This window comes from Phyllostomus discolor, chromosome 6 (genome assembly GCF_004126475.2).
Source record: "Phyllostomus discolor isolate MPI-MPIP mPhyDis1 chromosome 6, mPhyDis1.pri.v3, whole genome shotgun sequence".
NCBI classification, from domain to species: Eukaryota; Metazoa; Chordata; class Mammalia; order Chiroptera; family Phyllostomidae; genus Phyllostomus; species Phyllostomus discolor.
Genome location: NC_040908.2, coordinates 162,205,809 through 162,269,537, shown reverse-complemented (window position 1 = coordinate 162,269,537; position 63,729 = coordinate 162,205,809). Strand labels below are relative to the sequence as shown.

Below are 63,729 nucleotides of genomic sequence, written 5' to 3'. Positions count from 1 at the left end.
AGGGGACAGCGAGCACAGAAGCTTAATGACCAGAGGAAGGTGGCGTGTGTGCGCTCTGTGCAGAAGGACCCCTGAGGCCAGTTCCTTTCTGTGTCTGTGCAGGAGCGCGGGATCATTAGATTGTGGAAAGGTTTTGTTTCTTTGTTTTGTTTTTCAACTCGGACTTTCTCTTCGTTGCCTGGGAACCCAGTAGGCCATTCATTCCGACCCACAGGAGACGGCTGGTCAAGGGCAATTTTAATGTACTGACTCTGCCGCCTTTACCTGCTGGGCAAGGAGAATAGGTCTGTTTTGATGGTTAAGGACCAAATGTGGAGCGATTGAAGATGCTGTGAAAAGCGCCAGCGAAGCACTTTGTTTTGAAGTGTCGGGGACTGGGGGGGGGGGGGGGGGGGGCGGGGCTCAGATCAGCTCTTCAAGGAACGCTGCTTCTTCCTCAGGCGACCCAATCATCAAATGTGGGGAAGGGGCTGGAGTCAGGGGGCCCGTCCTTTGTCCCGTCCCTGCCTTCCGACATGTATTTATTCCCCTTCTCTTTCCACCCAGGATGTGAGGCAGTGTTGCATGAAAGGGATCAGGGTAAAAAGTGAGAAGAGAAATCTGGGTGGTAGGAGGAGGAGGATACAGAACAAGATGAACTTGGGGGGAAGCCTGTCTCTAAGATGCACCGCACACCCGAAGGTCTATCTATTCGTTAGGCAGTGGGACGTGGGCTTTGGCTGGCTCCCCAGGTCAGCCCAGACCACTGAAGACTCCTGCTGTCTTGAAAGACAGTGTCGTCATCTCTGTGAACTGTCAACCGTCAGTTTCATGGAGCATTTTCTTGTAAAATTCCTCAGTGCCTGAAGGTCTGGCCCCAAGCACAGTTCAGTGAAAGCCATTCTTCAGAGGCCAAAGCAAATGAATGCCGAATGCCCGTGAAAGAGGCTCCAATTACTGCCGCGAGGCAGGGGTTTACGCTCAGAGGATCTGGCCTCTCTAAACCCGATTCCTAGAGTCAGACACATTGTTTAAAGCTGGGATTTTTAGAAATGTAATCTTTACTGTATTTTTTTCCATTACCAATTAGTTCCCTTGTACCCCCTTCCCCAGCCATCACCACACTGTTGTCCATGTCCATGAGTCCTTTTCCCCTTTTGCTCAATCCCTCTACGCCCCAATCTCCCCCCCACAGCTCCCACTAGCTGTCGTCTGCTCTCAGTCTTGTCTCTGTTTTGCTTCTTAGTTCAGTTTCTTCATTAGATTCCACATGTGAGTGAGATCATATGGTATTTGTCTTTCTCTGCCTGGCTTATCTCACTTAGCATAATGTGCTCCAGGTCCATCCCTACTGTTGCAAAGGGTAAAATTTTCTTCTTTTTACAGCTGAGTAGAATCCTATTGTGTAAATGTCCCATAGTTATTTTATCCATTCAACTACTGATGGACTGAAGCTGGGGTTTTTGATGAGAGTTTTCCCTAAGTGCCTCCAGGAACTGCCCAGTCCTCAGAATATAAGAGATGCATAAAATATGCTTAGAACCGTGCCTGCACATAGTAGGTGCTCGATAAAGTTTATGGTTGCTGCTGTTGGCTTAGAGCTAAGGTGCCCAGTTGAAGCCCACTCATGTGCTTGCTGCAACCTCAAAAGCTTTTTGCTAAGAAGAGGCCTGTTTTAGAAGCATTTGCAGGGGATATGGTGTTGCTAGTAGGTGGATTATTGAGAGATTTGCTGCAGAACCACACGGAGCTCAAGGCATCCTCACGTGTGCGTGTTTGAGGTTCAAGGAAAGATGAAAGAAAGAGAGAGGGGGAGTGTGGGGTCATTCTGCGGAAGGGGGGACCAGAGGCTGGGTGAGAGGCAGGGGACCGCACAGCCGTTCTTCCCCCAGGGATGCTGGCCTGGCTGAAAGCAGAGCTGTCCGCCATGAGTTTATGGCCCCAGGTGGCATGGGAGTCACCTTCTAGTCACCTCCAGATTAGGAAGTAGGTACCGTTTAAGCCTGGCAGGTGTTTGAGTGCTTTCACAGTATCATTTCAGAGAGGAGTTCTGCTCTTGAGCTGTGCTATTTATTCTAAATTGTACTGCACACACTTCGTACTCTTGGAAAATTGGCTGCCACCTCAAGAGCTCATCTGGGGGCATCTCAGGGTTCATCTGATGCCCACCCCCCCGTCCTCATCTCACAAAGGGGGACACTCGGTTCCGACGGGGATAGTGAATTAACAATAGATACGACAACTGGCTTGGAGGCTGACTCCCAGTCCTGCTCCCTTACTGATGCGTTCATTACTAAGTGAAATATCACAGATGGTCTCCATGTGCCTCAGTAGGGGATTGGTTACATAAATAATGGTAGATCCATACGACAAGATGTATGGGAGGAAATATTTTAATGCAGGCCATTAGAAAAGAAGGAGGTAGATGGGCTTTTACTGATGCAGAAGGACGTCCATGACATATTGATGAGCGAAAGGGGCACTTCGGAAAGTGGCATGTTTATATATGTGTGTATCTGTTGTCGGGCAATAGAATGTCAGCGGCGATTCTTTCCCAGTGGCGAGACTTTTAGATTATTTTTACTTTCTTCTCGACGTTTTCTGTCGAGTTGGACCTTCTTCCTTTCAATGAGTAGGGGTTCGTTAGAATAAGCTGTGTTCATTTTGAAAACTGTTCATTGCTCCTTTATCATAGGCTTTTAAAGTCATCAAAGAAGTACACATTCATAGTGAAATACCATTTTTTAAAACTAGAAAGAAAAAATTCCCACCCAATCCCACCCTCCCAAGCGTCACGAGCCACCGTGAGGTTTGTTTACCGTACATTTCGCTGGGGTTTATGAAAAGAGCCACTTCTGAACACTGCATGAAGCTTTGTCTGGCCTACACACCAGCATTTACTGAACGGTTTTCTTAGATCTTGGGCACCCAGTTCTAGTTTTTCTTTCAGACACATGGGACGACAAAAATATTTACTAAAGACTTTGTTTTTTTTTAAGACTATTTAATGGTATATTATGAGGTGAAAAAAGTAAGGTGTACAACTCAGTGGATTTTAAATTATATGTGTTTCTATATGTGTGTCTGTTTAAGGGACTGAACGGGCATGCAAAATTTCAGAAGGATGCACAGCAGGGTGTGGGCCTGGAAGGGAAGCCTCTTAGTTCTGTTTTACAGACAATGTTTTGTTTTCGAATTTGTACTGCGAGGAAGCAGTGCTGGCCTAAGGAAGGGCCTGTTTTAGGGAGCTCCCACAAGATAAAGAGTACAGTTAAGTCCTGAAACGCATACAACTTCCCAGCAAAACACACAGGAATACACGTAGCCTTATGGCGAGTAGGATTTTGAACTATATTTTTACTCTTTTGTATTTTCTACATTTTCTACAATAAATACCTGTAGCTTTTACAGCCAGAAAGTAAACCACAGCCATTATTATAAATTCCTGAGACGTCTAGGTGACCCCCAAACCTAGGAAATAGGGTAGACCTACTTTAAACCTCTGTTAGTTACGTTTCCGATCTGTTTTCTTCAAACTCTATAGACACTCTCCACTCGCGGTACCTCTAAGGGTGAAACAAGGGGTCCCCTTGTTAATGTGAAAAACGTTCAATAAATAATCGCTATTCTACATGTGTTTCCAGACTTTTTGACACTCTGTCTTTGTTGCGCTGGAGGGTGAAGAAAAACGTATCAAACCTAGGATTTGGAACTTAAACATGCTGTTGAAAAGTGCATTTCGCTGTGGGGACAATGAACACCGCACTTCCACTCTGGAAAAGGGTCTGGCAGTTCAGCCAGTGAAATGTGCACCTGCCACACAGCACAGTGACCCCGCTCCCGGGCGTCGACGAACCCCAGAAAAATGAAAGCGTAAGATCCAGACATGGCTTGTGCACGGGCGTTCACGGCAGCACTACTCATACCAGCCCCGAACTGGAAACCACCCAAATATCCACCACCAGGTACAGGGGCAAACTGTGGTGTATCCGTAGCCGAGAACAACAGAGCAGGACAGCTCGCCCATAGCAACGGGACGAGAGGACGAATCTCCGAACGGCACAGAGGGAAGAAGGCAGAGACGAGAGTGCACGCCCGACAGCTCCATTTTGATAGGATTCTGAAAGCGACAGAAGTAAGCTGTAGGGATGGAGAGCAGACGGGGGTTGCCTGGGGCTGGGAGGGCGGCGTGACTGCACGGGGTGTGAGGGAAGGTTCTGCGGCGGTGGACAGGGTCTGTACCTTGGCTGTGGTGGTGGTTCCATAAATAGACATTTGTCAAAGCTCATTCAACAGTGCACTTACCGTGGACACATTTTGCTGTATATAAATGATCCCTCGGCAGAGCTGATTTTTTAAAAAGTGAGTTTGTTCTATGCAGGGCCAGCTAGATCATTAGAATTCGGGTGGCGGCAGCAGAGTTATCTAAACCAAGCCCGGGGCCCTTCTGGGGAAGTGTGGGGTGGCGGGGTGGAGGGTGCTGCACAGGCCCTACGCCCCTGCAATTGGCCCCAATTCTGTTTCCTGGCGTTTCAGGCACCTTCAGATACTGTGTATGTGTGTGGCAATACATATATGGGATCTCACTACAAATGCTATTTTTAAATTCACTTTTTTTTAACTCGGTGATATGCTGAGGTCATCTCTCCAAGCCAGCAAATCTAGCTCAACAACATTCTCCAGGGAGCGCTCCTGGTATGGGTGGGGTGTGAGTTCATCAGCACCCCTTCACTGGCGTACCACCCTCCTTCTGCCAGCGTGCTAGGATGTTTTCCACTCTTCGCAAGTAGCAGGACCCAGCCCCCACGCGGTGTGGGGCTCTGTGCAAGAGAGGTTCGCAGGCCTTTCCCAGCAGCCCGCCCCACCCCACCATCTCTGACTGCGCGCAAAGGTTGTTTGCCTTTCGCATTTCCCTTCCCTCTTTTTTTTTTTATTGAGCTCTAAATAGAGTCTCTAGAATCTACTGTCTGTAGTGCAGAGGCCTCTGCCCCACCCCCTCCCCCAGAGCCCGTGGGACCTGACTCCTTGCACCCGCAGGAGGTCTTGTTGCTCCAGGTAGCCCACAGGCTGGGAAGCGAGGCTGCAGCAGGGGTTCCTCAGGGCCAGGCAGTCCGTGCCCCTGCCCCGGAAGGACTGCCACGAAATGTTCCCTGCCTGCCCCCTTGCCCAGCCCTGCAGCTGAGGGCTCGGGGTCACCCTCTGTCCATGAGGCAAACATTTCCTTTCCTCACTCGTTGGGCCATGCAGTGCCATGGACAATCATCAGGGCTGTTTGAAAGAGGAGCAAACGGTGGCCTCTGACCAGCTTCATGGCCTCAGGAGAGTCACCTGATGCCCTTGGTGTCCACTTTCGTGTACAACGCAGTGGTTTTCAGGGTCCTGAAGGTTTTGTCCAAGCCCATGTGTCTGGGCCTGTCTCCCCCTCCAGAGCAGGAGGCACTTTCCTCGGCTTAGAGGGACTTGCGTCTGTCCTGAGCAGGTGACTCCTCTGCCAGGAGAAGACAGGCCGAGGAGGGGGTCCTGTGGGAGGGGGCTGCCCTGGGAGCAAGGGGGACTGATTGGTGAAACCCCGGACCCCCCACTGTGTCTTGGCTGGAGGGGAGCCTGGTGCCGTGTTGGCCCGTGCCTTGGGCCGTCCGGAGGAGGGCTCTCAGGCCCCATGTGGCCTCCGGTCCCTTGGGAAGGAGCACTGTGGTTGACCAGCAGTCCTGCCCGTGGAGGGGATGTCTACACAGTCAGCGATCAGCAAGGCAGGCGCTAAAGGCAAGGAGGACAGATTTCACTCAGTGACAACCTTTGCACCTGGGAGGAGAGTCCAGGGACAACTGAGCTCAACTCTGATCCTCCGGGGTGGCTGGGTGGTTTAAACAGAGTGGAGCAGCGGTGGGGCTCGGGGAGACTCAGGGGAGGGAGAACTATAAAAAGCAGCAGAGCAGAGGGCTGGTCGATGACTGGGCCCGCTGTGCGTCTAACCAGCATTTATCTCAGTTAGGCGTCCACGCTCCCACAGGGTCAGGGGGCTGGAGCGCATGCTCCCGGCAATGGTGTTCAGAGGAACGGCTCTCGGGCCCTTGGGAAAGGCACCCTGAGCTGCAGGAGATGCATAATACCCCTCAGAGGGGGAGAGGGGGGATCGACAGTGCTTTAAAAGAATGTAATGTAACATTGAGTTTAAAATGAAATCATTTAAAAATAATTGCTCCATCGACAGGGCGGTCATGGGGCTTCCCCACCTGTTGGCTGGAAAAAACAGTGAATTCTTCCATCCGCCTTGAGTGCTTTCCAGGCAGGGACTCGGGGGCCGGGTCTTCCAGGATGTGGCCTGAGGCTGCTGGAAGCCACACCGGAGCTCCGTCAGGTCTGCTCGTGCAGGGGTTCGGACCGGATGGCTCATGCTGAGGTTTCTGCAGTTCTCAACCCAGAGGACTTGCCTTTCTTCATCTTCGCCCCAGCTGGTGGTCTCCAGATGGGAACGGGCCCAGGGAGACTCCAGGGAATTGGTTCCAGACCCTCAACCTCCTTCTGTGACCCTCCTCCAGTCCACCTCCTTCTGGACCCCCTTGCATAATCGCTCTTTGCCCACTTGACTGGAATGATGAGGACCTAACCCATCCCTGATCCTACGGGACAAAAAAAAAAAATACCAGGGCACCAACAAAGGGGCTGACTTGACTGCTTGAGGCGTCAGAGCTGGTGGTGAGCAAGTAAGCCACTCTAGGACAGATAGATCATTTTGCAAGGCAGATGGTTTCTAGTTTTTAATGTTGACAGAATCTTGAAAATCAAAAAGTAATTTGATACTAGATTGTGTTGTGATGATTTGCATCTTACTTGGATGCAGCTGGAAGAACTGAGCGGCATCACTATAAAAATATTCCTTCCAGCCCTAGCTGGTGTGGCTCTGTCGGTTGCAGCATTGTTCAGTAATCAAAGGGTTGCCGGTTCGATTCCTGGTCCAGGCACATGCCCAGGTTTCGGGCTTGATCCCAGGTTGGGGTGCATGCAGGAGTCAGCCAATTGATGTTTCTTTCTCACATCGAAATTTCCCCCCCCCCCCCAACTATCTCGAGTGAGAATAAAATAAACCTTAAAAAAATTCCTTCCAGGCCCATCTAGTCGGTTCATGCATTTATAAAAAAAACAAACAAACAGGATGTTAATGCCTATCTTTTTTTAGCAAGAAACAATATCCATCCACAGATACCTTAGCTAAATGCATGGTTGAGAAGACCTAAATACCTCATTAAGAGAAAGATACATTTCCTATAAAATTTGGCTTTTTGTGGTGAATAATTAACTATCAAGATTATAATACCCATGTTATTTTAATTTGTTGTTAATAATAAGTATAATAATTGTAACATAATGTAGGGGGAATTTTGTTTTATCAAACCCTTATGGGTATAGGAAATGGTAGAGTTTTAACATTTTAACTTTGAAACACTTTTGTTTCAAAGCATGATAGGATGATTACTCTAAGACTTCAAAGCATGCAAATATACCAGAGGGATTAGAATACGAGTTCAAGAAGAAGAGGGAATCATGTAAAATTATGAGCTCTTCAAGGATGGCTTACTCACATATTTTAAAAATAGGTGATGGTTGCATACTGCAAGGGAGGCATATTTTTACGTCTCCTGGCTTAGTTTTTTTCAGCTGGGCCAGGGAATTAAACCGACAGGAGACAGATTAACAAGAGAAATGCATACACATTTGCATAAGTGTTACGTGACACGGAAGCCTGTGTAAGGAATGAAGACCCCAAAAACAGCGGGCCCTATGCACGGTACTGGCAGGTCGAACAAAGAGACACCGTTGTGGAAAAGTAAGTAAGCTACCTGGGAGGCTGAAAGAAGACAATTGCCGACCTATTTTAACGAGGTCTGTTTGTGCAGAATTGTCTCCACCTCAACTTCCTGTCCTTACTGACACTTCCCTCGTGGCACGCGGAGGACACCTTTCACACAGGAATCTCGTCCCCTGCTTTTAAGAAAAAAGAAGGAAGGTCAGAGTGTTTTTCTTGCATTTGCTGTTTTTCAAGTGCCTTTAACGCCGACTAATCCTTATGCTGAAGTGGCATATTTTGGGGTGGCATGTTCTGCCCCCCTTTAATACCCATGTTCACAGTGGCACTAACTAACAGTAGCTGAAATGCAGACGTAATCCCTTGGCGGGTGAATGGACGAGCAAAACGTGGTAAATGCACAGAGAGGAATACTGTCCGGCCTCAAACAGGAAGGCAGTTCCGACACCTGCTAGCACAGGATGAATCTGAAGGACATTACCCTAGGTGGCCCAAGCCAGCGACCGACAGACCAGTCCTATATGACTCCCCTTACGTGAGCTCCTCAGAGCAGTCAAAATCGTAGAGATGGAGGGGAGAAGGGTGGTTCCCAAGGGCTGGGGCGAGGGGAGGGGGCAGTCGTGGTGAAACGGGGGCAGTTTCAGTTCGACAAGATACGAAGAACCGCGGAGATGGATGGCGTTGGCTAAACGGCCTCGTGCGTGTGGGCGCGCTCAGCACCACCGATCGGTCGTTAGACACGGCTCAGGCAGCAAATTCTGGATTGTGTGTATTTCACCACAATAAAAAAAGTTTGAAGAAAAGGAAGGTTAATATCTAAGTTCCTCCCACCAGGTTCCTCTGCAAGAATGAGGTGATTTAACATAGGACACGGATATGAACTAGGCGCCCCATCCTGCTGCACCGGACCCCTGACGAAGCATTTTAGAGACCCACTGGGAAACTCGCCAGGGCCTCTACAGCAGCAGCGTTCTGGAAGCATCCCAGTGACTCAGGGTGAGCGAGCCCCGCCCTCTGTCTCGGTGTGCCCAGGGCTCGGTTTCATACAGCCTGCAAACTGAGCATGGCATTGACATTTTTATTTTCTTTAAAGATTTTATTCATTTATTATGGAAGGGAGGGAGAAAGAGAGGGAGAGAAACATCAACGTGCGGTTGCTTCTCGTGCACCCCCCAACTGGGGGGGACCAGGGCCCAACCCAGGCAGGTGCCCTGATTGGGAATCGAACCTGGGACACTTTGGTTTGCAGGTCGGCACTCAATCCACTGAGCCACCCCAGCCAGGGCACGTTTTTTAAATAGTTGGAAAAAAGTAAAATTGAGACTGTTTTGTGATGCATAAAAGCTATGTGAAATTCGCACTTGAGCGTCCATAAATAGAGTCTGATTGGAACGCAGCCACACTCAGCCACCACAGAGTGTCTGCAGCTGCGTTCACGGTACTGAGCGCAGAGGGGTAGTTTCAACAGAGACTGTGTGGCCAGCAGATTCTAAAATATTTGCCGTCTGGCCATTTACAGACAAAGATTGCCAATTGCTGCCCTGGACCCCAGACTCAGGAAAGCTGCCTCGTGGCTCCAGCTGTGCCCCGAAAAGGGGATAAATCATTTCACCTCTCTCCTCGCAAGCAGTCAAGCTGCTTGGACAAAATGGTCTTTCAGTTCCCTTCTGGCTTAAAACACTTGGAAGTCTGGGGAGAGCAATTCATACTCAGGTGTTAATGGCTGACACCTCCCAGGAGCACTTGCCTGTAGAAATGACCCCCGAAGAGGCAACTCCTTCTTGGAAATAAAGTGCTGGCTGGCTAAGAGCAGGATTTCAGGCACTGGCCATGGGTGGATGGTGGTGATTCTGGAGAAGGGGCTCTTCCCAGCATCATGCGATTTCCATGTTTGTGGTGAACAGACGAAGGTTTGTGCAAATCAGTCTGTCCAGTTACCAACACCCACCAACTTCCCCAGAGGCCGGTCCTGGTTCATTCTAAGCCCACAAGCTTCCTGGGCCCTGGAGACGACACCTCAGGGTCGACCAGACACAGAACAGAGCAGAAAAGCACTGAGCTGAAGCTAGCCCCACCCCTGGTGCCAGGCTAGGTGGTTGGAGGGGCACAGTGAGCCTGCTTTTTGCGCCTTCCTGTGAGGCCCTGGCAGGGATCCGTGGAGAGGCCACTTGAGTTACAGGCAGACCAGCGACCGGCCACGGCCGGCAGGCCCTGACGTTCCAGGTCCCCTGGAAGGGCACAGTGTGACCTCCTCCCTCACCCACACCGGTGGTCTGTGCACTGGGGTCTTGACCAGAGGGTGCACAGTAGACAGAGGCAGGGAGGGCTGGGCGTTCAGGGTCTCCCTCTGCCCCTCCCCTGTCCCTGCCCTCGGTCAGGCAACCAACCACCCCACCTCCCCCTGGGTCAAATATGGTGAAGCCGACATTCTCGGAGGGAGAGGCTGGGAAGAGTTGCGGGGGGGGGAGGTGGCAACCCAGGGCCCGCAGGGTCCCAGCTTGGACGACAAGGCAGAGGGCCCTGTCTTCTCGCTCCGGCCCCACCTGATGGTTGAGGTTCCAGGTCTGGGGTTTTCAAAATTTTTCATTTTTCCAAAGAAACCAGAAATCTGGAATTGTATGTGAAGTCTGATTTTCAAATGTTGGCAGTTCATTTAAAAAAAAAATTTTTTTTAAACCACTGAGCTGGCCTTAAAAAGCCCAACCGCAGATTATACTTGGGCTCCAGGCTCCCATTGTGAGACCCGTGCGAGGGAAAAGCCCGGACTGCGGACTCGCGCGCTGGACTGGTGTCTCCCTCCCGCCCTGACGGTGCAGCCGCCCGCGGACCTATCCCAGGAGCCCCTGAGTATGGATTCTTTTCATCTTCAAAGTGGGGTAACGGTCTGGACTTTTGTAGGCGGCACGGGGCTCGGCTCCTCTTCCAGGGAGAAGGCCGTCCGCGTGGGGAACCATCCTCACGAATGTCCCCCCTTTTCTGGCTTGGAAAGGCGGCCGCGTTTACGGCCGACGAGGAAAGGGAAGTCGGCGGACTCTGAGGTTCTGCCCACTGCGCCTTGGCTCGCTGCTCCCGGGAGGGGGCGGGTACGGTGGCCCGGGCAGCCTCATCGGACCCTCTGTACGCGACACCCAAGGCCTGCGTGACCCCCTTCCCACCCAAGGAAGCCTCTCAGACAGGAGCTGGTCTGGATCCTGCTGAGTGAGAGTCTGGGGAGGGGGTGGCGGCTCTGATGGCGCCGATAACCTTGTCGCCCGCCCGCCACGTGAGGCTGCGTTTGGTTTTCGTGTGGGCGTTTTCCCCTGGTCCGGCCCCGGTCCCCGGAGCCCGGGGTGTGTGGGGTGGCAGAGAGCGTGGTAGCCTCGGACTCCACGACCTGGGTGTGAATGCCGTTCCGCTGCGAGTCGCCTGTTCTTCCCCAAGCGTAGGAAGGAGATAGCAGCCCTGAGCCCATTACGGCTGTCAGCATTAACTGTGGTCAGGTAGGGGAGGTGCCTGGCGCAGAGCAGGCGCAAGGAGGAGGGGGTTGGACCTGGAGCAGGATAAACATGTGCAAACGTAATTAATGAAAACGTAAGGAAGGAGGGGAGGGGGACCGTTCATTCTAAACCATGCATAGCAAGAGCATTATCTCTGCTTTTGGAATACCTTATGATTTCCACCACGGTGCCCTAAAGGCTGGCTTTTCTATTAAATTGTGGGGTTTTTTTTTCCTTTTCATCTTGCTTAATAAGAAGCCATATGCCGAAGGCTCGGTGCCTGAGTGAGGGGGTCCTCCAGCCCCCTCGGGCAGGGCTCCTACCTCACAGGGCTCACTAACAAGCAAAGAACAATGGGAGAGGTGTCTGGGACCCTCGGGAAACCTGGGCATATCCTACTGGGGGCACCATGGGGTGTCTGCTGGGGCAAAGAGAGCAGGGGAGGAGCGAGGCCGAGCCTTCTCATTGTTGTAAATTGGGGCAGAAACGCACCAGAACAGTGGCAACCAGTTACAGCTTTTTTTCATCGTATTGTTTCCATTACCACTGATCCCCCCATGCCCTTTTCCACCGCCACCCACACCCTCCCCCCCGCCACAGTCACCACAAAGTTGTCCCTGTCCTTGAGCTCTTTCTCTTTGTTTTTTTTTTTTTTTGCTCGATCCCTCCGCCTCCCCGCCCCAGCTGTCAGCCCGCTCTCTCTCTCTCTGTGAGTCTGTCTCTGTGCTGCTTGTGCGTTCAGTGTGTTCATTAGATTCCACACAGGAGTGCAATCATATGGTGCCTTCTTAAAAAATTGGGACACAGATGTTCAGGTGGCAGCATAATCTATTTATAGAAATCCGTGTCAAAGGAATGAGCAAGACGACCTCGCCAACAGACAGAAACCTAACCAAAGACCTTCCGATGCCGCGTGACAGTGACAGCGTCTCTTCCTCCCGGCGCACGTGTGCCTTCCGTGTCCAACTCTAACGCCAGTCGGGGCCTCCTCATTCCATCCCTCCCCAGAGACAGAGGAAACTCATGCCGGGCGGGGGGTGGTGGCAAGGGGGACAGCAGACCACCCCAGGGATTTTCCTCTGAGAGCTTCCCAGAGCCGGGGCCAGATGTTTTCCACTCTGCCTCAGTTGTTGTATCAGGTTAATGAGACCTACTCTTCTTCTCCCTGCAACTGGCCCCTTTGTGTTTCCATTCATCTCGATAGAACAAGGCTTTGTAAAAAGTATCAAAGGCCCGGCACGAGCGAGCGGCGCTAGGAAGGTGGGTGGCGAGCAGAGAGCTCTAGCATTCGCGTATCCCCTGATGTGGGCGATTCATATTTGGCACCAAAAGGATGTCAGAGGCACCTGTGTCTGCGACTGTGTCTGAGGCATGCAAGGCCCTGGGGCCGGAGCTCAGGGCTGCTTCTCCCTCCCTCCCTCCCTCTCCAAGAACTGTAGTCGTTGTACTGTTTTTCTTAGGGACATTCTGCTAGAATTCGGGGAAGGGGTGAGGACAGAGAAAGAGAAACAAATTCAGGCCTTTGCAGAACCGAAGAATGGAGTGAATGGAGTGAATGGGTGGGGGGTGGGAGGGGAGCTGGGTTTCTCGGTGCTGCAGCCAGAGGTCTCAGGCAAACACAAGAAGGCTGGAACAATCCACTGCCCGAGAGTCAGAGGCCTGGCTCTGGGCTCCTGTTTGCCTGCATCTACGTACATCCAGGTGGCTACACGTGGACGTGGACATGGGTTCGTAAGGATACACGGGTTATGCACACACACATGCACATGCACACATACATTGCCTTGCTCCGCCAGCTGATGGGGCCTAGCAACAGCCACACTCCAGAAGCAGCAAGCCCACCTGCAGCCCAGACGTAGGTTTCTAATACTGTTCTCCAGCGAGAGGGACCAGGGCTCCCTGGGGAAGGGGCTGATTCCAGCGCTGGGGCGGGGGCTGCGCCAGGTTCCCAGAGGTAAGGAAGTGCTCGAAACACACAAACTCGCCACGGTGGGCCTGTGGGAGGGTCCCAGGAGCCCGTAGGAGGAGCTCCCCTGCAGCCAAAGCTGCACAACTTGAATGACAAAATAAACTAGTACCAGATTACAACCCAAAGTAACAACCTACAACCTGTCCTGATAGCCATATGTAGTTGAATAAATAAGTGAAGGGAAATAGACAGTTCTGCCATGCAGAAAAGTTCCAGACAGTTTATGGAGGTGCTCCGTCCTCAGGGCTGTGGAGTGTGGGTTGTACACAGAGACGTCCTTCAAATGAGCACGAAGCATAACTTTTCGGTGCGGAAAGCTGACCGATGCGGCCTCAGCCAGCAACCAAGGTCAAGGCCAGCAGTGGTGAGATGGTGAAGGAGGTACCATGGATGGGAGGTGATGAGAATGGCCCTTTCCCTCTGTGGTCTTCTACCCCCGGACCTATGGGCCCCGTGTAAGAACGAGAAAAACATCAGGCAAATCGGAGTTGGGCGTCATTTTACAAAACCCCTGACCGGCCCTTCTCAAAGCTGCCGCGGCCCGTCAGGAACCACCAAGGTCGGAGAAACCGCCACAGCCCTGGGGAGCCGCAGGATGACTCGGGGGCGTGTGGTGTTCGGGACAGGACCCTGGAGCAGAAAAGGGAGGCGGGTGAAAATGAAAGCAACCCGAACAGCGTGTGGGCTCGGGCTGATGACAGTGTCCCAGCGTCAGCTCATTCGTTATGATGCCTGAGCCACTCTAAGGGGCTGAGCTGGGGAAACCGAAGGTGGGGTGCAGGAGACCTTAAGACAGCATCAAGAATGATGCTGTCTGCGTCATTGTTCTGCAAATCTAAAACGGCCCTAACGTAACAAGTTCATGTTTCAGAAGTGAAACGAGCCGTGAGAAGAACAGGGAGAAAGTCGCGCTGGAGGTTGGAGCGGGGAGCAGGGCGACGTGGGTCCGAGGAGGACACCAGGCAGACCCTCGGGGACCGGGGCCGCTCTGGCTGCTCCGTCTCCCTGGGTGTGACGGTCCTATGCCTCACTTCTCACACACTGATGCTGTTCTCTTGTCTCCCCCAGCTCTGAGTGGCCTCTGCAGTGACGATGTGCCTGCTTCGGGAGCACCTGCCAGCCCCAAGGTCGCCAGCCCCTCCGGACTCCAAGGATCCCAGGAGTGTTGGGATTCAGAGACGGAAGCGAGCTCTGCCTGCACACTCGACCACCCCCATCCCAGCCATGATGGTCTCCGAGAGGCTTGTGAGCTTCCTGGGGGTGCCTGGCTCTGAGGGGGCCCAACTGTCATGAAATGAAGGACACTGGGCTCGTAACCAAGCACAGGGCAGGATCATTGGATCCCAGGTCACACGTGAGAAAGCAATGCCCTTTTCACTGTGTGCCAGCCTTTCCCGTGAAGTCGAGGGGAATGTCTCAGGCCGGAGCGAGGACACCTCAATGCCTCCCCACCCTCATCTGTCCCCACCTATAACCAGGACCCGACAGGTCCCGGGCTCAGACTTGGCAACCAGTGTATCCAGAAAGAGGAACAGCATTGCTTTCTTTTAGAATTACCTTAAATGTGCAGCAAGTGATGGTGTTGTCACAGCAACATAAAGTTCCCTTTACATGTGTTTTAAAACAGTTTCAGACCTAGAGAAAAGTTGCAGGAATAATACAAAGGATTCCTGGGTACCGTTCACCCAGATTCCCCTGGTGTTAACATTTTACTGCTTTATATTCTCTCTCCCCACCCCTCCTCCCTCCCTCGGTCTCAGCCTCCCCCTCCTCCCCATCCTCCTACACGGGTTTTTTTTCTGAACCATTTATCAATAGGTTGTCCCTGTTCATCTGAAACTAACACAGAATACTATTGAATGTAAACTGTCACTGAAATTTTATTTAAAAACCTTGTCCCTTCACTCCTGAATGCTTTCATACTTCAGTATGCATTGCCTAAAAGCAACCAATTCTCTCACATGACTACAGAACGCCTATCAAAACCACGGAGTTAACACCGACACGACACTATAAGCTAACTTGCAAATCGCATTCCGGTTTCGCCGTCTGCCCCAGCACGGCCCTGCCTAGCAGGGGTGGGCCATCCCAGATGACACCTCGCCACGTCTCTCTAGTTCCTGTCGTCTGAAACCGTTCTTGTGTCTTTGTGTTCTACGATATTAGCATTTTCGAAAAGCACACTGTGGGTATTTTGTAAAACGGCTAAAGATGGCTTTTACAATAAATTTCAGCTTTTGAAAAACGTGAGTCCATTGAAAGAAAACCTATTAAGCAGGCAGGAGAACAAAAGGTCCACAGGAAAAAAAAAAAACTGAGGCTTGGGAAATAATTGGTTTCAATCCACTTTATCCTGCCCCTGAATGGCCATCGCCCCACACTGCAGGGGGGTCCCCGTAGCCGGAACTGCAGGGTGGTGACCTGGCTACCTTGGGCCCTGCACTATCCCCCAGGTGGGTGGTCCCAACCTCAGAGCCCACAGGGGCCTTCTCACAGGAAGAGGTGTTCTTGCCAACAGGCTGGTGCCTGTGAGCCGAGCCGGGGGGCTCTGCACGGGACCACACCTCTGTGTCTCGGGCTGTTGCTCTGTTCCTGGAACTGGGGCTCACTCTCTGCTGTCTGCAGGGTGCACCCACCTCCTTTTCAGGTTCCCAAGACAGGGAGAGCAATGAGAGCCAGAGCAGGAAATGGCACGAACAGCGGGAGGTCAGGGCTCTGCCACAGAAGGGGCCGCTGGTTTGGAGAGGAGGCTGCCCCTCGTGGTCATGCAACAGGGTCTCACTGTGTCCTGGCTTGCAGAAGAGTTGGGGATCACTGGCCCCAGTTATTTTAGCCTCTCGTCCTCAGAGGACAGCAGCCTCCCGCGGCCAGGCAGGGTGTCTGAGCAAGGCCCTGGAGGAGGTGAGGCCACACCCAGAGTGGAGGGAAGCAGGAGCTCCGATCCGACCTGGGGAATAACGGTGTCTCCCGGGGCGGTGGGGGGGCGGGGGGTGGAGCCGGGTGCGGCCTGGGGGCCTTGGGGAGGACGTGCCTGTGAGTGTGTGGACGTTCACCGTTTTCTCTCCCTGCTGTGCGACAGGGACGGGGAGGCAAGTGTGACCCCGGCTCATCAGTGGCAGGGAAGGCAGGAGACCCACAGGCAGCGGGTGCTGTGGACAAGGTCACTCGGAAGGGGAATGACTCTCGGGCAGAGCCCATGGCGCTGCAGCGACTTCCTCTCCTCCTTCTGCACTTGGGCAGCCAGGGCTGTGGGCCTAGGGAAGGAGAGACGGAACGGGCACCTGCTTCAGCCAGGATGGCGCTGGGTCCTCTTGGGGGAGCTATTCTTCCCCAAGAAAGAAGGTCTCTGCATCCTTCCCTGGCCCCCACCCCCCTTCTGGCTCTCCTGCCTTCTGCCTTTCCAGTTTCCTTCCTCTCCTCCTTCCTGCCTGCTGGGCGGGGCCCTACTGGGCGTCCCGCTCCCGGGCTCCTAGCTGGGTGTCCTCGAACTAGTTCTGAGACTCCTCTGGGCTTCGCTGTGCTCACCCAGAAGACAATAGAGATTAGGATACCTTACTGCCCTGAGGGTTTGGGGTTTGAGGATCAAGTAAGGGATCTGGACAGTGTCCAGAGGAGGGGACCCAGGCAGCCTCATGGGGCCTGCTGTGTCTCCCAACGTCTGCTCAGACACAAGTGACCTCCACTGCTTTTTCTCTCGGCCTCACCACTCTCTCTCTCTCTCTCTCTCTCTCTCTCTCTCTCTCCCCTCTCCCTTTGTCTTTCTCTTCTTTGTCTTCCTCTGCTGCTATTTTGGTCCTTCCTCGATGATGCTGGTGAGGGGTGAGCCTCTTTTCATGTCAGGATGCCAGAACCCCGTCACACTGGTAAACAGCTGAAGGATGTGGGGAGAGATGAACTTTCCACTGAGGCGACTTTGAACTCGTCCTTCCTTGATGGGTCTCCCCTGCTGCTCCTCGTTTTGGAGCCTCCATGCCCTCGTCACGAAGCCGGGACCGGGGCCTGGGGCCACGACGAAGAGGGGTCCACACCGCATGGCCCCACGGTGCTCCAGCCACCTCTGCCCAGCTCCAGGGCCATCAGGAGGGGCTTAGGGAGGGACGGAAGTGGAAACCACAGATGGGGCGATAGGGAGGGATGGGGAGCGGAGTGGTGGCTTGGCAGATGTGCCTCAGAGGTGAGGTTTCCAGTGGAAAAGGTTGGGTACCGGCAGGCGATGCCCAGCCAGGGTTGGGTACCAGCCAGGGGGCTTGCAGCCTTGACCCTGACTCCCGGGACCAGCCTCCCGGCCACGTCCGTGCAGCCCGGAGAACAGACAGGAGCCGAGGACCCTGGGGGGATGGTCCTGCCTGGGTCCCGTCCTCATCCTTTGGGTCCTCCCAGGTGTCAGGAGGAGGCCGATGAACAGCGGGAATGATGTCCCCACTGGGCGGTCAGAGCAGTGAGCACGGAAAGGACCCTTCCGTGCAGCCCCCACCGCGTCAGGCGGCCACGGGGAGGAGCAGCCAGGGCCTGGCCCTCCGCGTCAGGCTGACAGCCCTGGGAGAAACTCTGAATCCTCTGGAGCTCGCTCCCTTGACCCTAATGGGGGGGAGGGGGTGGCGGGAACACCTCATGGGGCTGCTGTGAGCACCGACGAGTCGGGAGCTGTGGAGGACCCGGAAAGGGCCTGACGTTGTCCAACTGTGTGACTCGGGCCGACCACTGAGCCCCTTTGGGCCTCCACCTTCTCCCCCCGCCCCCACCCGGGAACGAGCGGGTTTGAGCCTTGACTGTCCTCAGCGTCTTCCCTGGGGCTGGACCACCTGCGACCTCATGAGCCGCTGGGCTTCCCGTTCTGTCTTGGCTCATGCCGCTCCATCAGCCTGCACTGCCCTTCCCTCTCTCGGTCCACGGCTACCTCCCGCTCGTCCTTTGTGAGCCCACTCCAGCATCGTCCCCACCCCCGCCAGGAAGCCTTCCCGGGTGGCCCCTCTGCAGCAGGGTCAGCGGCTCCCCTGGGCCCCACACGCTCGCAGGGCGTCAGTTTCCCGCCACACTTGCCCCTCCCGTGTGGATGCTTCTAAAACTGGGCTCCATTCAGCTGCCACCTCCATTCAGCATCACGGTGTTTCCCCTCGCAGAGCTGCGAGGCTTTTTATAACCGCTGGTCTCCGGCCCGCACACCTGCTCTGCCCGTGAGTTCCCTCGGATGGGTGGTCTGAGTCCCCTGGAGGCACCAACATCGTTCCGGCCCCCACCCACCCCCCATGAGCAGCCCCCGTCACCCAACCCGGGAAGCCGGCTCTGCAGGTTCCGGACACCAGCCCTTAGACTGTCTGCTGCCTCCGGGCTGCCCAGGGGCTGGGAAGGGGCAAGGGAGGCATGTCTCAGAGTCGCCCAGGGTCTCTTGGACTGGTGTGGGGGCGGGGGGGGGGGGGACACAGGGGTGGGAGAGGGGGCTCTGGTGAGTAATGAGGGAGAACTCTGGGGGAAAAGAAGGTGTCACCATCTTCCTGGGGGGTGAGGGCGGGGTGGAGTAGGGCCCAATGGCGACTGGGCTATTAACTCTCCGAGTGACCTTGGACAAGTCCTTTCCCAGGCCAGGCCTCAGCTCCTTATCAGTCAGATGAGCGCAAGACGAGATGCTCCTACTCCTGCAGCACGAATGGCTGGCTGTCTTCTCTACGTTTCTCCCTTTTCTCCTTTTAAGGAGATCGCTCACCTCTATTGATTAATCTGCCCATGAGAGGAAACATGCATTGCGGAGACTCTAACCCTGGCTGTCACCTGTGTGGTGCCTACCACTGCTGTGCACACTTTACAGACAGACTTCTCAGCAAAGGCTCAGAGGTGTCGAGTGACTTGCCCGAGACCACACAGCCAGGACAGGGTGGAGTCTGGATTTGAACCCAGGCTGTCTGACAAAAAAGGCTTTTTCACAAACTGCTCTGGAAGTCTGTGCCCGCCCACCCCACCCCTGGCTCCTCCCCTAGGAATCCCCCTTGGCCTGGGGAAGGGGGCCCATCACAGCAACAACCACATCCTGTGACGGTTGCCCTGGGGAGTGCCAGCCTTCTCTCCACCTGTGGGACAGGTGAGCAGAACACAGGCCCTGCTCAGCCTTGCTCAGCCCCGCTCAGCCCCGCTCAGCCCCCCAGAGCAGGATCCCACAGCCCAGCCTCACCTACCCACCCCCTGCTCTTGGCGGGCTCAGCAGAAACCTGGGCTCAAATCCCCCACCCCAAAGGCGGAGCTGGGCTCAAATCCCAGTGCCTGAGCTGGTGGAGAATCTCTTTCATGAGTCCTTTCCCGGCCCCCTTCATATCCACCAGCCCCGTCTCCAACTCCTCCCTGGCCTGGGGTCAGCCTCTTGGCCAGGCAGCTCTGAGCATAGAACCCCTTGCATTATCTTGCTTCAGAAGCTTTGGAGGCCCAGGTTTGAATCCATTCAGCACAGCAACTTCAGCCCCACTGTGCCAGGGCCCGTAAGGGGTAGATAGATCAGGAGTACGGTGGCTGCCGAACTCACAGGTGGCTGTCTCAGGACCCACCTCCTCCAGGGGGCAAGCCCTGTATCCTCTTGTCCCTGTATCCCCAGCATTTTCCAGGGCACCGGGCCACGGTAGGTTTTCCAGTTTGCCTCAGTGGACAGAGCTGCCCCCACCCAGCCCACACACAGCCTGGGGTTCCACAGGGTTCAAGGATTTGTCACTCCGTGCTCAGGTTTCATTCAGCAATCAGTTTAATCTCAGGATGCTCAGAACAGGACACCAAGCAGCTGGCCCTAAGCCCCACCCCGCCCCTCCCCCATGTGCCCCTACCCGCCACCGGCCTCTCTGGGGAGGCTGAAGGGTCACGTCTGTGGCTCTGGGTGTTATCTTGCCTGTTCACAGGCTTCTCCGGGAGTCTCCCACCAGTCCACGCAGCCAGAGGGGGCCTCGGGGCTTGGTGAGCCTCTGGAGCCCTCCCGACAGACATCTCGGAGCCTCTGCCCCTTGAGGGACTGGGACCCAACTCAGGGTCTGTGCTGGGGTCATCTTCGTAAACTGTTGGAAGTTCAGAACAAGGATTCGGCGTCCTTATTCTGCAGAACAAGGTAGTGGCCCTGGTGGGCTCCGAGGGCCTCCACAGGCAGGGCTGACCTCAGGCCCCAGTCTCTTGGTGGTGCGGGTCACGGGTGGGGGGAGGCAGTTGTCCTGCTCACTGTCAGCTGGCTGTGCCCAGGAAGCTGGGCTCCCTGCTTCTGATGGAAGCCTGGATCCGCCGCTCCCAGCCCCAGAAGCTACCTGTCAGAGTGGCGGCAGCCCAGCAGACCCTGCTTGCGGCGCCTCCTGGGTGGCACTGGGACAGCCCGCTTCTGCCCCTCCCATTACTTCTGGACCTCGAGCTGTCTGAGACTCAGGGTACCAAAGCACCAGACACCCGGGGGTCAGAAGGGGCTTCCGGGGTCATCCGGTTCAACCCCTCCGTGCCGCTGGCCGAGAGGCGGCCCAGACTGCTTGTCCATCCCTGAGACAGAGCTCGCCACCTCTCGGACGCAGCACCTCCACCTCGGGGCTGCTGTTGGGCGCTGGCAGAGGGCTGTGCCAGCAGGTTCGGCCGGATGGAGACGGAGAAGTCCAGGGCGTGGAGCTTCCTTTCATCTCTCCAGGGGGGGCCTCTCAGCACCCTGGGGCACAATCTGGGAGGGTGGGGCGGGGCAGGGGAGCAGGTAGAGCCGGAGTCCAGTGGAAGGGCCTCGCTGGGCCCTGCCTAACCTGCTCCGATGTCGTCGTAGTCGTCATCATCGGTAGAATCAGGCTGGGGACCGGAGGATCCTGTGTGGCCAAGAGCCTCAGGTCAGGGGGACGCTTGGGGGCAGCGGGAGACCCGATCATTCCCCAGCTGCCCCAGGACAGAGCTGAGTGGGTCTGGGTCCACGCCCCCTCCCTGTGATCCTGCGGGGCGAGGCGTGGCAAGAACCCCATCTTATCATCTTGATCGCTGCCGTCTCTCTCACCAGAATGTGCCATCTCCTTCACCAGAAGGTGGCCTTATCTGTGTTCAGGGCAGTCGTCCCTACACTGGCACAGTGCCCAATGGACGACTGATGCTGGGAGCCCCTCTGCCACCACAGTTCCCCCCAAGGGGCCATCTGGCTGCTTCTGCTTGAATGCTCCCACTAATGGGGGGGTTCACTTCCTCCCAAAGCATTCTCTTTGAATCTCTGTCCAATTTACCCCCATTTTCCCTACCTCCTCATATTCCTGTTTATTGTTGTTGTTGTTTTTTTTTTAATCCCTTTACCTCTCTTCTTTTCTCCTTGGGCTGATGTACCTAATGGATCCAGATGTCCCCCACTCCTCCTTTCCCCAGCCCCTGTCTGTCGCCCTCCCCAAACCCCCACCCCTGCCGCTGGCACCTGGACATGCAAACTGCTCCGCCGAAACGGGCTGGGGCGGCGGCTTGAAGTTCTGGTACCACTCCCCAGATGAGGTGCTGGAGCTGTCATCAGCCGAGGGCCCTGATGGGGACAGAGACGGTCACCCTGTGCCTGGAGACAGCCGGAACACAAACTGCCAGAGCTGGGAGGCCCTCACGACTCCATGGAGTCAAGTCTGTAGCTTGATGAACGAAGAAATGAAGGCCCAGAGAGGGGACGAGGCTTGTCCAAGGTCACAGAGCAAGTGGCTGCGGAGCTGGGACTAGAATCTTGAACTCAGCCTGGTTCAAGGCTCTTAGCTTTATGACTTCTCCAGCCAGGTTGGCTACAGGGCACACACAGAGTCCCCCCAGCTCAGCTTACCTGAAAAGGTTCCCTGGGAGCCGGCCAGCTCCAAGTTCGGGGGCTGCTCCCGGAGGGGGTTCCTCTCTGAGGAAAAGCCCTGAGGGTTCCAGGGCGGCAGCCTGCTGCTGGGACTGTTGCAGTAGTCCTCCCCAGACGACGTGCTGGACTCGCTGTGGCTCCTCACCTGCTGCTGAGGGCCCAGGGAGGGGGGATCTGCAATGCAGGGTGCAGGGTTGGCAGGTGGGACCCGGGAGGCATGCACCTCTTCGAGTCCCAGGCCAGGAAAGGGAGAATGGTGAGGAAAGAAGAAGGCTTTAAGATCAGATTGGGCAAAGAACGGAGTGCCACCTGGACTGGTCAAGTCAGGAAGGACCTGTCGAGGGGAGTTGCTGGAGCTTCTCACAAAGGTGAGCTCAGCTGCTGCCTCTGCAGGTGGGGCCAGTGTCGCCCCCTCCGGGCCCTGCCCCAGTCCCACTCACCTTCCTCCAGGGCCGGCATCCGGAACCTGCTCTGCTGGACCTCCTCATCTGTGACTCGGTGTCGCTGGGAGTCTACAAGCAGACGGGGTGGTGAGGAGGGGTGAAGGCTCCGTCTCCTTGTCCCGCTAGCCCGGAGGAGGGTGCCCCGGAGGCTGATCGGGCGGGAGGACAACCCCAGGGGACCGGAGGGGCTTAGCCTTCCCCGTTAGATCCCAGGCTTCTGTCCTAGTCCAGGGAAGACCCCGAACCTCAGTCTCAAACCAGCATGGGCGCAGGCTGCTTGTGGCCAGAAACCCTGCACCCTTTGTCCCCAGCTCCACATAAGGAAATGTCAAGTCCTGGGTTCTCTGATCATGTGACCTTGCCCCTTCGAGGAGCCGGCCCAGAGCATAAGCTGGAGGGTCGGGAAGCTTTCTGTCACAGCTTCTGTGGCACCTTCGTTTCGGAACCAAGGAGAAGCAGACTCAGAGGATGTTATGGACTCCAGTGTCTGGGATCTCGCAGTCAGCTCTTTCGAACCTGGAACCACTGACCCCTCGTGTCAGAGTCCCAGGATTTGGGCCTCTCAGTCTCACACCTTCCACGCCTGGGCTCAGCATCTCAGGTTCTAAGGACACCTCATGCCTGGGGCTCCCAAACACCAGTGCAGGGACCCGAAGTGGAGCTATTTGCGTCCCCCTGCCCCAAGAGGCCCTGGTCCAGCAGGTGCAGCAGAGACGGCTGGCTGGCTGGCCCCTGTATCTCTCCTGCAGCAGGGGCCCCTTGGGCCTTTATCCGGACACACAGTGGCCCAGGACAAAGGCTTCATCTCCCTGCCTCTCTTGCAGCTGGTGGGTTTAAGTTCCAGCTGGTGAACCCCAAGTGGGAGCCACGTGGGCATCTCTGGCCTGGAAGGGAGGGTACACCCTACTTGCCCTTCCCCCTTCCTGCTGGCTGGGATGTGGACACGGTGGTGAGCCATTCTGAACCACGTGGACAAGGGCAACATCTTCGGGACGGCAGAGCGGCAAGAGAGAAGGAGCCTGGGCCCTGGGCACTGTCTCAGGACACTGTCATTTAGGGGTCTCTGTCTCACACAGCCTAGCTGTCATCCTAACTCTGGTAGCAGGTGTGGGTTGGGGCTCAGGAATTTGTGACAAGCTCCCAAGGGACTCTACAAGGGATTCTCTGCTCTCATTCAACCTCCTGGCTTTGGGCTTTGGGCTTTGCTTGGGCCCTGCCACCCCAGCAGGCAGAGAGGAGAGCTGAGGAAGCCAGACAGGAGGCAGAGCTGGGCTCACAGTGGAGGGGGAGGATGGGGCGCAGAAAGAGCGTGGGAGTGTGTGGGAAGCCATCTGGACTGTGTCTGTCCCCTGGACTCCCTCGTATCTTACACAGACACAGCCTCCTTCGGGGGAGTGCGGAAGGCCAGGCCTTAAGACCCTGTGTGGTCAGAGGCAGGTGGAGGAGGGAAGAAGGTCCAGAGCGGATATGCCCGCGGGCATGGAGATGCCTCCAGGGTCGAAACGCACTTTGAAAACTTCAGTGTGGGGCCATTTACAGTCAACACAGGGGCAGCAAGGGTGCTTCCACCCTTGTTGTGTGGGGGTCATCAGGTGGGACCTGCTGAAGGTCCCCAGGCAGCTGGGCCCTCTCCCTGGCTCAGGCAACAAGGCCTCTGGGCGCCCGGGCCCAGGCACTCACTGTAGAAGGTGGTCAGGGCCACGGGAGGCTGGGCGCTGAAGTCGTAGTGCTCGTAGTCAGATTCCGAGCTCGAGTCCGGGTCTGCGGGGGGCGGGGCCTGGGCCTGGAAGGACAGCTTGGGAACTAGGGAGAGAACAGAGCGGGGGCGTGGCCAAGTGGTGGGCGGAGCGTGCAGGGACAGCGGATGGACAGCGTGGATGGCGGTGGGGGGCGGGGGGCAGAGAGGCAGGAGAGCGCCAGGCAGCCAATCTGTCCGAGACTCCCCAGCCCGGGTTTTTCCAGCGCTTCCCACCCATTTCAAACAGGAAACTAAGATTTCCTTCTGTGACAAACACGTAGTAGTCACTGCACGCCAGGCGCTGTTCTAATGAGTGCAAATAACATCCCGCACTCCGTGAGGGAGGGACGGTAGCGTCCCCATTTTACAGCTGAGGAAACTGGGGCACAGGGTGCTCCCTTGCCCAGAGAAGCAGGCATGGGTGGCTCCCGGGTGGCTCTCAACCTCCAGGCCACCAGGTGCAGTGGGTGCCTAGGCTGGTTCTGGGCTCTGTTACTCACATTCTCTTCTCAGATATGTGGATACTGTAGAGAAGAGTAATAATATTTGGCTGAGTGTTGCACTGGTTTTCAAGGAAAGGAGACTTAACATACTCACAATGCAATGTGATTGCACTCCAACTCCTTTACGAGAGTTTCAAGAGGTATAAATCCGTATGTCCCAAAACATGGATGCATGATCTATTTTTTTTTTTCATTCAGAAAGCATGAAATAAAATCACATTCCAGGAAAACCTGGACGGGGCTCTGCAGGGAGGCTGGCTGAGCAAGCCATTGAAAGAGGTGTTGGTACCACAACCGACTAGCCAATTAGCAGAGTGGAGATTTCCAATGAGAGCCCAGTCCCAAATGCCCTGGGCCGTGTCTGTCCAGAATTCAAAAGCCTAGCGTCCCCAAATGATGGCACTGGCAGCTCACCTGCCTGTCAGACTGAGACCTGGTGTGCTCAAGGTTCCACAGCCACTAGCGGGCTGGCCCAGGTCTCCTCCCCAACGAGGACACTGCTGTGACATGAACAGTGCGGACCCTCCAGAAAGCATACTCTTCCTGTCTTCTCCAGCCCTCCCCTCCCCCAGGGTGGCTGACATCCTACCTTCTTCTTTGGGGATGGTGATGGGGACCTCTTGATAGCTATTGACCCCTGCTGGGGTGGTGGTAGGTAGGTGTTGGTGGTTCACCATAGCAGGGAGGGCTGAGGGAAGGGAGGCAGAGATTCTATAAGTTATTTTTTGGCCCCTTCCGGTCTGCCTGGTTCTGTTCTCATTGAGACATCTCCCTCCTCACCACCCGCCCAAATACACACACACACACACATAGTCTGACCCTCCCGTGGGACCTACATTGGTCCACTTCTCCTGGGTACACTGGGAAAATCCTTCCTATCAGGAGGTGCTCCCGGGTCCAGGGTTGGGTGGCCATTGCTGAGTCACTGCTACTCCTGATGGGGCCCCCCAAGCTCAGGTCCACTTGGAAGGGTTGCTCCTCAGGCCGGCTCCTTCCCATCCCTGAGCCTTCCCTATGGCTCCCAGAATTCTGCACTTACCGTATTTTCCTTTAACTTTCAAGAGGATGATGGCAATGATGATGAGTGAGACAAGGAAGAGAATTCCCAGAATGATAGAGGTGATGAAGAGGGTCAGCTCCCGAGATTGCCAGTCCTCCATTTTCACGGTCACAGAAGGTTCTAGAAGCAAGAGCCGGAAATCAGGGAGGAAGAAGAACGGACACAGACTCCTCCTTGCCCTTCTTCTCGCCTCTCCAACCTGTCTGCAGCTGAGCCGCTTTTTCTTTGGACCTAGCCTCCTCTTCCCTTTAACATTTTTTTTTCTCGTCTGCTCTTAGGTGCCTTGTACATAGTAGGTGCTCAAGAAACACATCCTGAATGAATAACTGCCTGAGTGAAACTTTCTCCTGGCCCCCAGCCCTCAGGGATCTCTCTCTGCTCAACCATCCCTGAGCCCCAAAGGTGTGACAACAGTGTCAGAAGGCATCACAATCTCTGTCTAGTGGGGGGATCAGTAACTCGGCTCAACCCCATACAGTGCTGTGATGGAGCTGCGGGTGGGGGCCTGGGGGCATGAGGCTCTGCCAGGGCCACCTAATTCTCCATGGAAAAGACAAAGGCGGCCTTCCCAGAGAAGGTGACTCCGAGCCACCCCTGGTTGTGAACATGCCAGGGGCTCCAATAACTGATGCCCAGGCGGTGCCTACTGTGTGCTAGTCCCTGTTCTAAGTGCCTTATGACAAGTCATTCTTTGGAGACTTACAGCAACACTAGGAGAGGCGCTATGGTTTTCAATCCCATTTTTATAGTCAAGGCAACGGAGGCTCAGAGAGGTTAAGGACTGCCCAATATCACACAGCTAGCGAGAGGCACAGCTGGGATCCGAGCCCCCAGAGTCTGCCCTGAAGCCAGCCAAACTACACACAGCTGGCAGGTGCACCAAGTGTGGGTCTGGGATTCAGAACCTTGGATGCAACCTCCAGCCAACACTGGCTAGCTGTCGCTTCGCCCTCTGAGCTGGACCTCCTTCCCCTGTGTAAGGGTTATGATGAGACCTGCTCAGGAGGCTGCTGGGAAGATTAGAGGGTTGGGAAGTAGGGACCCAGAGTGCTCGGCCGGTGCTTGGGATGTTGTAAACATACTGGCTGTCCCCTTCAGCATCCTCACCGTGTCAGACCGGCTCAGCTCTCCAGCTCTGTCCTCCCGCCCTACAGGAGCTCACAGGAGAGCGGGAAGTAGACTCCTATCCACGGAATACCAGGATTTCGGGAGCGGTGGAGCTGACATGGGAGGGTGGGGAGGGGAGAGGGCCACAAGGCACCAAGAAAGCCTGGGGGAGGCAAGTCCAGCATCTGGAGGTGGGTGATAGAGGGCCAACCATTTGGCCCCACCCAGGCAGATACACACACACTCACACACAAATGCATGAGTGCACCCGGGCCTCTGAGACACTGCGAACCCAGTGACACTCACCTACAGTGACTGGCTGCATACTTGTAGGAACTTCAGGAGTGGACAGATTGAGCAACCTCTGGGAACCTGTCAAGAAACACATCTCCTTCAGCTTGACACACAGCACCTACTATGTGCCAGTCCTCCTGCCAGGAACTGAACACAACAGGTGACCTGGAACTGGGGGTACAGTCCCAGGGGGGCACCTGGCTAAGGAAACCTGTCTTTCTCACCCCCTACAACAAGGAGGTACAGCACAGATTAAATGCTGGGAAGGTCCTTTGCTTAGAATATAGGGCTAATAGCCCTGGCTGGCATAGCTCAGTGGTTTGAGCATGGGCTGCAAACCAAAAGATTGCCAGTTCAATTCCCAGTCAGGGCACATGCCTGGGTTGCAGGCTAGGTCCCCAGTGGGGGCCATGTGAGAGGCAACCACACATTGATATCTCTCTCTCTCTTTTTCTCCCTCCCTTCCCCTCTCTAAAAAAAATTAATAAAATCTTTTTTAAAAAAAGAATATGGGGCTAATAAAAAGACTGATCTCTTCCTTCTATAGAATCTGCTACAGACCACAATTCCCCTTTCCACCCGGTCGGGTTTGTTCTTCAGGTGGGCCTCAGGGGGTGGGAAGCTGGCACGCTCAGTATTATCATAAGCACGTGACAGGTAAGGGAGGGCAAAATCCCAAGGTCCTGTGGTGCTGTTCTCTGATCTCCCAGCTACCCTGGGAGTGGCTATATTGGCACCCACATGGTCTCGAAACGGAGGCCTTCTGGCTGGTACACGGCGGCCCTGGACCCCGTGGCTCGACATCGGAACTCCACAGACACAGCTAACACTGCGTTTCCTCAGGGCTAACACTCTCTCCTTGTCATACCTTAACACCTCTGAAATCGTTCCAACTCATGACAGGCCAAGAGTTTATTGTGGCAGCATGTCTGCCCATTAACGTACATAAAATAACAGTGGAGTGGCGTATCAGGGCCGTCTCAGGTTTGTTCAAGTTCGGTAGAACCCAGTTCACGGAGTGGGTGTGGGGCTCAGCCAAAGTAAGACATAACCTAGGGCTCGGCATCGTCTGCAACGTGATTGGGACTCCAGACACTGCCACTGATATTAGTATTAGTGTCTCCTGATGCGTTCTTACTGGGGTCACCAGCCCTGGGACAGCAAGTTGGTGTTATCCCCTGAACCGACCCCAGTCCATAGAGACCCCTGGAAGTATGCGATTCTGAGGCCAAGTTGAGGATTTGTGGAAAAGATGCCCTGACTGGTTAGCAGCGTCTGCCTGGGCACGCTAGGGACGACGGCCCCTCTCATGCCAGTCTTTGTCATCCTTGACCTGGCCTACGCTGTGGTCTTTGTTTGGGCTGCAAGTTCTTAGGCTGCGGATTCCGGTGGGATTCCTGGTCAGTATCTGAGGTGAGGGTACAGGGGGGTTGGGGGGAAGAGTACCTGAGCAGAGGACCCTGGCTGCCCTGGACTGCACACAGACATTGGAGTTGTTGAAGAGCCATGAACAGTCCGAGAGGGTGGTCTCGTTTCCCTTGCACGAGTAGAACATCCTGCCCGACAGGGAGTGGGGCAGCCCCTTGGGCCGTTTGTCCACGGTCCCGCAGCCCAAGGCACGGCAGAGCACGTGGGCCTCTGAGAAGTACCACTCGCTGTCACACACAGTGCTCCAGACCCCACGGAAGTATACCTCCACCTGCCCCTCGCAGCGGTCAGTGCCTCCGGTCAGGCGCCAGGACTGGTGCTCTGCAGGGGAGCGGGGTGGGCAGCATCAGGCCAGGATCTTTGGGCCCAGATTCCCACCAGCCCACGCCCACGGATGCAAACACCCCACAGCCCACAGGTCTCCAGATCTGTGTGCTCTCCCCCCAGGATCCGCATCCCCTGTCCTCTACTTGGGCTTCCGTGCCCTACACCCTTGCTGCTCCACGTGTGGGGCGTGGAGCAGCAGCGGCAGCATCGCCTGGAGTCTGGTTAGAAATGCAGAATCTCAAGTCCTGCCCCAGACCGACTGCATCAGAATTTACATTTAACAAGAGCCCCCGCCTGACTCCTACGTCTATTACGGAGAAGCACTGGCTGGACTGGACGGCCTCAGCAGGACTGCCCACAGCCGGCTCCGGGGCTCCCAGCCTCCAGCGCCTCTCCCTTCTCTGAATCACGTGACCAACTTTCCCTCAGGAAGAACTCACCCTAAGGCCGCCTCTCCCAGAAGGTGGGCGGGTTTATCCTTCTAGCTCTGGATTGCCTGCAGCCTCTAAATAACACCTGGCTTCCTTTCTCAGGATTTTTGCCACTCGCTCCCTGGGGTTCTATGATTGTCTGGGTCTCATCTCCCCTCCTGGATGGTGACCACGCAAGGACAGGGACCCTGTCTCCTGCACTAACTCCAGGCCCGGTGCCCAGGAGGCTGGCAGTGAGGCTGGTGGAGGGCAGGGGTTCAGAAACCGGCGCGCACTGACCTGAGCACACCACGCCGGCGTCCTCCTTGTGGCCACAGTAGCCATGTCCAGGCAGCCCTGGGCAGTCCCACAGGTAGGTCTCGGTCCCGGAGCAGTTCACCTGGTCCCGGTGGATGGCTCCCTGGCCAGGGGCGAAGTGCAAGCCCGGCAGGGCCTGGATGGCCCAGCCGCAGCTCAGCTGCTTGCACACCACGTCGGCGTCCTTCAGGTCCCACGTGTCGTCGCACAGAGAACCCCACTGGCCGTACTCCAGCATCTCCACGCGGCCGGCACAGCGGCTGCCACCCTCCACCAACCGCAGTGCTCGATTCTCTGGGGGTGGGAGGGCAAGGGGTTTGTGGATGGGGGTGGGAAGAGGGCCAGGAAGGAAAGCGGTGGTAGGGACTGGGCCCGGATCGTTGTGGGCGGGGCTGTGGACCCAGCGAGAGGGGCTGTAACCCTGGGGGCAGGACAGGGAAACCTGCAGGGCTGGGACTTGCTGAGCAGACAAAGGGGGACTAACTGGTCAGGACTAGGGTTCCTGCGGAGCCGGTGGGCGGGGTTAGTAACCTGGTGCAAACTCGTGGGTGGGGCCGGACACCTGTGGGCGGGGCCTGAAAAGCGAGGCCGTGGTGCTAGGGAGTTGCAGTGCTAAGGGGCCCTGGGAACTTGTCATATTTATGTGCACTGTGGGTAGGGACGGAGATAAAGGAGACAGAAGTCCAGAGCAGGATGAGGGAAGGCACCAGCAAGTAAAGCCTAGGACTCTGTTGGGATTGGGGACCTAAGGGGTCGCGTTGGGGACCCAATGGGCCAGCCGGAGTTCTAGCAGGGAGAAAGGTCCGCAGGCCAGATCTGAGGAAACACTCAGAGCTGGAAATGATACGAACTGGCGGTCCCTCCGGTCCCTCCGGTGTGGGGAGCAGCTGTGTTTGCGTTGGTGGGGGCTGGGGGGTGAAGTACGGGGGAGGAGGCCAGGGTCCAGTGCCCAGAGCCGGGGACAGGAGTGAGGGGCATTGGCTGAAGACTGGCGGGGGAACAGATGCTCTCCCGCCTCCCCCAGCAGGGGCTCAGCTGGCGGGCGCGGGGCGGGCCGCTGTACCTGCACAGGTGACCTGGACCGGCCCCCTGCTGATGCACTCCCGCTCCACCACCTCGCAGGACTGCCACTCGGGGCTTCTGCATTGGACTGTGGGCACCAGGGCTCGCGTGGCGTTTGGGGTCCTGCTGGCGTTCCTCGCGGCCCAGACCCGTGGCAGTTCCGACGACAATGGAGCTGGCTGGCTCGGCACCGGCTCTGCCCCTCCGCAGTCCAGCACTTGGCACACGGCCTCCGCGGCATTGAGGTCCCAGAACTTCCGGCACAGGGGCTCCCAGGACTGTCGTAGCTGAACCTCCACGGTCCCGCTGCAGCGGCTGCTCCCGTTCACCAGGCGGACCCCCGGCCACTCCCCTGGAAACACCACACACCAGCTGAGGCCTGGGCGGATTCAGACTCTGCCCATGCCAGGAATAGGTGGGGGCAGGCTACTGCCAGAGGCCCCACCACCGACCTGCTAAGTGACTTCCGACAATTCCCTACCCCCACTCCCGGCCTCAGCCTTCCAGTCTGCAAAAAGGGGCTGGGAGGGTTCATCCCCAAGCCGCCTTTGACGCCTGACCCTCTGGCTCTCCTTGCAACCAGGAAGAGGGGCTGAGGGTGACCCTGAAGGTTAGGATGAATTAGGCCTGGGGCAACAGAGAACCCGGGGCCCAGTCCCCCCAAACCCTCCTCGCTTGCCCCTGTCTCAAGAGCACCCTTGTGTGAAGGAAGAGCAGAGTTCTGGGCTCAGGGGCCCCCCTGGTATTGCGGGCGCCACGCTGCCCCTCCCAGGCCTCTCTGCTGCTCCCAGGGCACTAGCTGCACGGGAGCGCCACAGCGGCCCCAGAACCCTGGGGGACAGACAGACGTGGGGCTGGCGATGGGGTTGCAGGTGTGCGGTGTGTATGATGGCTCTCCCCTGCTCCAGAGCCCTTCCTTGGGGGGCCCACCTGCCCACGTTTGCCCAGGATTGCACCTGCAGTGTCAGCGTGCCGCTCTGCAGGGAGTAGGTCCTTTATAAATATCTGTCGAGGTAATCTGAGACCCACCTGGTGGAACCCCCCCAACCTTCACCAAGGATCCTTCAGCTTGTTCTCAGCAAATCCCCTTAAAATGTTCACTGCACACCCTGTCAAGTGTATGTGACTTTTTATCAGTGGCCTCTCAAAGATGGTAGTTCTAAGACCTCCAGGGGTATCTAATGCGGACCTGCAGACACTGGTTTAAGAAGGAGAGGTGTTGTCTGAAGTTAGGGAGCCTCCCTGGTACCCTAAAAGTCCATTTCCCCTTTCAGTCACCCCAGGACACCACCTGCGCAGTCTCAGAAAGCTGACCGTGGATCCCAGAAGGATAATTTGCTCACCTGGCTCCGAGGGCTGGCTCTCTGTGCCGCTGGTGTTGCGCTGGCCGGGTGGGGCTGGAGTCGGGTGACCTGAAATCAAGGGGCAACAGCCGTGGTGAGCGAGTGGACTCAGGCGTGGAGGGCACAGTGGTACCTGGAAGGGCAGGGGCCGCTTTCTGGAGTCTGCCACAGCTCTAGGGGGCCTTTGGAGAAGGACATGGTCCTGGACCTTGGTTCCTTTGCCTCCCTTCAGGGGAGGGAAATTCTCAAGCTTCGGAATTGCAGCATTCTTCACTTCATCTGGGAGTTGTGCACATGCCCTCGGAAACCACAGCAGAGCAGAGAGGAAGGACCAGGCTTTGGGGCCAGACCCACTCACTGGCTGAGTGACCATGGATGGCTCGGTCACTTTCTCTGCCAGAGTCCCAACTTGCTGGCAAAGCCCTTAGGAAAATTTTGTGGGCTAACAAGAGATAATAGCTGTAAAATATTTGATGCACCAAGGAATCTTGAAAATGGAGTTATTTTTAGTAAACACGCTTTTGTTTGGAAAACTTGAGAGATTCGTACCAGACTTTAGGGTAACTGGTGCCTCCTGAGCTGTGCTCCATTGGACTGGAAAGGAGGCTTTCAGACCCTGAGAGATCAACATGTGTGGAGGACTGAGTATGTCAGGTGTTTGCACACCTTATGTCCACTTGGCCAAGGCCTCATATGATGACCTGTTTGGTCTAAATCAGCATCTTCCCGGGCCCTTTGGCTTCTGTTTGGCTCAGCCAATGGAGAGCCCCCAGCAGAGACAGGAGGGAGGTCATGGTGCTTATTTCCCTGGCTCCCTCCCAGTGAGATCCTTTGGGCAGGCTTGGTCCTTCTGTTGATACTCTCAAGGTAGCCAGTCACCTATTCGTGTCTCACTGGCCACTCCCTGGTCTTGTGTCCTTGGACCAGGGTGGTAACTGCTCAGCTGCTCTGAGTTCCTTTTACTGCATTGTCCTTTGTAAACGGGCTTTTGTAAATAAGCCCCCTTCAAACTTCTATTCTGAGTGTGCCATCTGTTTCCTGTTAGGACCCTGAGTCATACATGGCCCCAGGCCACCAGCTGGCAAGAGGCAGAGCCAGCCTTTGAACTGTCCCCAAGGAATGGGCTCCATGCTGGGTGGGGGCGGTCCAGTTTGCAGAAGCACAGAGGGAGAGCTGCAGCAGGGACGACTGTGCTCACAAAAGAACGCCTCCCCATTTCCCCGTCTCTTGTGCTTATGTTGGGGCCATTGAAGCCTGGGCAGGTGGACGTGTGTCCACTGCGGGGACAAGGTAGGTAAGAGGCAATGAGCCTCCTCTGGCTCTTTCTTCTCTGTCATAGCCGTATTTGAGGTCCTGGGTTCCAGGTGCCGCCACAAGAGGAAGGGGGATGTTGACCCAGCCGGAATTTTGTGTGAGTCAGAAGTGAACCTTTACTGTGTTGAGTCATGAAGACTGGGGGCGTATTTGTTACCACGGCCTGACCTGGCCTGGCCTGACTGATACAGGGGCTGCAGACATGGGCACGACTACTGTACTTTCTCAGCCTCGCCTAAGAAGATTCCCTGGACTCACACCCAGATGAGCGTGCATGTGCATGCACACGCATGCCCCTCGGGACAGAGCTCTCCCACAAGCACCTGTCTGGGCCACTCCATCATTCAGGCAGAAAGTAATCAGGCCTTTAATTGCTTGTCCTCACCAACTCCCAGCCTCGCCGCCCCGCCTGACCCCTGAAAGAGAAATGACTCGGAATTCGGAGCACGAACTCCGTGACTAATGAAATATTCAGAACAAGGACTCAGATACCCTCAAGTTAGGATTTTGGAATCCTGGTTCCCATGGCAACCACCCCAGTACTCCAGTGCAATTTTCAGTATTTCCACCTATTTCCGTGTGTGCTGGGGAGATGGGGGGATTGAGATGCTGGCTGCAGTGCATACGTGTGTGTGTGATTGTGGCGTGTGCGTTTATGGGTGTATGACTGTGATCATGTGTGTACCCCTCTGTGTGGGTACATCTGTGTGTGGGATCATGTGCTTGTGTGTGACTGTGTGTTTGTGGAGGGCTCGAGTTCAGTTCTGTATCATTTCTTTGGTTCTGGGAAGACACTTTGTCATGCATAAAGGCACACAGGTCTTCTACTAGACCAGAGAACCGTGGAGGGCAGGGCCCAAGGCTGAGTCAGCCCTGTGCCCCCAGGGTGCCCAACACAGTGTTTGTTGATTGACTGACTGACTAAGAATGAGAAGGAGCTGCCAGCTGCAAGGACAACTGTTACCCAAGCAGTTAAAAAAATAATTTAGATAAATTCACCAATTTAATTTTTCACAGCAAGCACACAAAGTGGGGAAACAGAGGCACGAAGAAGTTTAGTAATTTGCCCAGGATGACACTGCTAGAAAATGACAGAGCTGGGATTTGAACCCAGGCTGTCCAGTTCCAGAGCCCACACTCTTAACTGCTCTGCTCTACTGAGTTGAAACCCAACATCTTACTTTCTGTTTCAGTGACAGTGTCGAGGGTGTGGGGGCAGAGAACGCTGACAACCAGGTGGTCTTCCTAACTCCCTCCAGCTTCTCAGGGCTGGGCCAGCCCTGAACCTACGAACAGTGGTGATACCAGTCAGCCTGTAAGCCCCGGGGGCTAATCTCCCAAGGCCTGCTGCAGCTGCCTGAGCCAAGGCAGTGCACCATTGCCAGAGGAGGGTGGTGGCAACGGCTTTGAGAGTCCCTGCCCCACAGGGCTTCAGCCACTCAGGCAGAGCATTCTAGCCTCTTTAACCGTCTTTTGTCACCAGGTCACGCCGACAGAAGATGTTCACAGGCAGGACACCCTCCCTGCAAGCCCAGATTGAATTCCCTCCTCTTCACCACCACACCCAAGGGGAAGTGAAGGACAATTCATAATCTCCACAGAAAGGCAGCTCAAAGATAATGCAACACCCCGGCTTTGGGGTGTGTTTGATTTCTGGAACTCCTCCTCACCCCCCCTCCCACCGCATCGCCCCCGGTGCTCAGGAACATGAGGGCGTGTGAGTGACAATATCCTGAAAGCTGAGAAATGAGCGTATTGCCACCTGCACTCAGTCCCATGAACATTTGCTGAACTTGGGCCAGGTGCTGGGACTGGAGCAGGAATTAAGGGAGATAAGTGTAAATGGGAGGGTCCGGAAGGAGGAGAGTCCACAACCTTCCCTGGGCACCAGCTCATCCGAGTACCTGTTGCCACTCCAGGGAATTGTCTTCATGGCTTAGAACGGAGGCTTTGGGAAAACAGCACAGTGCTGCAAACCTGTCTGTGCTGTGCGACCTTCGCAAGGTCGCTGAGCCAGACTAGACTTTGTTTTTAACCTGGCACTGGGCATAACACGTGGGCCACTTTGGATCGCCTTGAGGGGGGCATGGATACTGCGTGTGAAATGCTTAGGACGCGGTACATGGCAGCCGTCATCCTTGCCCCACACTCTGAGGCCCTGACCTGCTTTCTCCTCTTGAGTCCTGAGTGGACAGGAGAGGCCAGCTGGCCACTGACTAGGCAGTCGACTCTCGATCAACACAGGAGTTAGGGGTACAACCCCCAACGCAATAAAAAAATCCGAAAATAACTTTTCACAGCCCCAAATGACTCATAACCTATTGTTGACCGGAAATCTTACTGATAACATAAGCAACTAATTAACACATGTTTTGTATACGCATTATATATTATATTCTTATAAGCTACAGAGAAGGCACTCTTATTAAGAAAACCATCAGAAAGAGAAAATAAACGTATAGTATGTATTTTTAAAAATCCACATATAAGTGGACCCATGTAGTTTAAACCCATATTACTCAAGGGTCAGTTGTAGAGACATTCCACCCCAAGCAAAAGATGGCTCTGAGAAACCCTCAGTTCTCTGCTCAGCAAAGGCTGTTCCCCAAAGGCTGCATTCTTTATTCTTCCCTCACCCCTCCCCATCTTGCTTATGAACCTTCGCCGAGCTGTCCCTCACTCACACACCCTGCCCTCCCTCGCTGGCTCTCCATCGTATCCAGTGGTCCTGAAGATGAGATGTGGACTGCAGTTGCTATGGTAACAGAAGTTCCTCTCAAAGCAAAGGCTCCTGCGGTCCTGGTCCCGAGGCTTTCTCAGGTTCGTGTGCCAAATTATTCCTTCTTTGCGGTTACCAGATGGTAAGATGATACGCCCCAGGCTTACAGGATGACCAGCAACTCAAAATAAAAATCCCGTGGGACACCGGGACGGAGGTGGCTCCGAGGGAGCCAGCAGGCCAGAGACAACAGCCCCATCTTCCTGATCCCCCATAAGAATTCAGAGCATTGAATGCCAGAGGTGGATGTCCCCATCCCTCCTCCCTAACTCCGACTCAGTAGGCCTTGGACGGGGCCCTTGAGTCTGGTTTGGGGAGAACCATCTGCCAGGGCTTGGGCCGCACACAAAGCATTGGATTGGAACGGAAGAAGCCTGGGATGGAAACCCAGCTTCCTCCTTACTGAAGGGGGGGCCTTTGGCAAATCCCTTCATCGGCGTGACTTGCCTCCCTCACCTCACAGGTGCAAACACCTGGCAGGACTGAAGTGAGATGAGGAGGCAGACCCAGCACCTATCTGGCAGTAAGTACCCAACAAGACCTTGCAGGATCCATGGGCACAAACGTACACTTGTGACAGGCGTGTGTGTGCAGGTGTACGGTGGGCGGGAAAAGCAGATTTTAAACCAAATAAGCAGGATGAGCATATCCTTATAAATACATACAGAAACAGTGGCCAGGATGCCTCCTGTGGTTGGAAGTGCTCACACTTCAATGCCCAAACAATAGCGCTGTGTACACGTCCTGGAAAAACACTCTCTGGTGTGCTCCCATGCGGATGTACACTGGGATTTTTTTAAAAGTGCTCCTTGTAATAGAAAAATTCAGTAGTAATCTCACCTAGTCCACCAGCAGGAAATAATTAAAGATACGGTGTTATTATCATAGATTGGGTTATTTGGTTAAAAGAATGAATTAATTAGGCTTATATCTTGGTCTAGATCTTGAAGGCATCATATAATGAGTGAGAAGAGTAAGTTGTAGAACTTGAGAGTAGTTGCTCAGTGTGATATCATTTATGTGAAATACACCGCATGTACCATCTAGTGGGCATTGATACCTTTTGTGTAATGAAAGTATAAAAACATGAAAGGAAAGTGCAGGCCCACCACGCTTTGGAGCGGAAGTGCTCTGGGCACGAGGGGTAAGGAAGTGTTTTAACAGTATCTGTACGATTTTCTTTTTTATCAATGTAGATCTGAGCAAATATGATGAAAAAAATGTAAGGATTTCTTAAATCTGGGCGGTGGGAATGCCTAAAGGTTCCTACCTTCGGTAAGATGCTGTCAGTACACTTCTGAGTGTTTGCAATATTTCTAACAAAACGTCTGGAAGATTCTATAACAGGGTAGTAATAACAGTCATCCCTGAAGGTAAGTTTAGCATTGCTGTTAAGTTTTTTCTTTATTTTCTAAATTCTGGAACTTTTGTCATATATATCACGTTAAGTGATGGAAATAAAAGCATCAGTGATTTAAATGAGAACATATGTGAAAAGCTTTGTAAATTGCTTGAATCACATCAATACCCACTACCAATGGTTCTCGTGTGCTGATATGGGTAAATAAATCTGTGGGGGTTTTGATAGTGTTAAATTCTTTAATCTCCTTCTCAATGCTTGGAGATAGGTTTTAATTATTACCCCCACTCTACAGGTGGGAAAGTTTGGGGCCCAAGAGGGAAAGGAATGGTCCAGGACAGCGGGGCTCCTAAGAGGCAAAGCAGAGATTTGAACCCCCAAGGAGGGTTCACTGTGGTCCCTTAAGTACCACCTGACCGACACTGCAGAGCACACAGCAAATGCTCAGCGTCACCATTACCACTAATGAAAGTCTCTGTAACTCGCCTCGCCTCCACCATTTCCTGAGCCAGGCCCACGGCCAGGCCATCTCTGGGCTCCGCTGCGGGAACGTGCCCTTGAGGGAGCCCCAGGCCTGCCATCAGCCCAGGGCACAGCCAGGAGCCCCAGTGTCAGGAGCTGCCCTGAGTCCCGAATCCCATCCCCCTGTGGGACGTGCAGACAGAGGCATGAACCATGTGCCGGAAGAACCCAGAGGAGGGAGGGTCCAGGAAGTTACTGCAGAGAGGTGACCCTTGAGCCAGGCCTTGACGGTTACAGAGCGTTTCACTGGGGCAGGGGGAGCAGATCCACAGGTACCGAGGACTCTCCTAAGGAACCCTCATGCTAACCCTGGGGAGAGATGCCATTGTGAAGCCTGTCTGACTGACTGACAAAGAGGCTCAGAGATACCACGTTCCTGGCCCAACGTCACACAGCTTGGAGTTGACAAAGCCAGGAGTCAAAGCCAAGTTTGTTCCCCAGATTCACTCTTTGCACTGTATCAGGCAGCTTCAACCAGGGAAAGGAGGCGGGAGGCATTCTGGGTAGGGGGTGCAGCACCAGCAAAGGCCTGGACTTGGGACAGGGCCTGGTGTGTTAAGCTAGAGGCTCAAGGATATCAAATTCAAGAACAACCCCCCCCAGAGCTTGGCCCTCTGTGCATAGGACAGGGCTGGGTTTCGGGGTTTCGGTGGAGCTAAAACTCTGCTGGGCTGTGCCAGGTTTCCCAGGGGGGCTGCCCCCACCCACCAGCTCTCAGGAGGGACTCTGGCTTGAAGTCTCCTGGAGGTGCTGGAGCAGCAGTTTCTGGGTGAGCTTGAGCGTGGGCAAGGGGTGAATACCCCCCGGCTCCCAGGTGTGGTGCTGTGACCTCTCCGAGGTGGCCTAAAGCTCCCTTCACATAAGGCATCCAGAAGACCCCAGAAGTCATCGGCGTTTCTCATAAGAAAGAAATACAGCCCTCCCCAAGCAGGTGGGACTTCCAGCTGTGACTGGAAAGTCTCCTTGGGGGAGCAGGGGCCAGCCCTGGCTCAGCAGCTGTGTTTATCCAGGCTGGTCCCTGCACCCATCAGCTCCACGCTACAGGGGTCGCCTCCCCACCCACCACTCATCCAGGTTCAAAGGAGAAGCTGGGAGACACTGGGGTTATTCAGCCTGACTCTCATAGCCACCCGTGTCATTAACAGCTAGAGGCTGGCAGCGGCCATTGGCTGTATGGTCCACTGGACCCAGGGGCTCAAGTTCAGGAAATAAATTTCGAGAGAAGGTAGCATCTGAATGCCTACTGCGTGCCCCTCCTTTATACACACGGCACACGCTCTCTTATTCATCTCCAATGGGGCCTCAGGAAGTCTGTTTTCCACATGAGAAAACCGAGACTCAGAGGGATGGAATGACTTGCCCGAGGCCACAGTTACTAGGAGGTGAAAACCAGAACATGACTCTAGGTCCCTCTAAGTCCAGGCACACATTCTCAGCCCTCGGCCTCAGGGCTGTCTCATAATCCCCCCACAACTCACATCTAAGGGGCTTCCGAAGTGTCCGAAAGTCTTCCATGTTCCTGCCTATGTCGACCCTCAGTCAGGACGTGCCCTTCCTTCCTTCCTTCCTTCCTTCCTTCCTTCCTTCCTTCCTTCCTGCGCTCCTGTCTCGGTCAGGCTCCATGGCAGGCCCCACGCGGCAGGGGAGGACACAGATGTGCTCAGAGTGGATGGTGATCAGGAATAAGGGCTACCCCATGGTCAGCACAAGATGTCCCGGGGGGGAATAGAGGTTAGAGGGGTTAACGCCAACTCCAAAGAGCAGAAGACAAGTGGGAGGGGTTGTAGTGGGTGAGCAGGGGCTCTCAGGGATGAGAAAGTGAAGGCGATAGATAGCCAGCCTTTGCCCCGTAGTCTTGCAGCTGTAACCTGCACCTTTCCAGAGGGCAAGTGGGCTGGGAGGCGAGGTCACGTAGGGCCATGCGACCCACCACACTCTCTGGACGCCCTCCCTTCCCTCCCTGCCAGTGGCCTGGAATCATGGGGCTTCCCCGTGCTTCTTTGCAAAGGCGCGTGAGCCCTGACTAATGTGCTGGGAACACACTGTTGCCTTCTTGGCCCCTGAAACCCAGTGATGGATAAAACCTCTGGCCAGTGCCTCTCCCCTTGGTACCAAGTGTGTAAGGCTCCTGCCTGTGTGCGCAGGGCTCCCACCTGTGCCACCCGACACCTGGCTGGATGTTCGGTCAATGCCAAAGTATGATGGACCCTACGGAGGTTTTGAAGAGGTTGGAGGGGGGCCTGTTATCCTCCCAATCCACCCCTTTGGTGGTGACTTTGTTTCCAAACTCCAGAGTCCTGGGGAGCAGAGAAGCTGAGAAGCTACCCACATAGGGCTGGGGACAGCCCTGTGGAGTTGGGAGTGTGTGGGCTTTGGAGTCAGACTGATGTGGGTTCAAATCCCATCTCTCCCTCTTTATACGAGAGGATCTGGATTTCTTAACCTCCGAGCCCCTGTGACTTCTGTTCACATACGTGGTGATGCTAACTCACCTTCCTGGGGCTCCCAGAAGATTGGAGGAGAAAATGGGCACCACAGGGCTTGACCCTCAACTGCCATTGTGGGGACACTCGTGCACAATCCCTTACTGCAATTCTGAAACCCCAGCACCCTCAAACTCGAAGTGTTCTCATAACTGTGTTGGTGGCAAGACCTGACCAGAACTGGCACAAGGCTGTTCATAGTCATTATTTAGTTTGTGTGATGTGAAAATCGTACATCCCACTGCAGAAAAGTTAGTACATCCAATTCCAGTGGCTGATCAGGCTCCTGCTGGCACATTGCGTAATATACAATATATGCACCACGTCAGTTTTCGCAAACCTAAACGGTCTAGATTCTGCATTGCACCTGGCCCCGCGGGTTCCAGAAAGAGACAGAGGACCTGGAATCATTTTCTCCTTTTCCCCTAAAGCTGTAGCTGTGCGGGCAGTGTGCGAAATTTCAGGCCAGAAAAGCTGTCCTAACTTCCCCTTCTCTTTCCTAATGGAAACACATTTCTGCAAAGAATTTCCTTTATAGATTCAGGAAGGAAAAGGCAAACAGAAGAAAAATGGGCAAGGGCCAGGAAGAGGCTCTTCACTGCAAAGGAAATGCTAAGTATCCAGCCTCCAAGCGACCAGAGAAATGCAAAGCAAGGCCACAGGGAGACACTACCTCATTCACTTGATCGTCAACCACTAAGGAGTATGGTAAGGGGATGAATGGTGATGGAAGGAGGCTTGACTCAGGTGGTGAACACACGATACAGTGTATAGATGATGTTATAGAATTGTACTTCTGCAACCTATATAATTTTATTAACCAATCTCACCCCAAGAAACTCAATTTAAAAAAATTAAAAAACAAAATAAAAATAAATTTAGCCTGTTCCATGTGTCTGGTTCTAGTTTGCTTGTTAATTTATTTTGTTCATTAGATTCTTCTTATAAGTGAGATCATATGGTATTTGTCTTTCACCGCCTGGCTTACTTCACTTATAATATTCTCCACTTCTACCCTGGCTTGTGCGGTTCAGTGGATTGAGTACTGGACTGTGAACCAAAGAGTTGCGGGTTCAATTCCCAGTCAGGGCACATGCCTGGGTTGTAGGCCAGGTCCTCAGTATGGGGTGTGCAAGAGGCAACCACAGATTTATATTTCTCTTTCTCTCTTTCTCCTTTCCCTCCCCTCTCTGTAAACATAAATAAATAAAATCTTAAAAATATATATTCTCCAGTTCCATCCATGCTGGAGCAAAAGGTAGGAGCTCTTTCTTTCTTTCTGCTGTGTAGTATTCCATTGTGTAAATGTACCACAGTGTTTTGATGCATTCATTTACTGATGGGCACTTAGGGTGTTTCCAGCACTTGGCTATTATAAATTATGCTGCTATAAACATTGGGGTGCATAGGTTCTTTTGAATTGGTATTTTGGGAGTCTTAGTGTATATTCCCAGCAGTGGAATCGCTGGGTCAAAAAGCAGTTCCATTTTTAATGTTTTGAGGAAATTCCATACTATTTTTCACAGTGGCTGCACCAGTCCGCATTCTCACCAACAGTGCACTAGGCCGAAGGGAAGGGGGAGGGGGGAGGGGGAAGGGGGATAATGCTGACAAGAAGGGGAAGGGACTAAAGAACATGTGTGAATGAGCCATGGACATGGACACCAGGGTGGGGATGGACTGTGGGAGCGAGGGTGGGCTGGGTGGAGGAGGGCAAAGGGGAGAAAACTGGGACAACTGTAATAGAATAGCAATAGAAAAAACAAATTTTGAAAAAGAACTGTGGTAAGACTACGTGTTGGTGAGAATGGGGGTCAGCGGGGGCTCTGCATCCTCCTGTGCGGGGGCCCACGTTGGCACAACCGCTTCAGGAAACATTTCCATAGTCATGACCCAGAAACCCCACTTCTGAGTCACACACACACACTCACGCACACACACGCTCTGCTGTAGGTTGAATTACGTCCCATGTAACAAGATATGTTGCAGTTGCCGTCCTGGCTCCCAGTACTCCCGAATGCGACCTTCTGTATTGTGGTGATGTCTCTACAAGCCAAGGAATGCCAGAGAGTGCCAGCAAACTGTGGGGAGATGGGAAGGACGCCCGGCAGAGTGTCCCTCACGGCCTCGGGAGGAGCCAACCCTGCCAATGGCGTGGGCTTCAGTTTTTGGCCTCTGGACCTGGGAGACGATACATTTCTGTGGTTCATGCACTGGGGTGCTCAGGGCTTTGGTATGGCAGCCCCGGGAAACTGAGTCACACACGTACCTGCAGCAGAGGCTGCCTCCGGCAGCAGGGGCTGGGGTGAACCCAGATGAGAGCTTCTAGGGGATTCTGGAAGGGAGGAAGAGGCGAACCCACAAAACAGAGGGACGTCCTCCTCCTTCATATCCAGATCGCTAGAATCTAGACACCTACAAGTGCTTCGTGGGACTTAGTTTCATGGCTCTGCTGACGTGGCTGGACCTGCGACAGCCCCCACAGGTGCAGGTGACTAAAAATTATCCATGAGGATGTTCAGAGAGGGCTTTGAAGTCTATCTAGGGTGCACTGACTTATGAGTTGCCCCCATTTTTTTCCCCTCGGAGGCAGGAGTTGGCCTAAGGTCGCAGAGTAGGTGGTGGAACCTGGAATCAAACACTCGTCCGTGTTCCCACAGCCGTCCAGACCAACATTGATCAGAGGCAGCCTGGTGCCCACCAGCTCAGCCTCCCTCATGCTGCCGAGACTGAACGCCCGCCATGCCTCAGAGACCCACACACTCCCTCCTGCAAGCTCGAAAGGCTGCGCTGCGTGAGGGTGCTGTGGGAGACTTCTTTTAATGTGGTTGTTGCAACGTCTTTACAATAAGGATGACTAATGTTTATATCATGTCTGATTTTTCAGCTGGAATCAGGTGGGAGTGATGATGAGAGGTGGTAGAATTAAGACCAGCTGCTACGATGACCTTGGGTAAGTCCCTGCCCCGTTTCAGGGTCCCGTTTCTCCGTGGTTAGCTGAGTGCCTGGGGCTGGCTGGGGTCTGGCTGCGGGGGGTGGGGGGGATTGCTTCTGATTTTAGGTGGCCGGCCAGGCTGTGCTCGCCGCCCTCAGAGCACACCCCCACTGCCCCCACTACCCCTACTACCTCCACCACCTCCACCCCACACACCTTTCCTCCAGGTAGCAGATAGTGTAAAAGCCCAGATTAAATAGTGTGGAATCACAGAGTAAGGAAATTTTCCCTTTTCGAATTCTTCAGTCCTTGGGGTTTCAAGACCTCTGTGGGGCTGCTCAGCCTTTCACCCTCAAACACTTTTTAACAAGGGGAGGGCTGACTCAGGCCTGAACGGCAGGCTGGTTAATGACACTTTTGTTTTCAGTGTCTTATTTGTTCATAGAATATATTCTAGTTACTGAAGTAATATTGGTGTGAGATGTATGATCGTGAGAGGAGATTCCTAGATTTAAATAACGTACTTATGTTAACAGTGGGGTTGATGAGAAAAAAATATTGAATAATAAGAATAACTGTGTGCACGTTTAGGCCAATCAGGTCATATTCTTTTACTGCAAGCTCTCCGATGATTTCCCGTTTCCTTTGAACTAGTCCCAAGCCCGTGTGTGATCTGTGTTCCCTGACCGACACCTGCCAACCTCTGCAGCTCCCCCCCTCCCCCCGCCCCCTCCCTCCGTCAGCCCCTCAGGTGTGTCGGCTTTCCTCCTGCCTCAGGGCCTCGCACCTGCTGCTCCCTCTGCCCCAAAGCACCTGCTGCTCCCCGGTCTGTGCATTCCCAGCTAATCTCATCCATCTGAGCTCTGCTCAAATGCCCCCAGAGGCCTCACCTATGTCCCGGTATTAGTCACTGGAGGCCTTCCTTACTTTGCTCTGAATTTCCTTCTTGCACACATTCCTCTCTGAAATGACACCACTTTTAGAACGTGTTTACTTGTTGGCCTATTTTCTTAGAAACTCAGTGAAGTCTGGGGCTTTGTCCCGCATCCCCAGTGCTCAAACACAGTGCCCGGCACTCCGCAGGAGCTCCACCAGTGAGCGGGACCCATTGCCCAGCTGGAGGGAGGACCCGCTCTGCTAGCAGGCAGGAGCCGAGTTTCGGAATCAGAGGCGAGGCAAGATGGCGGTTGTCGGAGGCCCCGCCTGCAGGGAGCTCACACCTCGGCCTCCTCGGCACCCGCCTTCAGGCTCTGCGCCAACTGGCTCCCACCCACTGAGCCGGCAGAGAAAGCCTGCAACTCAAGTCAGCACCTAAACATGCATGGAAGGGACGGTGGAGTTTATAATATCATCAAGAAACTGTCGTTAACACTGACTCAGGCCAGAGTCATCCATAGTGTTTGAGAGGGGGCAATATATTTACATATTCTCAAAGAACCTGCCCACGAGATACATGTTAATTTAAAGGAGAAAAGGGTAATTGTACCGAGCGGACCTGACCTGGGTCAAGCAAGGAAATTGGACTGCCAGCGGTGGGACACACTTGTAACAAAAAACATCAACAGAGCCGCTTTGAAATGGACCCAGAGCTGCCTCTCTAGATGGACTGCCTGGCGTGTCTCACTTCTCAAATATTCGGAATGTTACCACTGAGCAGAATGACCTCAGACCAGGCCAAAAGCAGCGTCTCCCAAACAACCGTTCGCACAGATAACAGGAAAGCAGACTCGGTGGCCACCTGACCAGACATGAAAAGCATTCTTTGAATTAGTATCACTACGTTAGCGTCTCTGGACCCACAGAAATGCCTTCCTTCCGTCTGTATCCCTCGCTTCCACCTCCTAAACAAATATTTGCGCTTTCGTCTGCATTAGTGCTTTCTGAATTGCCGTTCTTTTGGATCTCAAATAAATGCTCATTGCCTCTCCTTTGGGCCTTTTATCTTGACGTTACAAGCTGACACCACATGCCTCGTGATACGATGCACAAAGGGCACAGCACCGCTTCTGTGCTGTTCCTGCCAAAAGAGGCAGCAGTCAAACCCGATCAGGAGGAATCAGCGGACAGGCCCGGATGAAGGGCACTCGACGGAGTAACTGGCCTGGACCTTCAAAAAGGTCAATGTCCATGGAAGAGAAAGAAAAAGCTGAGAAACTGTTCCAGACAAAAGGAAAACACAAAAACACGAGGATAAAGTGTAGCACACTAAATGGAATTTTCTTTTGCTTTAGAACAACCAGCAAAGTCTGAGAAGGACCCTGCAGATTATCTGATAGTGCTGGACCAGTGCTGATTACCTGATTTTGATGGCTGCAGTGTGGTTATGTAAGAAAATGTCTCTCCTTTTTTTTTTTTTTAAGTCACCTTGTACCATTCAGCAGAAAGGAACGTTGTGTCTATAAACTACTCTCAAATGGTTCAGAAAAAAAAAATAGAACAACAGAGAAAATGATGAAGTGATTGTGGTAAAATGTGAACAGTTGGGAACTGAGTGAAAAGCATATGGAACTTACAGCTTCTCAGTATGTCAGAAATCATGCTGAAATAAAAAGTTAAAAAAAAAAAAGACTGAGGATGGGGAAGGGTGGGAAAGCTGTGGAGACGGCGCAGACTGTGTGAGACCACGTTGGACCACAGCCCTCCGCTGCCCTCTCCCATCGAGGGGGAGCCCAGGATGCACCTGGCCTGCTCAGGCCCCGCCAAGCCCTCCTGAGGTCGGGGGGGAGGCCCTGGGCAGGGCCTGCAGACCCTGCTTCTCACTCTGCTCCGTGACCTGGGGCCCATCACCCCCTGCTCTGCACCTCAGTGTCCTCCTGTGGTCAATAGGAGGATTAAACTTCGAATCTCAGCTGTTTCCCAGCTCAGATACAGTCACGGCATTTCTAGAATACTCTCCGGAGAGTGCAACACCTCCCCAAGGGGCTTAGCTCATGTGGCGAGTGTGTTTCCTTTACTTTAGTGAAGGAAGGAGGGGGAAGCCACTTCTCACTGGCCCTGGGCATGTTTTCCTACCTCTGTCGCCCACCCAGTCTAGCTTCCAGGCACCCTGGGGTAGAGGTGAAAATTTATAGCAAGAAATTATACTGCAGTGTAGGTAGGATCCTTCCTCCAAACCCCTTTTAGAAAGAAGCAGTGGGTGGGGATGGGTTGGGGACCAGAAAGTGAGTCTGTCGGTGACCGGCCACGTGGTGTGGGCTCTCAGAGTGAGAGTCTGCACTGCTGTGACTCGGACAGGGCCAGGCCTGGCTCTGCGTGTCGCTGTGAGGACCCAGCGACTCCACCTCTGGGTCCTCCCTGGCTCAGGGCTCAGCAGGCGACTTCCACCCTGGAAGTGGGGTGGACAGACAGGATCCCCGAGACACCTGGAGAAGCTTCTGGCTCTGAGGCTCCTCCTCCCTTGTGTAGCCTGTGTCCCCACAGCGCCCTGGCCACCTGCGCCCGCACAGACCCCCTGGGCATCCGCAGGCCCTGCCCAGGCAGCCTAGCCCAGCCCGGTTCAGGGCGTGATGGAGTGGTTGGGCAACCTCGAAATGTATAGGCTGGACCTCTTAATGTGCTGCCCACCCTCCAACACACAGCGGAGACCCAGGGGCATCCCTCCTTGCAAGGGGATCACTTTCACCTTAGAGGACCCCAGTCCAGCCTCTCACACAGACCCCACAGCTTCCTCCTTGCCCCATTGTCCTGCCTCACTGCCTGGGCCGGACTCCTGGAAGTTCTCTCAGCGCCATCGGCAGGCAGGAGCTACAATATGTGGGCGGGAACCGGGCTTCCCTCCCTTCTCTCTCTGCTGTCCCCACGAGCACCGGCCCAGCCCCAGGCCCAGCCCCAGGCCCAGCCCCAGGCCCAGCAGCAGCTGTGCTCCCAGAGCACGCCAAGGAGCCCTGTGTTTCGCCACCCACCTCCCAGCCCACATCCCACGGAGCCTCATCCCAGCCTGGGCTCTGGAGGTTGCCATCGGCCCGATTTACAGCCGGGGAAACAGGCCCACAGTGGACACTCGGCCAGGAAGTGGTTTCTGACCCACAGGCACCTTCAAGGTTTTTTGCAGCCTGTTTCCGCCACAGCCCAGCAGACCAGAGATGAGGTGAAAAGTCCGCAGAAAACGGAGGGGCCTTCCCTGCAGAAATCTTGAGGTGCCCATTTTCCAGGGCTGGGAAGCGGCATGGATGTGGCGTCACCGAGTTCAAGCTCTGTTAGCCGTGCCATCTAGGAAAAGCCACCTCTCTCTGAGCCTCAGTCACTCAGTCAGTAAAATGGGGGCGATAACTCATACCTCACAGCGCTGCTGTGTGAAAAGACAAGTTTACGAGTTTACAGCGTGCTGCCCGAGAAGCCGCTGTCCTTGTGCTTGCCCGGCTCGCACTGGTCAGTGCGTCGGTCTTGTGCATGCACCTGTATGTGCACCTGTGCAGGCCTGTCACTCCGCGCCGTGTAACCCTGAGTTTTAGCTCACTGACACCCCCATGACGACCCGTCTGGATGAGTCGGGAGAAGGAAAACAGCCTGGATCTCAGCAGCTTCGGGAACGGCGGCCCCACCCACCCGACGTGCCCCGTGGGGTCAGCGGGGCCGGCTGGCTGCAATGGCCCCGCGGCCAGGGAAACCCTTCCCAGACATGCACCTCGCCTGCCCTGCCTCCGGGCTGCTGGCCACATGGGTCCTTTTGCCTGAAACGCCTTTGTCCCACCTCACTTTTTGTTTTGAAATTAGAGACTCTCAAGTGGGTGAGGAAACAGCGCAGGCAAGTCCCGCGCCCCCATCACCCAGCTTCCCTGACGGGTGACGGATCAGGTAAGAAGAGTAAACCGCCCAAACCAGGAAGCTGATGTTTGCACAGCGCAGTCCGCTCACCAGTTTTTGCTGCGCTTATTTTTTAGCGTCTTGGCGCCTCGGATGTTTTGCCCCCCTCCTCTGTGTGTGGGCGCAGCCTTCTGTCGCAGCTCCCCTGACCGCAGGGAGCCCCCTCTCCGGGAAGCAGCCCGTGCCTCCCCACTCTGACTCCCAGCTCCTGGAGACAGTGTGGCCCAGTGCTGGAGACCTTGCAGACATAGGACCTAGCCTCAGCATCAGCCGCCAGCCTGGAACAAAATGCAATGCAGTCACACCTCGGTCCTCGTCGGCTTCAGAACAGTCAAACCCTGTGCTCCTCGCATTTTGACGAGAAAAAAAAAAAACGCCTCCGCCCTTGGTGCTTGCTCGCCACTGGGCGGCCCCTCCTCGCAGCGAAACAGAGATGGACAGGTGAGTCTCGTGGTAGCTCGAGAACCGTCCCGTAATCGCCAGTTTCTCACTCGATACGAGTTCCGGGATGAATGAATGGACGAGCACCGAGGCACCAGTGGGTAGAACTTTCTGAACCTCAGTTTCCCCTCCCATAAAGCAGGATGACCTCCCGACATCCAGGTAGGGTGAACGCAGCTGACCTTTGGAGGACGGCGCGTCCCCTGCAGCGCCAGGTGGTTAGGCTGTCGTCAATGGCACCCGTGGTCACACCTCCTCCAGGCTGACCCCTGTGGGGTGCACCGCCTCCCTCACAACACTTGAAGTGTCAAGGGCAAACCTTCACATCTCATGTCTCAGTGCCCACAGAGGGCCTGGCACATAGCAGGCGCTAAATAAATGTGACTAGACACCTTGCCTGGCAGGCTTTCCTTGACACGTGGTGGCACTTTAACGTGAATGTCATTCATTCCTGGCCCCACTGGGCAAGGTTGGTGTGTGGCAAACCCTTTGAGGCTGGGCCACGGTGAGGGAGGGGAGGCAGCCACTTTTGGCTCCATCTGTCCCTGACAAGCCTTCCAGGGGTCCCCAGGGCCCCAGGGGAACCCTGAGGGCGGCCCCTGGATGCAGAGGTGGGGCTGCAAGCCCTGAAGGGCAGCATCCGGAGGAGATGCCTCACACTCAGACGGAGCCCCCAGGACAGCAGCCTGCAAACAAGCCAGGCCCCTTCCTCCACTGGAAAGAGCACAGAGCTACCCACCTGGAGACCTAAGCTCAAGTCCTGCCCCTTACGAGCTACAGACTTTTAGACGGGTCTCGCCTCAGCCTCGCTAAAAACCTCAGTGTCCTCATCTGTACAATGGGGTTGTCACGTGGGCAACTGAGCTCATCACGCAAACGGAGTTGTGTTAACCACTGGTGCTGCAGTTCCGCGTACGAGATCTCGGCCCTTGCTGTGCCACAGTTGTCAGCTAACCTTGTGGGGCCCTGCTGCGTTCAGGCATTTGCAGATGCATTATCTAAATGAATTTTCACACCTCGGTGAGCGGGCGTTTTTATCTGTCGCAGACGTGCACGGAGAAGCCAGCCTGGGTCGCACAGAGCTGGGATTGCGGCCCCAAGCCTGCCTGATGCGAGGGGCCTTCGCCTTGTGCCCACCCTAGGGCTACTTTCTAGCAGATCTGCTCCACACCCCCAAAGCCTCGAGGGACAGACAGACAGACAGGACTGGGATTTTTAGGCTGGTCTCTGGTGTTCAGTTTGCCCATTTTTGCAGCAAGGAAACTAGGGCCACAAAACCGAAGGAGCTTGTCCCACAGCACTCAGCACACCAGAGCCAAGGCGAGTCCCAAAGTTCCCTTCCCCACCTCACCCCTCCTCAGGACTCCTCCTTCCCCCTGTGGCTGGGGCTCCATTCCCCCTGAGCTGAATCGGGGCACATGAGTCTGGGCGCCACCCGCAACTTCAAGGCTCATCAGGAAAATCCGGGGGCTACCCAGGGTGCCTGCGGACAGACGGAAATGGGGCTGTCATGTCCAGGGTGTCCCCTGGGAAGGGGAGCAGGCAGCGTCCCCAGGCTCTGTCAGCCATGGGGGCGACGGCCCACCTCGGCTGTCCTTCCTCTGGATCAGCATTTCCAAAGTGCGGGGCACACGCCCAAAGGCTGGAAAACGATGCAGGCGGTCCCCAGCAAGGCGCTCAGTACCACTGCATCACTGAAGGAGGTATCGCTGAAGGAGGTTATGTCCCCTTTCCCTTCCAGCCTCTCTGCCTACTCGCAGGAGAGAGTCTCCCTGCAGGCTAATCCTCACCGCCTCTCCACACCGGTGACCCTCCCGTCTGGGCGCAGGGAAAGCAGCCAGCATCCGGCCAGAACCCAACGACACTGCTTTGTTTCCATTGTGTTTATTTTCACCATCACTACCATCAAGGTGATCTGCGACGGCTTTATCTTTAAGGGTGCAACAGAAGGCATTTTTGTTTTTTAAAGATAAATGTATTTTCACTTTAAAATCAATTAAGAAAGAGTATTAACATAAATCTCCGGGTAGATGGCAGCTCTAGCAAACCTGGGGAGCTCACCGCCCCCCTCGCCCACCGGCCTGGCTGAGGGTGGGATGGAGGGACAGGGGACGCTGTGACCAGCCAGGGAGGTGGCCCTGGGGACTCTGGCCCTGCCACAGTCTGCTCGGTGCAGGCCTGAGCACCGGTGGGCGTGGGCGGGAGTTGGCGGTTTCCGGGCTGCGGTCCAGGCAGTGGGAAGGTGGCCCCGCACCGGCTTGGTCTTTTCCTCCAAACTCTTGTCTCAAAACCTGAGTTGGGGCCACCTGCTTATTCCTTTTTGTCCCCCCAGGGCGGGGGAGGGGGGAAGGCTGATTCTTAGCCTCTGAATTCAACATCTGGGAGACCCATTTAATTCCTGAGCCCCCTTCCCCATGAGAAAACGAGGCTGGCGTGACTGAGGGCGGGAGGCGGTGGGCAGTGTTCCCTCCTCGTTCTCGAGGCCTCTGGGGTCGTCTGCATTTCGCTAAACGTGCCAGCCCCAGCGGCCCAGCGGCCTCGTCCCACGTCCCACGTCACCACTGCAGACAGACCTGCTATCTGCCCCCCCCACCAGTCATCGACCTGTGACCAGAGAGCCAGACTACGAAATACGCAGATACCTGCCATCTGTTATTTGTATATCTATGAGCTGTAGTCTTGCCAGGCAGGGGGAATGTGAAAAACATAGTAAACGTTTTGGTTTAATTTAATCCAGTTAAATGAAGGGGGGCAGGCAGACCTTGAGAATTAGGTTGTATAACTGGGACCCAGAGGTCCAGAGTTCAAGGGACCAGCCCAGCTGGAGGACTCGGGCTCTCAAAAAGGGCACTGCATGTTGGTCAGGAGCACGACACAACTGTGCCTGCTGTTTTGGCAAAACAACAAAAAAGCTGGCCTCCACGCCTCTTGGCCCACTGAGGAGGAAACTCCAGCCAGCTCCAGACAACCCGAGTGACCGGCTGCACAGTTCTCCTCCTGGTAAGCAGCTTTTAAGCCCAGGAAGATTCAAATTTTAAAAATAGTGGTGGCCCTAGCTGGCGTACCTCAGTGGATTGAGCGTGGGCTGCGAACCCAAGTGTCCCAGGTTCGATTCCCAGTGAGGGCGCATGCCTGGGTTACCAGGCCATGGCCCCCAGCAACCACATATTGATGTTTCTCTCTCTCTCTCTCTCTTTCTCCCTCCCTTCCCTCTCTAAAAATAAATAAATAAAATCTTTAAAAAATATAAAAAATAGCGGTGCACTAAACCAGAGCCCAAGTGCACAAATGTATTCGTACATTCACGCTACGTGAAAGTTGGGTCAGGCTTGGCGTGTTCATGGACACAGCCCTGTCTTTGCAATGTTTAAGAACATTTAGCCACTGGAGTTTCTCATGTGGATCATCGAGTTAATAGATGTTAGCTGAAATTTGAAGCTGACCATTTAAAAGAATTCGGCAATGTCTGTAAACATTATTCGACTATTTAAGAGAGCTTACTATTTACTTTGTTTATACATTCGTTGTATAGGTCGAAAACATTCTTTGAAATCCTTGGGAAAGCTTTGTTTCTTAGTGGTGTCTGAAGCATTTATAAGAAAATCAAATTCATTAAATGAGTAAATGTAGTTCAGAATATCCAAGGCAGAGCTGTTCTGTGCAAACACCATTTCAGTGCCTATGGGGTGGGGCAAAAGTAGGTTTACAGTTGTGTGTATGCAAAACAGACTTTATTCTCATATTTGTACTTATGAATTATGGCATTATTTTCCACATGAACAGCTGTACACCGAGTTTTGCTCCACCTTGTGTAGTATTTTAAATTTCCTAGTAGCCACTTTTAAAAAGAATAGGTAAACACACTTGTAATAACATTTATTTAACGCAACATACCCAAGATATCATCATTTCAACCTGTAATTCATATAAGAGTTATGAACGAGCTACTTTGCATGTTTTAGCCCATCTCCGAAACCTGCCGTGGAGTCCCCATTCCCGGCCCCTCTCAGCTCAGACTGCCGCTCGTCCGGCGCACACGCTCGTCCAGGGGCTGGCGTACGGGACGGCAGAGATCCAAAGGGGTTCAATCAGCCGTGTGTATGCTTGGCATTTAGTATGAAGGAAGCTTATTCTGTTCAACCTGGTTGACTGAACTATCACCCAAAGACGCCATGAGAATCGTTGTTAAACACTGTTGGACTTACACAAAACATGAGATGTGGGTACTGAACTTCTTCTAAGTTCAGGAAAAATAGATTTTTAAAAAATTTGTCAATTTAAGAAACCACAGGTAGCCTTCGAGGACACAGCGGCAGGCCTTGAGGACATCACCAACCACAGTCAGAGGATGCTAGTCATCCACCTCGGTGCTAGCCTAGCACGGAAGGCCTGGTGCTTTGCAGCCGCGTCGCACGCAGAGGTCAGGGCTGACTGAGCCCTTGGGGAGTGTCTGCCCAAAGCACCCCGTTCCACTGATGTGAACGCCGAGGCCCGGGGGGGGGGAGCACACGGTGAACCAGAGGCCAGGCCTGGGCAAGCTCCTCTGGCCTCCCCATCCCACACCGCCCTCCTCAGTCACGGGCTGGTGGAGTTCGTTCCCTCTGCCTCCGCCTCCCCAGTTGGCTGATCGGGAAACTGAGGCACAGTCCTGGAGGGAACGCCAGCAAAGCATTGGAAAGCACGGCTCTCTGGGCCCCAGTCTCCCAGCGCAAACCGGGGTCTGATGAGACAGCCCAGACCCCGGCCAGCCTGGGCAGAGAACTCGCTGAGCACGGCCTGGGGCGCAGCCCAGAGCTAGGACTGGAAGGGTCCTGCTCAGTGCCCACTGCCGCAGCCAGGTCCGCCAGGGCCCCCGAGGGCCGGACTCCAGCCGCCGGCAGTCCCAGGGCGCAGTCTGGGGACCCCAGCAGGCTGCACACCCCGCTCCTGGAGTGAAGGCCCCGAAACTTCCTGCCGGCCTTGTTCTCCCAGCTCCTGCCCTCACTCCTGCCCTCACTCTGCTCCATTAATGCCATTTCTTTCCTCCCCCCCTCCCCTTGGAGGTCCTAATCTCCTTTCCCCATCTGGGTCTGCCCAGCACACCTATCGGACCAAAGAGAAACCCACAAGCAGATCTGGGGCATCCTGCTAGGGTTCGGGCCTGCTGGGCCAGGGCAGACGGGAAGAACCACTCAGGGAGGCCCGGGGCACAGTCCCCCACTCCCAGGTGAGCTCGCTCTGGCCACACAAGAGGCTCCCTCAGGGCCCCCTCTACTCTTGGGGAGCTTTGGTGCACAGTTTCTGCTGGGACTGCCCTGGAAATCCTGCTTGCCCATGTTTCTCAGCAGTAGGACAAGAGACCATGGAGGGCTCTTTGGAAGGTTTAAGGAAGCATCGTTTTAAAGCCATTAAATCAAGTAGTAAGCAAACTGCTTCCTGCTCAAAGTGCTTTCAGTCGCCCTAAAAGGTCAAGGAAAAAGTAACAACTTGGAGCCAGGTGTCTTTGTCATTCCCCTGAGCTCCCCTTGAACAGAGACGGCAAGGCCCACGCTTCAGGCTCAAGCACTTTTACATTCTCTTCACTCTTTCGTGAGCGCGTAACAGAAATTGTTTTTCACCACTGTTTATTTTTCTGACTATCTTTGCCTTTACTCACGGCAGATGATGCCGGTTTTCCATTGGTAATAGTGACACGGTTTCCTTTCAAAACTAAACCCGTGTCAGTAACAAGTGAGTCAATCGAATATAAACACAGTTTCAAAAGCACACAGCAGCCCATCGCTGGCGGTGCCGGGAGCACACGGAGCAGGTCGGGCGGGCGTCCGGATGAGACTAGGACTGAAGTGCAGGGAACTCGGCTCCACAGGCCCCTCCGCTCCACCGTCGGGAGCTCTGCCCAGGCCCTGAGTTCCTGCTTCCCTTCAGGCACAGTTCAAGGTCAGTTCCCCGGGCCTAAGGGCTGGCTCACAAAACTTCAGACTCAGACCTCCCTCAGAGCCAGAGCCGGCGCTGGGCCTCACGGAGAAGCACAGAGCGTGGGGAAAGTGAAGATGGGGAGGAAGGAAGCGCAGGGCAGAGGGTGGCTGAGCCCCATGTCCTCCCGGTGACCAGGGTGCACCTGCGTGGGTCTGAAGGCACGCACATTCCTGCTTCCAGAGCTAAACAGCTTTCCCTGAACCAGGGCGAGGCCAGGAGGCGCAGAGCACATGGTAGAGGCAGAGAAAAGAGGGCACCCCAGAACTCCCCCAATGTCTCCAGCCCTTCCAGCTGTCTCAGAAGGCCCTCCCAATGGGTCTTCCTGGGTCTCCCTCATACCAAACCAAACGCACTTGCACCTCCCACCCCCACCCCAATGACCCACACTGCCAGGTGGACCCAGACTCCTTTGTCCTGGAATTCTGTTTGCACATCAGTCTCCCTAACCCCCCAACATGAGGCCCAACCGTGGCAAGATCTCTTGTGTCCCTGGGCCCCTGCCCAGCTCCGGCCAGCTCGGGCCCACATTCGGCAGGGCCACAGCATCCGATGAGCACGGCCCAGGGCCTGGACCTTCTGGTCACCTGATACCTCAGCCCAAGTCACAAAGGCGCCCTGGCACCCAGGGAGAGCTCAGGAGGAAAGGGAAGTAATCCTCAAGAAACTTCCTGTTCATGTGTGTCTTAAAGTGCCCCAAATAGTTGTGCCAAAGTCACCGGCTGCCCTCAACGCCCCTTGGCTTCTTCCAGAGTTCTGCTTTTAGACAGCTCTGCTGCGAACGGCGTGAACCTGGTGAGCCCAGAGCCCCGGGTCTGGGGTTGAAAGTACAATCGCCAGCCGTCCTACCTCCCTGGAAGGCGAACGGCTCCTTCCTGAGAGCTGGCAAGAGCGAGGGAATGGGGCAGTCCCTGAGCCCACAGGTGGGCGGTATCTCCCTGCCCCGACCCTGGGATCCCAGCGGCCAGAGCGCACCTGCTCCCGATCTCAGCCTCGGTGCCCTCTCTGTCCAGGCACAGCCCAGCCACCTCCCCATCACCAGGTTCCCGGACCCCCTCTGGGCCCTGACACTGTCGGCACAGCCGAGGCCTCCCTGGCACCAGAGCACAGCCTGGGCTAAAAGGCTCCAGAAAGGTGAGCATGAGAAGACAACCAGAAGTGGGCCAAGAGGCGGGGACCCCCGTCCTCTGGCAGGAATGGCTGGAGGTGGGGAGAGGGGGTTACCTGAGAGAACCGCCGCCAGCCATCCAGCGATCACGCAGAAGAACCACATGCCTGGTGCCATCTCCGACGGCTACGCGTGCCTGCCGGCGGGGAAAGCCATCCCGGGGCCAGGGAGTGGACACGGCTGCTGGGTGCCCCTCACGCCTGCTCTGTCCTTTGCCGATCCTGGCTGCGTCTTCCTCTTCTCGAGAGAAGGTGCTCTGTACGCATGCGGGCAAGCCCAGCCCGTGAGTGTCTCTCACATCTCTGTGCTCTGCTTGTGGTTTTGGTCTCCAGGAAGCCGGGCTGGTAGGGAGAGCCCAGTGCCTCTGCTGCGAGCCCACCAAGCCTGGATGAACCCCAAGAGTCATGGCGAAACACACACACACACACACACACACACACACACACACATCCTAAGGAAAAGGGAAATGGGAGAGCATGCCTCACTTCTGAAGACCTGACACAGAGTAGACAGATGTTCAATCACTACGTGTTGGAAACGTGGGTCCTTCGGTCCATGGAATCACTCCATGGACTCCAGCTCTCATGGGATCAAACTCCAAGGGCTACCTGGTCCTTGGGAGCAGTGATGGCCGCTGGGGAGCAGGACGGTGTGGTCTGGCAGTGTTGCGAGGGAGAGCCTCCAATGGCCCCTACAGAGTCTTAAATCGGGAAGGGCCACAGAGGGGGTTTGTCCCCCACCTCCTCTGCAGGCTGCAGCCACCCCCCGAGATGGCTCTAGGGAGGCCTGTGCACCCCCTCCCTCCGACTCCCCACCGGGTCCCTCAGAGGGTGTTCATTCCTCCCAGGGAGTCAGGCCTGGCAGCTGGGCCCAGAGGGGCGGACGAGTGGGAGTTCGGCAGGTGGGACGGTGGAGGCCTCTGGGCCAGGAGGAGCCGAGGGAGCACACGGGGCGGCAGGCGACCCAGGGCTGGTTGGGAAACCCCCAGTTGTCCAGTTGGGCTGCACTGGACACTGGGAATGAGACAAGAACCAAGTGAGCTTCACTCACCACTGCGCTCCCTGTGGGGTCTACAGTGGCAACTGTGTAAACGTCGGTGAGGGGACAGAGAGACAGGTCACTTCATTTCGTTGTCCGAGCAGAATCCTTAAAGAAGTTGAGGAGCCCTGGAGAGCCAGGCTCCTCCCACCTGAACCCTGCCCAGCCCCGAGGGGTAGAAAAGGCTGAGGCACCAGCTGAGGCTGCCCCCTTGTGGAGGGTCCCTGGTAGCACAGATGGTGGATGTGGGCCTCTAGCCTCCAGATTTAATTTCATTCAACGGACACTTTATTTTTTTAAATCCTCACCCAAGGACATGGTCAGGTTTTAGAGAGAGGGGAAGGGAGGGAGAAAGGGAGACAAACATCGATACAAGAGAGAAGCTCGACTGGTTACCTCCTGTACGTGCTGCGACCGGGAATCGAACCTGCAATCCAGGCATGTGCCCCCAACTGGGAACTGAACCTGCAACCTTCCGGTTTATGGGAGGACTCGCCAACCAACTGAGCCACGCCAGCCAGGGTCATTGAACTGACACTTTGAGAGCCGTCCATGTAAGGAACCCTAGAGTGGGCTCTGGGGAAGGCGACTGAACCACTGTCCTGCCCTCAAGGAGCGTGTGGCTAACGGGCACAGGTGGCCAGCCCGCAGGCCAGGTACGATGAACTTCAGGAGGTCTGCCGATGAGCAGGGTGACACACATTGGCATGGGCCGGGAAAGCTGGGTAGACTTCTGTTTTCTTTCTAGACCCCACCTACAAGTGAAACTATATGGCATCTATCTTTGTCTGCCTTCCTTCTCCTAATATAATACCCTCTAGGTCCACCGTATAACAAATGGCAAGATTTCATTTTTTTATTGCTAAGTAACATTCCATTGTCTGTGTATGTACCATATTTGGCCGTGTATAATGCACAGCTTTTGCCCAGATTTTTGAGGGAGAAATAAGGATGAGCATTATACAGGGGCAAATTATTACATACCATGGGTATAATAATAGGTATAATAATCCCATGTATAATCTGCACACAAAAACATGGGTGTGAATTACACACAGCAAAATATGGTATATATGGTCTGTCCAGAAGGTACCCAGACATGGAATATGAAGAATAGAGACATTTACTGAAGAAGATTCAAGATACAAGAAACATTGTACAGAGGACAATGACGCCTCAGTCCCCTTCAAAGTAGGCACCTTGGCACCTCACACGGTTCTCCCAATTGCCGTCAGCTGCTCCATTGTGTTTTCCTGAATCTCACTGACAGTCTGAAATCTCTTCCCTTTCAAAGGCGATTTTAGTTTTGGGAAAAGCCAGACATAGCAGGGCACCAAATCTGGGCTATGCGGAGGCTGAATCACCTGGGTGGTTGGATATTTCGCCAAAACGCTCTGCAGGAGACGTGATGCCTGAGTGGGCGTGTGCTCCTGACGAAGCTGCCAGTCCCCAGTTGCCCACAGCTGCGGCCTTCTGAGTCCTCAGAATAGCTTCCACAGAGGAAAGTTCAAGCTTAACGCAAAATCGGATGCAGGTTTGTTGCTCTCCTCACTCAGTCATTTTGAATGGGACAGCCACACAGCACACATGCTCACTCACTGGCATCTACGGCCCCCACTGACTAGCACAGTGAAGTCGTCATTGTTCATGCACATGCATTCCAGTCCATTCTCCTTGGCTGCCAGGTGACCCTGATGTCATGCAAACCGTCCTCGTTATATTAACAGTGGCTGGGTTTTTTCCAGACAGCGTGTTTGTATATGCATCACATCTTCGTCCATTAGTCTGTCGATGGACACCTAGGTTGCTTCCACTGCTTGGCTGCTGCAAGAAACGCGGCGACCAGCATGGGGGTGCACTGTAACTGCTTTGCACAGAGACTCTGGCCCCTGGACTCATCACGGCGACCTCGTTACACGGTGCACGAATGTCGGATCGCTGTGCCGTACACGTGAACCAACACAGTACCGTATGCCAACTATACTTTAGTAAAAAAATGTAAAGAAGAGGAAATCAGGACACAGATAGAGATCAAGGAAGAACCTTGCAAATGCAGAAGTAAAACGGCCATCCGTGAACCCGGGAGAGAGGTCCCCAGAAGAAACGGACCCGGCCACAGGTACCACTGCTTTCCTTTTCAGTCACGTAGATAGTTACGCTGGGCTTCCCAAGGTGAGGCTGGGCACCTGCCAGGCTCGGTAAGGCCCACTTTGGGACTTCCCACCACCTGTCGTCTCTTACCTGGCCTGGTGGGGTGATGTCAGGAGGACCTGGAGTAGCCATGTCCACTGGACATCCTGGGCCTGACACCCCCACGGAGGCCGCCAGCAGCGCAGCCTCCGTGTTTCCCATGCACACTGGCAGCTGTAGCCAGACGTGCAGTGGGAAGGCTCATGCCACCAGGGAAGGCTCAGATGCCACCCGAGGCCTCTGCAGGGCCCCGCGGTACGTCACTGCGGTAGGTGAGGGGGCTGCCCGGTGAGCACGTGGGCCTGGAGTTGCCAGAATCTCCCCAGTGTCAAGAGCAGCCAGAAATCTTGAGTTTTATGGGACCCTTTCTGAATGTATAAGGAGATAGCTACATGTAAGTATTTTTTTTAATTAAAAAAAAAAAGCAAGCACACACACTTCACACCATGTGGCCAAATGCTGTCTCAGCCAGACCACATATGCTTGTGGGCTGTGGTCACTGACCACCGGCTCTGAGTCTCCTCAGAACCGAAATTCTGCTCTCCGGCCCCCGGCACTGGTAACAAATGCTGAAGTCCCGTCCGGGTGACAATCACATCAATCTTCAAAACGCTGCTTCCTCTTCTACAAGACGAAAACCAGCCCTGTGGTCTCCCCAACTAAGCAGGTGGCCAGGACTTTCCCTGGTCACCTCACCCTAGCTCCTGGCCCCACACACCTTGGGCAAGAGCCTGGACAGGAAGAAAGAAACTGTGCTTCTCTCGCCTTTGATGCTTTCCTGCATTGCTCCAGGGGACTTTCCCGTCACCTACCACACCCTGGCAGCAGCTCGGCACTCTCACTTGCAAGGCTCAGCTCTCTGGGATGGCATTGGTCCTACCTACCGCCCTGGTGCCAAGAGGGCTGTGCCACCACACCCTGGGGATCCGGAGCTTCCTCCCCTCGGAGGCGGAGTCAGCTGAGCCGGACCACCTGGGGGGGCTGGGAGGCCCCAGTCTCCGCCCACTTGATCCAAAGCACTGGTCCGTGACTGCAGCGACTGGAACAGAATATAGGGCGGAGGGCCTGCTTTCTTGCCGCCCTCACCCTGCCGAGGCTTGTCCCATCAGTCACAACCTGGCTTCCTACCCAGTATAAAATTCTTACAGCCCTGTTTTGGGTGGTCTCTATAGCTTTCACAAGACTCCATTTACATCAGCTTTCAGCCTTGCTGATGCTACTCTTACAAATCTGAGCTTGGGACTCTCTGCATTCCTTTATTCACTCTGTGTTTATTGGGCACCTACTGTTTGCCAAGCACTGGGCAGTCACTGGACATAAAACAGTGAGAGTCAGACAAGCCTCTTAAACAAATGGTGCTGGACCAACTGGACATCCACATGCAGAAAGTGGACTAGGCACAGACTGTCTACCCTTTGCAAAATTTAACTCAAAATGGATCATAGACCTAACTGCAGAACATAAAACTATAAAACTAGAAGATAGGGGGAAACCTACATGCCCATGGGTGTGTAGACACAACACCAAAGAAATGATCTGTGAAATAAATACTCAGTATTTAATTAAAATTAAAAGTTCTGCTCTACAAAAGACAGTTAAAAAATGAGAAGCAGACTGGAAGAAAATATTTGCAAAAAAAGGCACATCAGATGAAGGACTGTTATGCAAAATATGCAAAGGACTCTTAAAACTCAACAGAAAACCACCGGATTAAAAAAACTGGTGAGCCCTGGCTGGTGTGGCTCAGGGGACTGAGCACCAGCCTGCAAACCAAAAGCTCACCAGTTGGGTTACAGGTCAGGGCACACACCTGGGTTGCAGGCCAGTCCCCCAGCTGGGGGCGTGTGAGAGGCAAGCCATTGATGTTTCTCTCCCTCTCTTTCTCCTCCCTTCCCCCTCTTTCTAAAAAATAAATAAAATCTGCCCTGGCTGGCGTAGCTCAGTGGATTGAGCGCGGGCTGGGAACCAAAGTGTCACAGGCTCAATTCCCAGTCAGGGCACATGCCTGGGTTGCAGGCCACGGCCCCCAGCAACCACACATTGATGTTTCTTTCTCTCTCTCTTTCTCCCTCCCTTCCCTCTCTAAAAATAAATAAGTAAAATCTTAAATAAATAAATAAAATCTTAAAAAAGAAAATAGGCTCTGGTTGTTGTGGTTCAGTGGATTAAGCGCCAGCCTGTAAACCAAAGAAAGGGTCGCCGGTTCAATCCCCAGTCAGGGCACATGCTTGGGTTGCAGGCTGGGTCAATAGGGGGCGCACGAGAGACAGCCACACATTGATGTTTCTCTCCTTTTCCTTCTCCCTCCCTTCCCTTCTCTCTAAAAAGTAAATAAATAAAATCTTTAAGAAAGGAGAAGAAAATGGGCCAAAGACCCGAACAGATACCTCACCAAAAAAACCCAAAAACATACACAGATGTCAAGGAAGCACCTAAGAAGACGCTCCACATCCTCCGTCGTCAGGGACACACCGGTCAGAATGGCCACGACCCAGAACACTGACGACACCAAACCCGAGCGAGCGAGGACGTGGAGCAGCGGGAGCTCTCCGTCACTGCTGGTGGGAGAGCACAGTGGTGCCGCCGCTTCGGAAGGCCGCTGGACGGCACACCTACAGACCTACACAGACTCCTGGCGCGAGCACAAGCAGTCACGCTCCTTGGTGTTTACTGAAAACGTCCACCCACACCAACGCCTGCACACCAGTGTCTGGAGTGGCCTTGTTCACACTCGCCCAAACTGGGAGGCAACCAAGACGTCCTTCAGTAGACGAATGGACGAGCTGCGGTCCCTCCAGACAACCGACTATTATTTGACACTAAAAGGGAAGGAGCTACGGAGCCATGGAAAGACGTGGAGGAAGCTTCCACACGTGGGACTCAGTAAAAGGAGCCGATGCAACGAGGCTGCCCGTGGGATGGTTCTGACTCTGGGACGTCCTGGACGAGGCAGAGCAGGGAAGGAAGGCAGTGAGACCAGGGGCTGGGGCTGGGGGCGGGTGGGGGGGTGGAGAATGGGCAGAGCACCAAGGACGAGCGGGTGGTGGAAATCCTCTGTGTGATGTTAGAGCCCTGGCTGGCGTAGCTCAGTGGATTGAGCGCGGGCTGCGAACCAAAGCATCGCAGGTTTGATTCCCAGTCAGGGCACATGCCTGGGTTGCAGGCCACGGCCCCCAGCAACCACATATTGATGTTTCTCTCTCTCCCTCTTTCTCCCTCCCTTCCCTCTCTAAAAATAAATAAATAAAAAAAAATCTAAAAGAAAAATCCTCTATGTGGCGTTACAACAGCGGACACATGTCATCCTCCGGTGGTCCAAACACCAGCTGTGGATGCTCGGGTGGCCGTGATGGGCCAACGTAGGTTCATCCTCGACGAAAGACAGTGTGCCCCTCTGGGGAGTGACGCTGGTCATGGGGGAGGTTTTGCTCGTGTGGGGGCAGGGGGTGCCTGGGCAATCTCTGCCTCTGCCCCTGTTTTGCAGTAGATCTGAAACCACTCTAAAGAAATAGTCTTTTTTAAAAAAAGAAGTTAGATAAGAGCCGATGGAATTTCTCTTCTACTGGGGAGACAGCGAGCCAGTCCCGGAAGGAGCACCGTGCGCTCGGAGAGGTTACGATAGGGCAGCGTGGCAGAGACCGGACGCCCAGGACCCATCAGGCGGCTCCTGCGGCAGGACAGCCGGGGAAGGTCTCTGTGAGGAGGACACAGTGCGACTGAGACGTGAATAAAGAGAGGAGGTTAAGGATAGCACAGGAAGTGGGGAAGCCAAAGAGCTTCTAGGTACGACCCACGGACATGAACTAAAGGGGGCGGGGAATGCGGGTGGGAGGGGGTGTGCAGGGTGGAGGGGAATAAAGGGGGAAATGGGACAACTGTAATAGCATCATCAATAAAATATATTTTAAAAAGAAAAAATAAATAAAATAAAGAGAAGGAGCTGGCTAGGCAAGGACCTGGAGAAAGAGCAGCTCTGGCAGAGGAAATGGCTGAGGCAAAGGCCCTGGGGCAGAAAGGAGCTCAGCGCGGGAGGGGGACAGGAAGAAGGTCATCGTGGCTGGACCTGGGTGGACGTGGGGCTGCCTCGAGGTTGGGGGATGGCAGTGGTCAGATCTCCTGGGCTTTTAGGCCCCGGGGAGGGCTGGCCCTTAACCCCAAGGACCCTGCACGGCTCTGGGGAGGGGTGTGCTGAGGCCTGGTTCTGATTTAGCCTGAGGTCCCCGTCCCCCTCAATCTCGACTCATGTGTGGGGTGCTGTGTGGCGTCACTTGCTTCTCGACGATGCCTACTTCCTTCCTCACAGTGGCATTTGCACAATCTGAATTGCATGGGGAGAGCTTCCCCTGTCACTCAGGGGCCGGGGCAGTGGCTCAGTCACCCTGCCTTCCTTCCTCCCGGCGCCACCGGGCCTCAATGTCTGCATCTGCAGAGGGGCTGGGTGGCTGGGACCGCATGCCATACGGCCTTGCCCGTCCTCTCGTTTCAGCTTTGGATGGTGACTGGAAGGGGAGAAATGAAAGTGAAAGATGGAAAAATTTCCCCAGGTTCCAGGAAGGCTGCTGGGGTGGGGGGGAGGGGTGGAGCAGTCGGCAGAGAAGGAGGGAGGTTTTTAGACAGCTGGGCAGCCAGGGACCCTGTGACCCAGGCTTTCATTTCTCCTAAACACCCCGAGGCACCATGTGACACAGCCGGGTGACA

At 54.7% G+C, this 63,729-nt stretch overlaps 1 protein-coding gene across 3 annotated transcripts; it reads right to left on the bottom strand.

Moving 5' to 3' along the window:
* Nucleotides 1-20,773: 20,773 nt before the first annotated feature.
* Nucleotides 20,774-56,149, bottom strand: CD6 (CD6 molecule). 3 transcript variants are annotated; one of them, XM_036029521.1, is made up of 13 exons: nucleotides 55,860-56,147; nucleotides 32,047-32,115; nucleotides 30,705-31,055; nucleotides 29,624-29,935; nucleotides 28,605-28,907; nucleotides 27,171-27,236; nucleotides 25,737-25,877; nucleotides 25,287-25,385; nucleotides 24,137-24,259; nucleotides 22,454-22,525; nucleotides 21,993-22,238; nucleotides 21,609-21,710; nucleotides 20,774-21,024 (listed from the first exon to the last, which is right to left on the bottom strand). In XM_036029521.1, the coding sequence occupies exons 1-13, from the start codon at nucleotides 55,918-55,920 to the stop codon at nucleotides 20,960-20,962; spliced, it is 2,010 nt and encodes a 669-aa protein (XP_035885414.1). In that variant the 5' UTR covers nucleotides 55,921-56,147; the 3' UTR covers nucleotides 20,774-20,959. The 3 variants fall into 3 exon arrangements, with proteins under 3 accessions (XP_035885414.1, XP_035885415.1, XP_035885416.1); XM_036029522.1 differs by having other exon boundaries at nucleotides 21,993-22,187; nucleotides 55,860-56,146; XM_036029523.1 differs by lacking the exon at nucleotides 25,287-25,385 and having other exon boundaries at nucleotides 55,860-56,149.
* Nucleotides 56,150-63,729: the final 7,580 nt, after the last annotated feature.

Bases quoted from the DNA above. Each gene is read 5' to 3' on its own strand.
- CD6 (XM_036029521.1), bottom strand. From the start codon at position 55,920: ATGGCACCAGGCATGTGGTTCTTCTGCGTGATCGCTGGATGGCTGGCG. The intron at 32,116-55,859 runs GTAACCCCCTCT...CCTTGATTTCAG, and splicing joins GCTGGCGGCGGTTCTCTCAG to GTCACCCGACTCCAGCCCCA. The intron at 21,025-21,608 runs GTGCCAGCGGCA...TTGGCCACACAG, and splicing joins GGAGCAGTTTGCATGTCCAG to GATCCTCCGGTCCCCAGCCT.